Raw genomic sequence first — 64437 nt, 5'->3', positions numbered from 1 at the left:
GAAAATTTCAAAATAAAAGCCTTGACATTTTTCACATCAGGTAATTGCTCTTTTGGGTTTTATGTGACTGGTTTAAACAAACCACTGCTACAGAATGAATTAGTGTGGTCATTAAAATGAAGCTTATTGAAACTTTCAAAATAAAAGCCTGCCTATTCCTCTTACGTCAGTGCACCGCCATAGGCGGTGCAATAATATTTAGCTTTTTTTATGTTTTTTATTCTCAGGATAGCACAAAAATTAGCATTTCACTGCCCTTGACTTAGCATTAGCCTTTTACCTAAAATAACCTATTAGCTAATTTTCTTACTTATTAGCGATGTTTAGTATACTAAATGGAGTAAGTCAATGACAGACAACATGCCAGCGATGCCCCACATGCTACTGACATGTGGGGCCAGTAGCATGTGGGGCTACTAGCCCCACATGCTACTGGCCCCACATCCCAGTAGCCAGTGGCCAGTAGCTACTGGCTACTGCTATGCTAACATTAGGCTCTCATGCTAATGTTAGCGTGAGAGCCTTCACGCTAACATTAGCATTTTGGCTAATTTTAGGTTATTCATTGATTTTAACATAATGAATGGTACAAGTACAGCTTAGTCAACATGCATCTGCCTCTCCACAGGTTATTGACTACAATTTAGCTAAGCTTAGCATTGATGACTATTTTTAGCATCAGAACGCTGGGTCCGAACTGATGGGCACACTTTGGCAGTCCCCGGTTAAATTTCTTCGGGAATTTTCTAGCTGATCAATGTTACTCACATAAAGGCTGTCTTATACTTTAGACATTAAACAACTGTGTTGAAATTGGGAGGTTAAATTTGTGTTTTGTTATCGGACCTTCAGGTGGATAGTGTGTGTGAGAGAGACATTTCAGATTCAGAACATAAAATTTTGTTGTATATTAGTCTGATTTGTCCCTGCTGTAGAATGTAGAAAAAGACATAATAACAATAAATTATATATGATGCAATATAATAGCGAACTGAAAGTCTTTTTTTTTTAGTTAATCTGTATTGGTTTGGATGGAAAAAGTTTGAAAACTTACCTTGAAAATGCTTGAAAAGTGGTTGAATTTTATTGTGGGAACCATTTTTATATTTATTGCATGTTTATGTGAAATTCACTGTTTGGCAAGAAAGCTGACACACCTCACTGTATTTAAATCTACCTAATGCTATAAATAAAATATTTTTGCAGAGCTAGTCAGCAACAATGTTCATTATCATCATTGCACTACAAGCAGCCATCTTTACAGCTGGTACAGATCAACTCTACAATAAAATATAAGGGTCAGGTTAAGATTTTGTTTTTTTTTTAATGAGAATAAAGTCATAATGTTACAAGAACATAGTGGTAATAATACAAGAATAAAGTCACATGACAATAAAGTCAAAATAATATGAGAATTGTCTTGATATTACCAAAATAAAGTCATATTAGGAGAATTAAGTAGTAGTTTTAAAGTTTGTTGTTTTTTTTGTTTTGTTTTGTTTTTTTCTTCATAATTTTAAGATGTTCTTTTGGTAAAACCATTCCGCTAAATATTATGACTATATTCTTGTAACTAAGCAAAACATTTTTGCAGCCAGGCTCTAATTCTCCATCATAAAAGTCACAGAAGGGACGATAAAAATAAAAGCCACTCTTTGAAAATATCTCCTGTTGTTGGTAGTTTCTTTTTTTTTTTAGAAAAGAAAGCAAGAAGAAAAATCAATATTTCATTTTTAAGCCACATATCTATTGCCCAGCCTTATAGAAAGAACATAATTTTGTCACAAAGCTAAATAGGTGTGCCAAATAAAGTGCCCAGGGAGCATGGAAAAGATGACCAAGTCAGCATCTTTTTAAAGACTTTTAAAGATATATATAATAAATAAAAGCATGTCTCACCAGTGTCATGGCTTCAACTTGATCATCTGCGTGATCCCTGTATTGACCCAACATTTTGTCAACTTTGGTCAGGTTCCTACTTGTATCCTGAAACATATGCAAACCAAAGTTTATCCGAAGTGCAAATTTAAGAGATTTTGATTAATAGATTAAATATTCACATCACTTTTTCCACAGGCTGTTATAACAGAATAAATCTACGAAAACAAGTGTGTAAAATCCGAGCATCGTCTGTAACCATACCTGTAAGGTGTTGGCGAGGGTGCTGATTTTGTCAGAGATCTCCGCGGCTCGCACGTCTTCTCTGCCCCCGCTGACACGTCCTCTGTCCCGTCCGGACCTGCGGTGGGTCTCACGCCCCCGCGGCCTGTGTCCCCGCACCTTCTTTCCGAACGACTCTGACTCGCTGGACGTGTCCATGGCTTGAGACATGTCCAGCGGACAGCGCAAAGCGACGAGCAGCGGCCACAACTAGAAACGCTAACTGTTCGCTCTAACGTTAATCAGCAGGGTGGGATAGTTGAGAACTTTTTTTTTTTTACTGAACATAAACATGACGTCGGAAAACTACACTGACGCTTTGTCATTTTACTTCTAAGCTAAGACACAGCGCTATCGGACTAAGTGACGACGGCTGAAACTGCGCTTGAGCCCGTCAACCGCAGTCCATCTCATTGTTGTGAAGGATGCTCCGACGGGTTAGCAACAAGTGGAAACTACAGGGAACGTTAGCCACCTAGCTAACCAAACGTTCGCCTACAAATTAAACCCTCGGATAAAACGTCAAAACGACTAGATAAAAACTAATGAGGTAAATTAATAACGCTAGAAATGTACTGTAAAGACGGCGCCGGTCGAGTTTCTTTCAGCACTGATAAGTAACAGAAGAGTCTCCTTACTTCATTCTGCTATGGCAACTTGAACTAGCCGCGTCTGAGCTGGGAAAACAACGGAGCGCAGCATCCTCGAGGAACGCTGGGAAGTGTAGGCACATGGCATTGGAACTGTATAAGAATGTATCATAGCTGGACTACATTGTCCAAAAGGGTGAATTTGCGCCGGTGCTGCCGCTCTTTAGAAAGAAAACAAGAAAAGAACGCCTACAACTACTGAAAAACCATAACAAATAATTAAATAAATAATAAATTATACAAATAAAGAAATATTAAATAATAATATATAAATATATACATAAATATGATTGTTATAGATTATATAACGAAATCCTATAATAATAATTGAATTGAATAATTGAATCTTTTAAATGCAATCTCTTATACAGTTACATGCAAAGCTTGGTGAAGACTAAAATAAAAACAATACTATAAAAAATGAAAATAACACATTCGAGCTGAAGAAACACTTTCTCAAGTCATTTTTTATCAATATTAAACTTCACATAACTTTAATCTTTACAGTAGGTAATGTATTTTTGTTTGAATAGAGTACTTCAAATGTCAATATAAATTTACTGTATCTCATTTATCTCCAATTGACTCGCTGCCCAGCGAGTCATTTTTTTTTATCAGGTTCGGCAGATTAAAAAAAATAACATTACAACAACAAAACTGGTGTAAAACCAAGAACTCCGAGGTTGTAATGTAATTTTTGGTTGTAATTGTACTTTCTTCACTGAAGTTTTTTGAAGAAGATTTAATCAAGTAAGTGCAACAATTGTTCATAATAATATTCCTCAAGTAAAAGTAAAAAGCATAGTGAAGTGAAACTACTCATAAAAATATCCCCCCCACCCCCCAAAAAAAACAAAAAAAAACTTACTAAATATGAATACTATCATGACATGGTGACAATTTTAACAAATATGTGGATAAAAAAGGCGTATTATTGTTTGTTTGTTTGTTTGTTTTTGTTAGGGCACCAAACCCGGCTCTAGTGTCCCTTGTCCTTTTAAATCGGGCCCTGCGGCTACACCAGGCAAAAAAATACCCACGTTTTTACCGACAACGCCACGCAGAAGGAGGGGAAACCGGGATGGGGACATTCTAACTCTGCCTTTTGTAAGTCCACCCTCTTCTTAAGTCGGAGACCACCTCCTAGGTACAGCATCCCCCCACCCCAAAAAAATAAAACCTTTCAGCTCCTCCAGTCTGGGGCCTCTGCAAGACACGGCGAGCACTTAGGACTAATACACCAACCACAACAAAAAGGACATCACGTAACTTTCAGCAGGTAAAAACAAAAATGTTGCTGCGGACTTTTGGGAGGCGGGCGACCTGCTCGGACATCGGCACTTCCTCCACCCGGCTGCGCCCCACCACGCAGGTGCTAACATGCGCGCTGCTGACCCTCATCACTCTCCCCATCAGCGGCACCGAGCTGCAGCCTTACTCCTGCCCGGTCAGGGGCAACTGCTCCGAGTGGAGAGCTCACGCGATCTGCTGCAGTGACATTGATATTCTCCCGAGGTTCCCAGCAAGCACAGAAACACTGTAAGTAGTAGGCGTACTAAACGCATCTGCAAAAGCGATTCTGCTGTCTCTCTTTCTTTCTTTTTTCATGCATTTTGAATGTTAAAAGCGCTCTTAACCCTGAGGTAAAAAGAAAAGAAAAAGAAAGAAAACCATTACGCTATAATATTCCATCAAAGTGCACCCACGGGGATTTTAAGGGCCGTCTTTTAGTAAGCAGTTATTCTCTTTTCAGGTATTATTCTGTCCATTAGTGTTAAGGCAGATTCAGCTTTTCTAACTTATTTTTCTACTTTTAAATGTCTGAACATTTAAAAAAAAGAAGCAAAATTTCAAGGTGTGTTCTGGCGTAATATGATGGATAATATGATGAATAATTAACTTCAGCATTTCTCACGCAAACTGTAGGAAAACAGAGAAGCAAACTTTCCAATAACACACGCTGACTCCCGGAAGTTTCTATGTGTGTTGACTTTTTTTTTTTTTTTTAAATTGCATAAGGCTAGCCAGCATTTTTTTTCCTAACCTACAGAAATTGACCAGATGGTATCGTGTGATTATTGAAAGAGGAGGAAATCAGACGTCCAGTGTGTACGTAACATTTTACAGTCTTCCATATGGGCATTTAAAATATTGGGAAAAACGGCATGAATTAACAGCCAAAGTGCTATTGACGCGAGTTGCCAGAGAGCTGTGAAAAATCACAGGATTCTTCTCCCTTTTCCAAAAGCAGAATTTCCAGTAACACCGAAACAGTAGTGAAATGAATATGAAAATTCATTTTCAAATCCCAGAAGCGCTGGATCTTCTGGGATTTGCCTGTGCTAATTTTGGACTCGATATTTTTGCCCATTCTTCTCTGAAAACAGCTGAAGCTCTTTCGGATTTGATGGCAAGTGTCAGTGAGCATCAGTTTTAAAGTCTTGCAACATCTTCTTGGTTCACTTAATTCAATTTATTTCAGTTTATTTATACGAGGCTGATTCACATCATCATCTCAAGGCACTTTACTAAAAAAAGTCAATTATCAAACAATGCAGTCAAGTTTAGTTTATTACTCCATTTGATAAAAATGTGCTCCGTTGAAGGAAACCCAGAGGACTGAATCATATTGATTGTAGCATTCACTACAGCAATCCCTCACACTTAGCATGCATGTGGTGACAGTGGATAGGAAAATCTCCCCTTTAACAAGAAGAAACTTTTAGCAGAACCTAAACCTGGGTCAGTGTGAACCATGTCTGCCACAAGAAAACAAAGTGTACACACAAAAAGAGAAAAAAAATAGCACTGATCAGATCAGATTTGCAGAGCGCAGATCTCTGCAGCTCCTCCAGAGTTACCACGTCCCTCTTGCACTGTTTCTGTGATACATGTTCTTTTTTTCCAGCCTGTCAGTTTAGACAGACAGCCATTACCAATCTTTCTAGAAACCCCTCCACAGCTTTATACCTGATCGGTCTGCCGTGTTCCCTGGTCTCCTATGCTATACCTTGCTATCCTCTTACTTGTGTCTTAAAGGTCTTGGTAATTGTTGGAAATCTAAAAACAACTACAAAGCTTCCAAGTTGTTACACGGATCCTTCTCTGGCTTATAATTCGTTTGCATTGGACTCACTCAGTGCAGCCCGAGTTATAAAGAGGGTTCTCTGCTATGTTGTCATAATCTTCATTCCTGCCTTGTAGTGTCTCACGGTATCCCTTCATCCCTTCTACAACCCTTTGCATTGCAGCCATCACATAAAATTATGCCCTGATCACTGCTTCAATTCACCGGCCCACATGCCTTGAGTGTCCACTTTAGTTTCCTCACATTCCTGCCCAAAGTTTACCCAGCAACCTCAGGAGAACAAAAGACATGAATCCATCCCTCAAGCGCTATATAAAACTCTCGGGTAAAAATATCTGCCACATAAGCCTGAAATAGATCACATATTGACTGGCATGTGCTAGGAAATTAAACTTTAGGAATTTGTACTTTGTTGTATTCTTGCTGAGGAATAAATGACCCATCTGTCACACTGGCCGTTGAGACTTCAATCTGTTAAAATTACATAATTTTGTGAGATTAAGTAATAAATTCATATCCACCTAAGGCATAGGGAATCAAAGAGAGTATGAAAAGAGTACAGGTGAAATAGAAAATTAGCTAGCTCATAGCTAACATAGCTAGCTAGCTAACATAGCTCAAATAGTTCACAATTCCCTTGCAGAAAGTCCAACTTTCAAGACAACTTGTTAGCAACCAGCTAGCTAAGATTAGCAAAACAAACTATATTAATGAGGGAACAGTGACAGTACAAATTTTCTCTATGTCTCAATGACAAGCGTGTTTGTTCTTGGAAGTCAGAATTTCAGGCAGATTTGGTTAGCTTGAATTGCTAATAGAATGTAGCCTGGTCACTAGCATAACAGTTAGCAAATCTCACTGGTTTTCCGGCTTCTAATTAGAACTCAACTAAGGTGCGACATCATTCATGAGCTTTGACTTTCGAATCAATTTTACCTACATTGAGTCTGTAAGAAGGATATCTACAGTTAATGTAGGATCATTTCTATTGAATGGAATAGAACAACTTTATCTTTCCCCTTACTGGTGACAGAAGCTGTTCTATGAGAAGGGCTCCATCAGCAAGTATTCTGACATAGTTACACAGATCCCTTAACAAATCCAGAGGAACAAGTGCATTAAACCACATGAAAGAAATGTCTAAAGCTACAGTAAACAGTTAAGAGGAAAAGCTGTAACCATATTAAGGAGTTTAAAGTAGATATGATTTATTGTAGATGTTTTTCCAGGCCAGTAATTATTACTGCCATTCATTGTAAAGATGAAAATATTAAAGACAAATTAATTACAGTCTTGGAAGCTGTGCAATACAATTATTAAAATTTACCAGAAAGAGAAGGATCTACCGCAGTTGATGGAATGTATTTTTTGCAGAAAAATGAGTGAAAGTAAAAGTACGTTTTTTAAGAACGAAATGTGAATGCATGACAGACATCTGTGAGGTTATTTTTTCGTGGAGTGTGCCCTCTACAGTATGGAGTCCTTTGTGTGTGTGTGTGTGTGAAAGTTTGTGTGCGTGTGTGTGCAAGTGCGTTTATGTGTGAAGGTTACTCCATGTGTCACTGGGAGTCAGAGATGTGGAAAGCAAAGCAAAGTACACTAAGAGGGCGGCGTAGCGTGACACCCTTCTGCGTCTGGACGATGCATTCAGATATAATATTTACCTCTTACAGCACGTTTCTTAAACACCCTGAGAAAGAATACCATTTGAGAATAATTTAGTGAGGTAAAAGAAGTCTCCAAGAAAAAAGGTTGGATAGTTTTAGTCTCACAGCAACCTCTGAGTTTTATGACTGGAGTTTGAATGAGATAAATTCTGAACTTAGTTCGGCACAGATCCCTAAAAAGTCAGTGACATCCTAATCCTGTTTCTCAAATTGATAAATAAATGACCATTGGGAATCATTTATAAACAACAGAATGCTAAGCTAACTTGAAAATACCTTGCATCTGAGCACCCTAGTTAGGATATAAACCAGGAAATGAAGGGAGTTTAAACTTTTCAGAGGGTGAGATCTGTATTATAATATGTAACTCATGCTTTGAAATGTTGACTATTTTATACTAAAATGAGACAAATCTCTTGATAAAAAGCTCCCTGGACAATCTAGTTATAACACGTTCCATCCTGAAGAATAACTTGTGGTAGTTTTCTCCTTAAATCTTTTAGGTGGGCTACGCGGACCTCTCCTTACATTCCTGGGAGAAATTGCATTCTGTTTCCAGCTAAGGTGGTTTGGTGCCAGGATCTGTTCTGTGTCCCTCTGTTTGTGTAAGTTTGTCAGAGCGCGTGCGGAGGGCTGTGCTCCACCGTCTGCCGACTGCTGATCTGCCCACATCACTGTGATTCAGACCTGTAGTCCAGATCTCGGTTTCTGAATTCATCCATTGTTTCTCTAAATAACCAGAGGGACACAAAGAGGCTGGCTTTAAAACCAGTTTTTAGAAGAGGTATATTCTACACGCTGTTCATAGCTGAGACAGAATTAACTCTGTCTGCGTTTCCTCGGTGCCAGGAATTCAACATGACAGATTCACATGTGGCTACAATCTTGATTCCCAGTTAAGATTCCTCAATCCACCACAAGAAAGTCACCTGCCAAGGTCACATCAAAGATGTGTACACCCAATTTTCCTCTTATTATTATCCATTTATCTTAAAATTATGTTCTTTATTTGCCTTTGAATTTTAAAGTTTAGGATTTGCATGAATTTCATTTGAAAGTAGCTTTATCGTTTCTCATAACTACTCAAACACTTTTTTTATGGCTATTCGATAGATTTTAGGTTACAGGTGCCTGGTCTAGTTTTTGATGATGTTGGTAGAGAAATGGTGTCTTTTATTAATAACAAGAATCCAGAAAGAAATCCTGTGATCATTAGCCTTGCATTAAAGTTAGATGTAATATATGTTACAAAGCATCTTTGTGTACTTTTAAATCACTGCTTATAAACGTTTATAATGTTAATATTTAGTGTGAGTATTGAGTATTTCTCAAAGCTGCACTTTGCTATGCTAAACTAAGGTGACACATGTCAAGCTAAGTTAAGCTATGCTAATAATAACATACTTAACTTATTTCTTTCCGTGACTCTTCTCTTTTCCTCTTACATGACTTTGACGCATCGTCTGAATCGTCTCTGTCGGCTCTGTGATGGACTGGTTACCTGTTTGGGGTAACCAGTCCACCTTGTGGTTCCTGTAAATGGACACCAATCCTACTGCCACACTGAACAGGATTAGGCCGGCAGAGAAAATTAACGAAGGATCGTTATGTTTTTTTTCTTTCTTTCACCAGATTGCTTTCTGATACCAAACTCTCGTCTATTCCAGCGAATTCTTTTGCCAGCGTGGTCAACATCTCAGGGATGTAAGTGCTTATTTTTCTTTCTTATATGCACATCTATGCATCTTCACATCTCTTTTTTTTTTTACATTCACCTGCTGTTTTTGGAACACGACTTAGGGCTGCCATGTTTTATCCTTTGTCCCTCTACCCAAGAACAGTATCTGCTCTTTTCAGTACCATTTCTGAGCCCTAATTAAACCTATAGAAGGTTTTCTTCAGTATGAATGTTGGCCCTTAAACCACAGCAGGCTCAGACATTCACTGGGGAATTGAGTGTGTGTTGGACTCTCAGTAGAAGTGGAGATTTTTTGTTGAAGTAAGACGTGACATTTCAGTGCTCTCGAGTCTTGCTCTTCAGCTGCCTGGTGCATGTCCAAGATCCGCATGAGTGGAGATGGACTCGGACGAGAAGCTTTCTGTGAGCCTCAAGTGTCTCTAGCTAAAGTTCCTACTGACTCATGTCATGAAGGACATGAGAAAAAAAATATATTAATTAAAAATGCAGCTATTTCTTATGGTGTGATGCTATCTGAAAACCAAAAAAAACAACCATAAACTTTAAAGCATTTTACTGAGATCTTACATAATAAATGACAACTGTGAAGTGGAAGAAAGGAAACTTAACGGGCCAGTGTTAGGTAAAATTGATTTTTTTTTCTGCTTGACATTATGTCATAATGTTATTCCATCATCAAAAACATACCTAGATTGTTGCTTTGATTCTTTCATGCATGTTTGAGAAATCCTTTAATCTCCCATGGCAACCATTCAGCTGTGCAAAACGCTTGGGTGGACCTAGCCCCACCTTCAAGACGTAGCTCCTCCTCAGAGCTGCAGTTTCCGAGCTTCCGCTTCCCAGAGCAGCTCTCCCCCACGACTCCCATTCACTACAAATCTGACCTTTATGGAAAAGCAGCCATATGTGACACGAAACTATCAGAAGCCATATTAATGTTTGGCAGAAGTCATATTGACAAAGGTTCTCCAGTCAGAAGACAAGAAACCAAGCATGCAAACAAAAAGCCATTCATTATTTTCTTTATGCTTCACAATAATACACTACTTTCTGCTGATCTACAACATAAAATCCCAATGCATGTTTTGAAGAAAACAGACTATATTTGCTGGATTCTGTCTTCCAGATACATCTACGTGGATAAGAAGCTGCAGCGCCTGGAGAGGCACTCGTTTTACAACCTGAGGAAAATCACCCACATGTAAGTCGCTAACGGGAAAGGAAAAGTGCTCTTTATTGATCCCCTATTGACTAAACTGATCCATTTGCTCAGTGGAGGGGAACAGAATGCTTCATGTCGAAGGCTGCCTGTGGCTAATAAGAGTCGGTAGCTAAGTTCATTAGCCACAGAAGTTGCTGTGGCTAAACTTCATAAATTTATGGAGCCTAAAAAAAAATTTTCATTTTGGGGATTTCTTGATCCTGACTTGCAACAAATCCAATGAGTTTAACTAAAGTGAGCTATGTTATTCTTGGTTTCACTCTTTAAAGTGTGTTAGGGCGGAGAAGTTAAACAGCAGCTTATATAAGTGAGAGATTTATGGCTGCACATCTGTCTGAATAAAACATTTTCCACTGGAAAACCCACTTGTGCGTTCTATATTATAGGATGAGTCGCTACAAGTTGGAGCACTTTCTAAAACAACGATCTGTGCTAACATATAGGGAGCGCGACTACAGAAATCAAGCTTAAATGACCTAAATCCGCATTTGGCCGACGGTTCCGTCTTAATTGCCCTCGTCTTTCCTTTAAAGCTGCTGAGTTCCAGAGCTCGGCATCACAGACGGGAGCCGTAATCCAAACTGCCAGCTGAGGGCCGTATCTGGGCTAGGAGGGTGTGTGTTTTTGGATCTTCTGGGCCTCTTTGCCACTGATTGGTGCAATCTAGCGCCATACCTAAGATAATGGGATCTCTCTCAGGTTTCCTTCAGGGTCAGACAAAAATGAATGCTCCTCTTCCTGCTGGCTGCTCCTGGCAGACGGCAGCTGTGCATCAAGGACTGGAGTTGGGGAGGGGAAGTTTGAGGTTTTATTTTTTTTTGTGCAGTTGTTTAATTTGAGACATCCATTTCATGAGTAATGGCAAAGCAAGTCCTTTTCATTTTCTAGATCTCAGCTTATCATCATGGTTTGCAGGTCTTTGTGTCTTGATCCCTTTCTTGTTGTTTTTTTATTTATATTGTATATTCAGTTCATTTCTCTGCTCATTATTTTTTAGGAAGGTGTTTCCATACAAGCTTAAATACTGCAATTTCCCAAAAAAACTCAAGTTTTTCATCAATTTCTGCACAGCCGGTTTTTTGTTTGTTTGTTTGTTTTTGCTGTATCCAAATCAGTGTATTTCACAAAACCTCAATGGAAACACTGTTTTCGCATCATATAAGTCATGTGATCAACAACCAGATGTCACTACTGGCGGAAACGACGAAGAAGACGACAGGAAGTGGTAGAAGGAAGATGTGGTAGCTGAAGATGGTGCTTTACTTCTTACATCTTCTGAGTTGCCTGTACTTTTACAGGTTCTGAGCACTGGTCAATCCAATGAGTGTTGTCAAAAAATGATCTTTCTATACTGGCAAAAGAGAAACTGCACACAAGATGGCAGTGAGCCTTGGCCTTGTCAAGTTAAAAGCCACTCTGGAACTGTCAGGATCTTACTTTCTCCTAAATCTGTCCCTGTTTGTGCCCTGTGTGCAGGCCTAGTTTTTCCATTTGTTTGACAAAGATTGGTTGGGTAGAAGAATGGCACCCTTATTCCAAGTTGCACACCAATCGCGGTATGTGGAATGGAAGCCGAAGTGACTCTGAGGAAGATTATTTACAGGCTGTGGTTTGTGGCGATTTTGAATATAATCTCGAAAGCCACTGGAAAACTGCAGTCCGAAATGTAGACTTGACACTTAGTGACATCACACAGAGAAGATTGAAGGGTACATGCCGTTCAGTTTAGGTCAGCGGAGTTCAAGCATGACTTGTATCCATCTGTATTGGGTGTTAATAAAGCCAGAATCGACTCGAGGCATTGATTTATCCCACGCCTCCACTGGCACCTTCAAACCCAGTGCCCCTGCACAGGCTTCTCTTCCTCAGAATGAGAACACCGAAATACTCAAACTGTTCACAAATGCTGAAAATAAATGTCTACAATCTACAGCAATCAGTTCATGAAACGATTTGGAGGACTGGCATCATTCCACAGCTTCAGAAATCTTCCCTGATGTAATGCCTTCTTTGGTAATATTGCATTTTTCTGTGGAGACTTTAAAGCAAAGAGAATTGTTCTTCCATTCAGGCATGTTGACTTCTGTTTTGGGAAAATAAGACAAGGAACAAGAAGGCAACATGCAGAAGAAAAGACTTGATACTTGATCTGAAGCCAGATCGTGTCAAAATATACCTAATTCTTCGTTCAATGACAGCTTCTTGAAGATTTCGTGGCACTTTTTGCCTTTATTCAAAGTAATCAGACAGGAAATGGGCTGAGAAAAGCAGGAAGACATGCAACAGAGGTGCAACAGATCTGTTGAGGACAAATAGCTTCCATATATATGGTTCCCACTCGACCGCTATGCCGTGTGTTGCTGCAAACTACTAAAAACATCCATAAATCAGGGTACTGTAACTGTCTAGAGTTGGCCACTATAAACTATATCTACACAACGCTTTTCTTAACCTATGGTGGTTCTAAGGCCAAGAAGCCATTAAGAACACTTGTGTATTCACAAATGTAATTATAATTTTTCAAAATTCAAACTGCGTTTTAAAGATTTTGTGTTCAGTGTAGAATACCATAAATAAATCTGAGCTGTTCATATTGGAACATGTTTGATGATGGTCATGTACTAAATTCACCATTGTTCAGTGATAAACAATATTTTACAATGAAAAGCGACAGGGGCCACTTATTCCCACTGGTTGGACATGAAATACCAAAATACAAGACAGAAAAAAGGTGACTTTTAGTTTTTTATATCTTGAGGATGCCCCCCATACCATGCTGCCCAGGGAAGAAGCCACTGGATACACCCACTGAATAATTGGTAGAACTTAAAGGCTTTTTCTTTATTTTTACTTTTTAGGTTTGTCTTTATTTATTATTCATTGGCAATATGCACACCTTTATGTTTTTGAACCTACTTGCAGTCATTATTTTAACATTTAATTTCCTCTGCAGCTGGGAATATCCTTCACATTTTAATAGTGGCAAAAAGATCTTTACTATACTATCAATTGTTAAACAGTCTTGTCAGATTCATATTTTTGAATTTAACATGATTTTAAGGAGTGAAATTAAGAGCCAGAGTAGACATAAAATAAATCTGCAGTCCTAAATGCCATATGGCTTCAGTCGGTGTTTTGTTCTGGTTCAGGCAACACGGGAAATATGCTAATTAATCACCAATTAGCCTGTTTCCGGTGCGGTTTTTCCTCTCTTGGATGTCAGCCCCAGCTCTGTTGGATGCCAATTTTTAGGATCTAAAACCAAAAATTAGACTCAGCCGCCTCTTAATTAATTAGACTTGTAATTAGGTCAATTAATAAAATATATTTCTAGTTTCTGAAACCTCTTTTTATTTTTCAGAGAGATTCGGAACACAAAAATGTTGACGTATGTCGATCCAGAAGCCTTTAAGCATCTCCCGAACCTCAAGTACCTGTAAGTATTCTCAGAGGTTACTTCCACACTCTAACGGTACTAAAACTGAAAACATAGTTTAGATATTTTTAAAAAGTGGTGTTCCGTGGAGTTCCTATTAGTATTCAGAGTTGTCTCACTTTTGGAGAAATAGAGATAGGTTCTGACTGGAAATAGTCATCTCAAAGCAACTTGTTTCTAAAACATCAGATCAATTCAAACAAACGCTGTTTGGTTTTACTGCACTGATTTTTTATTTATCAGTTTTTACGCTTAAGGTTTGCAGTGAAAAAAAAAATCCAGAATTAAAGAATCTTTTTAAATGAGACACAAAATAAATGACTTCTGACTTTTTGAATGAGCCATAAATAAACAAGAGAGGGGAGTCATGGAATATTTATTTATGATGATACCAATCTCAAAACTGTGGGATGATTTTCAGATGGACCTCTATTGTGTATATCTTAAACGAAGCAAAAAAATATATTTGAGTGTGTTTCCTAATGGCTGTCAGTTGTACTACATTTTAAAGGTATAATTCAGCACTAAAAATTATGAAAAGATGTGTTTAAATCTCTATTTTTGAACTTTTTATTATGAACTTTGTTTCTCACTCTTTTGTAATTCAGGGGGATTTTGAATACTGGCCTGACTTCCTTCCCTGCTTTAAACAACATCCACTCAAACGACATGAACTTCATACTGTAAGTTTTGTTTTACAGTCAATAACAGCTATCTGTGTACTGTTAGTTCTAGAAAGTCCAGATGTTAAGCAGAAGGATTCATACACACCATGTTTGCACAGTAACAGGCAAAAAGGTTGTTACCATCAGTTTCTGCTTTACATCAAAATAAAAGCATCAAGTCTTTGTAAAACTTTCTGGTTATTTTTACAGTATAGTTATTTCAAAGTTCTGAGAAAGCACTTTGTACGTTATAAGACTTTAACCAGTAAATTAAAGACTTGTGTACCTAAAGTATATGTTTTATTATGACCCCAAAGTCTCTGGGACATGTCAGTGGAAAATGTTTTTGTGTTTTTGATCCTCTGTCGTGAATCCCAATATGTATCACAATTTGATAGACGGTTCGGTCACAGAGTGACATAGTGTGACTTTGGGACTTAGCTGAAATATTACAGAAGGTTTTCCTTGGCAATTCTTCTACCATCCCCAGTATTGGTCGGATGAGCCTGAAGTTGTGTCTCCATTTGCATCTGTATCCTGGAATGTTGCCACCAATCCCATTAACTTTTTGATAAATAAACTGCAATTCCTCCTTCGTTGTCCGAATCTAATTCCCAGATGTAACTCTTCCTCTTATTTGTTGCATATTTTATTTCCTCTCTGTTCTTTTCATCTCGTTTGCAGGGAAATTGTTAATCATCCCTCCATTACCGAGATCCCGGCCAACTCATTCCAGGGCATCACGAGCGAGTTTCTGACAGTGTGAGACATTTGCACGCCACCAACAGCAACTATATCTCCAAACATGTACAATAGAAAAAATAAAATAAAATGCAGGACCCCCACCCCCCAAAACAAATATAAATATGTAGATAAATAAATATGTAAATATTTAAGGAACATTATCTCTAAATCCAGCCAAATCCTTAAAATAGGCCCTTCAAGAAACACTCAGCTTGAGCTCACTTTAAAAACATGTTCCCACATGAACGCCGACAACAAAAACAAGTACACAGACGTTCGCTCATGTTCACGTGTGTGAGTGTAGAAGTGTGTGGGAAGTGAGCTAAATGTTTGGTGTAAAAGCCACAAAATTACACAGACGGTTTTACTCCAAAGTGAGAAATAAGTCGATTCCTCTGAGCTCGGCTGGCAGATGGAAAGTATTTACATCCAAGAACATTTATTATACCACTTTCAATGGGATTTTTTAAATATGGAGCTTCTTTTTATCCAGAATGCTGTATGGAAATGGCTTCAGAGAGATACGACATCACGCCTTTAACGGGACAAAGCTGGATCAAGTGTGAGTATTTACATCATTTGTCTAACAGGATAACGTTTTTAATTTGCTTTATTTTACTTCTTGTATTCATTTATATTGAATCAGTTTCAGGGAATTTCTTTTTATTCAGCTTCTTATAAACAGTTATAAACTCTCCAATGTCTGTTTGGTTAATTCAAGCCTTATTTACAAGTGGGCAAAGGTTTAGGTCTGGTGTTGCGGTTGTGTATCTGTAGCTAGATCTGAAAACTGCTGTTAGCAGATGCTCTTCATCCAGTCTGATTGAGCTTTAGTTATTTTTAAATCAAAAACTGGAAACAAATTATGTCACCTATCATGTACACCGGTAGACCTGAACAGTGGAGCCTCAGCTATTCACAGTTTCGTTTTTGCGGATTCACCTATTTGCGAATTTTTCTGTGGAACGTAACGGCAAATGATTCACGAAAAATCTGGAGAATTTGATTGTGAATGTTTTTTCATAGAAATTATGTAAGAGCTTTTAAATAAAATCCAGCTTGGAAAGCTTTAATACCAGGGCGCAGATATGCAGTGCTACTCAACGTGTTATTGGTTGCTGTTTGCAAAGTGCTGTACCTTTAAGAGCAAAGCTAACCAAGACCATGGATGTTAGCTTCTATGGTAATGCTAAAAAGGCTAGTACTTTGTGTATTAATGCATATTAAGGTATATTTAATGTTTGAACTATTAAAATAGGTAGTTATATGAGTTTTTGAGGAGGTGGGGTTTAACTGTACCTTTAAACAATTGCCCTGTAGTTGAATTCAAAGGTGTTTTTTCAAAGTTTTGCCCTTTCTTTGCTTCTCTTTCACATCAAATCCCAGTAAAATGCATTATGTAACTTTGTTAATGTAGCGTTACAAAATGGGAGAATGTTCAAGCGGTGCGGATACGTTTCCACGGTGTGTAGACGAAAACAGTTTGGGCTTTGTTTGGAATGTGAAGGTTCTAACTTCATTGACAGGCTATATCTGCTTTAAAAATCTGAAGAGTAATGGAGACGATTGTTGTTACAGCATTGATTTAGCATGAGACCATCGGAGCTGTTTGATGTTTTAAGGCTAATGAGAAGCTAAGCTAACTCATGGTTGGCTTTATTTGTTTTTCTCCTCTCTTATCAATAAGCATCAGTGTGATGGCAGTCTATTTCATCTTCAAATTCTTCTTGGAGCCTGACACAATCCTCCACTCTGAGCTCATTATTCAAACCACCCACATTTTGTGGACCTGNTCGGTCTGCCGTGTTCCCTGGTCTCCTATGCTATACCTTGCTATCCTCTTTCTTGTGTCTTAAAGGTCTTGGTAATTGTTGGAAATCTAAAAACAACTACAAAGCTTCCAAGTTGTTACACGGATCCTTCTCTGGCTTATAAATCGTTTGCATTGGACTCACTCAGTGCAGCCCGAGTTATAAAGAGGGTTCTCTGCTATGTTGTCATAATCTTCATTCCTGCCTTGTAGTGTCTCACGGTATCCCTTCATCCCTTCTACAACCCTTTGCATTGCAGCCATCACATAAAATTATGCCCTGATCACTGCTTCAATTCACCGGCCCACATGCCTTGAGTGTCCACTTTAGTTTCCTCACATTCCTGCCCAAAGTTTACCCAGCAACCTCAGGAGAACAAAAGACATGAATCCATCCCTCAAGCGCTATAAAACTCTCGGGTAAAAATATCTGCCACATAAGCCTGAAATAGATCACATATTGACTGGCATGTGCTAGGAAATTAAACTTTAGGAATTTGTACTTTGTTGTATTCTTGCTGAGGAATAAATGACCCATCTGTCACACTGGCCGTTGAGACTTCAATCTGTTAAAATTACATAATTTTGTGAGATTAAGTAATAAATTCATATCCACCTAAGGCATAGGGAATCAAAGAGAGTATGAAAAGAGTACAGGTGAAATAGAAAATTAGCTAGCTCATACATAGCTAGCTAGCTAACATAGCTCAAATAGTTCACAATTCCCTTGCAGAAAGTCCAACTTTCAAGACAACTTGTTAGCAACCAGCTAAAATTAGCAAAACAAACTATTTTAATGAGGGAACAGTGACAGTACAAATTTTCTCTATGTCTCAATGACAAGCGTGTTTGTTCTTGGAAGTCAGAATTTCGGGCAGATTTGGTTAGCTTGAATTGCTAATAGAATGTAGCCTGGTCACTAGCATAACAGTTAGCAAATCTCACTGGTTTTCCGGCTTCTAATTAGAACTCAACTAAGGTGCGACATCATTCATGAGCTTTGACTTTCGAATCAATTTTACCTACATTGAGTCTGTAAGAAGGATATCTACAGTTAATGTAGGATCATTTCTATTGAATGGAATAGAACAACTTTATCTTTCCCCTTACTGGTGACAGAAGCTGTTCTATGAGAAGGGCTCCATCACCAAGTATTCTGACATAGTTACACAGATCCCTTAACAAATCCAGAGGAACAAGTGCATTAAACCACATGAAAGAAATGTCTAAAGCTACAGTAAACAGTTAAGAGGAAAAGCTGTAACCATATTAAGGAGTTTAAAGTAGATATGATTTATTGTAGATGTTTTTCCAGGCCAGTAATTATTACTGCCATTCATTGTAAAGATGAAAATATTAAAGACAAATTAATTACAGTCTTGGAAGCTGTGCAATACAATTATTAAAATTTACCAGAAAGAGAAGGATCTACCGCAGTTGATGGAATGTATTTTTTGCAGAAAAATGAGTGAAAGTAAAAGTACGTTTTTTAAGAACGAAATGTGAATGCATGACAGACATCTGTGAGGTTATTTTTTCGTGGAGTGTGCCCTCTACAGTATGGAGTCCTTTGTGTGTGTGTGTGTGTGAAAGTTTGTGTGCGTGTGTGTGCAAGTGCGTTTATGTGTGAAGGTTACTCCATGTGTCACTGGGAGTCAGAGATGTGGAAAGCAAAGCAAAGTACACTAAGAGGGCGGCGTAGCGTGACACCCTTCTGCGTCTGGACGATGCATTCAGATATAATATTTACCTCTTCCAGCACGTTTCTTAAACACCCTGAGAAAGAATACCATTTGAGAATAATTTAGTGAGGGAAAAGAAGTCTCCAAGAAAAAAGGTTGGATAGTTTTAGTCTCACAGCAACCTCTGAGTTTTATGACTGGAGTTTGAATGAGATAAATTCTGAACTTAGTTCGGCACAGATCCCTAAAAAGTCAGTGACATCCTAATCCTGTTTCTCAAATTGATAAATAAATGACCGTTGGGAATCATTTATAAACAACAGAATGCTAAGCTAACTTGAAAATACCTTGCATCTGAGCACCCTAGTTAGGATATAAACCAGGAAATGAAGGGAGTTTAAACTTTTCAGAGGGTGAGATCTGTATTATAATATGTAACTCATGCTTTGAAATGTTGACTATTTTATACTAAAATGAGACAAATCTCTTGATAAAAAGCTCCCTGGACAATCTAGTTATAACACGTTCCATCCTGAAGAATAACTTGTGGTAGTTTTCTCCTTAAATCTTTTAGGTGGGCTACGCGGACCTCTCCTTACATTCCTGGGAGAAATTGCATTCTGTTTCCAGCTAAGGTGGTTTGGTGCCAGGATCTGTTCTGTGTCCCTCTGTTTGTGTAAGTTTGTCAGAGCGCGTGCGGAGGGCTGTGCTCCACCGTCTGCCGACTGCTGATCTGCCCACATCACTGTGATTCAGACCTGTAGTCCAGATCTCGGTTTCTGAATTCATCCATTGTTTCTCTAAATAACCAGAGGGACACAAAGAGGCTGGCTTTAAAACCAGTTTTTAGAAGAGGTATATTCTACACGCTGTTCATAGCTGAGACAGAATTAACTCTGTCTGCGTTTCCTCGGTGCCAGGAATTCAACATGACAGATTCACATGTGGCTACAATCTTGATTCCCAGTTAAGATTCCTCAATCCACCACAAGAAAGTCACCTGCCAAGGTCACATCAAAGATGTGTACACCCAATTTTCCTCTTATTATTATCCATTTATCTTAAAATTATGTTCTTTATTTGCCTTTGAATTTTAAAGTTTAGGATTTGCATGAATTTCATTTGAAAGTAGCTTTATCGTTTCTCATAACTACTCAAACACTTTTTTTATGGCTATTCGATAGATTTTAGGTTACAGGTGCCTGGTCTAGTTTTTGATGATGTTGGTAGAGAAATGGTGTCTTTTATTAATAACAAGAATCCAGAAAGAAATCCTGTGATCATTAGCCTTGCATTAAAGTTAGATGTAATATATGTTACAAAGCATCTTTGTGTACTTTTAAATCACTGCTTATAAACGTTTATAATGTTAATATTTAGTGTGAGTATTGAGTATTTCTCAAAGCTGCACTTTGCTATGCTAAACTAAGGTGACACATGTCAAGCTAAGTTAAGCTATGCTAATAATAACATACTTAACTTATTTCTTTCCGTGACTCTTCTCTTTTCCTCTTACATGACTTTGACGCATCGTCTGAATCGTCTCTGTCGGCTCTGTGATGGACTGGTTACCTGTTTGGGGTAACCAGTCCACCTTGTGGTTCCTGTAAATGGACACCAATCCTACTGCCACACTGAACAGGATTAGGCCGGCAGAGAAAATTAACGAAGGATCGTTATGTTTTTTTTCTTTCTTTCACCAGATTGCTTTCTGATACCAAACTCTCGTCTATTCCAGCGAATTCTTTTGCCAGCGTGGTCAACATCTCAGGGATGTAAGTGCTTATTTTTCTTTCTTATATGCACATCTATGCATCTTCACATCTCTTTTTTTTTTTACATTCACCTGCTGTTTTTGGAACACGACTTAGGGCTGCCATGTTTTATCCTTTGTCCCTCTACCCAAGAACAGTATCTGCTCTTTTCAGTACCATTTCTGAGCCCTAATTAAACCTATAGAAGGTTTTCTTCAGTATGAATGTTGGCCCTTAAACCACAGCAGGCTCAGACATTCACTGGGGAATTGAGTGTGTGTTGGACTCTCAGTAGAAGTGGAGATTTTTTGTTGAAGTAAGACGTGACATTTCAGTGCTCTCGAGTCTTGCTCTTCAGCTGCCTGGTGCATGTCCAAGATCCGCATGAGTGGAGATGGACTCGGACGAGAAGCTTTCTGTGAGCCTCAAGTGTCTCTAGCTAAAGTTCCTACTGACTCATGTCATGAAGGACATGAGAAAAAAAATATATTAATTAAAAATGCAGCTATTTCTTATGGTGTGATGCTATCTGAAAACCAAAAAAAACAACCATAAACTTTAAAGCATTTTACTGAGATCTTACATAATAAATGACAACTGTGAAGTGGAAGAAAGGAAACTTAACGGGCCAGTGTTAGGTAAAATTGATTTTTTTTTCTGCTTGACATTATGTCATAATGTTATTCCATCATCAAAAACATACCTAGATTGTTGCTTTGATTCTTTCATGCATGTTTGAGAAATCCTTTAATCTCCCATGGCAACCATTCAGCTGTGCAAAACGCTTGGGTGGACCTAGCCCCGCCTTCAAGACGTAGCTCCTCCTCAGAGCTGCAGTTTCCGAGCTTCCGCTTCCCAGAGCAGCTCTCCCCCACGACTCCCATTCACTACAAATCTGACCTTTATGGAAAAGCAGCCATATGTGACACGAAACTATCAGAAGCCATATTAATGTTTGGCAGAAGTCATATTGACAAAGGTTCTCCAGTCAGAAGACAAGAAACCAAGCATGCAAACAAAAAGCCATTCATTATTTTCTTTATGCTTCACAATAATACACTACTTTCTGCTGATCTACAACATAAAATCCCAATGCATGTTTTGAAGAAAACAGACTATATTTGCTGGATTCTGTCTTCCAGATACATCTACGTGGATAAGAAGCTGCAGCGCCTGGAGAGGCACTCGTTTTACAACCTGAGGAAAATCACCCACATGTAAGTCGCTAACGGGAAAGGAAAAGTGCTCTTTATTGATCCCCTATTGACTAAACTGATCCATTTGCTCAGTGGAGGGGAACAGAATGCTTCATGTCGAAGGCTGCCTGTGGCTAATAAGAGTCGGTAGCTAAGTTCATTAGCCACAGAAGTTGCTGTGGCTAAACTTCATAAATTTATGGAGCCTAAAAAAAAATTTTCATTTTGGGGATTTCTTGATCCTGACTTGCAACAAATCCAATGAGTTTAACTAAAGTGAGCTATGTTATTCTTGGTTTCACTCTTTAAAGTGTGTTAGGGCGGAGAAGTTAAACAGCAGCTTATATAAGTGAGAGATTTATGGCTGCACATCTGTCTGAATAAAACATTTTCCACTGGAAAACCCACTTGTGCGTTCTATATTATAGGATGAGTCGCTACAAGTTGGAGCACTTTCTAAAACAACGATCTGTGCTAACATATAGGGAGCGCGACTACAGAAATCAAGCTTAAATGACCTAAATCCGCATTTGGCCGACGGTTCCGTCTTAATTGCCCTCGTCTTTCCTTTAAAGCTGCTGAGTTCCAGAGCTCGGCATCACAGACGGGAGCCGTAATCCAAACTGCCAGCTGAGGGCCGTATCTGGGCTAGGAGGGTGTGTGTTTTTGGATCTTCTGGGCCTCTTTGCCACTGATTGGTGCAATCTAGCGCCATACCTAAGATAATGGGATCTCTCTCAGGTTTCCTTCAGGGTCAGACAAAAATGAATGCTCCTCTTCCTGCTGGCTGCTCCTGGCAGACGGCAGCTGTGCATCAAGGACTGGAGTTGGGGAGGGGAAGTTTGAGGTTTTATTTTTTTTTGTGCAGTTGTTTAATTTGAGACATCCATTTCATGAGTAATGGCAAAGCAAGTCCTTTTCATTTTCTAGATCTCAGCTTATCATCATGGTTTGCAGGTCTTTGTGTCTTGATCCCTTTCTTGTTGTTTTTTTATTTATATTGTATATTCAGTTCATTTCTCTGCTCATTATTTTTTAGGAAGGTGTTTCCATACAAGCTTAAATACTGCAATTTCCCAAAAAAACTCAAGTTTTTCATCAATTTCTGCACAGCCGGTTTTTTGTTTGTTTGTTTGTTTTTGCTGTATCCAAATCAGTGTATTTCACAAAACCTCAATGGAAACACTGTTTTCGCATCATATAAGTCATGTGATCAACAACCAGATGTCACTACTGGCGGAAACGACGAAGAAGACGACAGGAAGTGGTAGAAGGAAGATGTGGTAGCTGAAGATGGTGCTTTACTTCTTACATCTTCTGAGTTGCCTGTACTTTTACAGGTTCTGAGCACTGGTCAATCCAATGAGTGTTGTCAAAAAATGATCTTTCTATACTGGCAAAAGAGAAACTGCACACAAGATGGCAGTGAGCCTTGGCCTTGTCAAGTTAAAAGCCACTCTGGAACTGTCAGGATCTTACTTTCTCCTAAATCTGTCCCTGTTTGTGCCCTGTGTGCAGGCCTAGTTTTTCCATTTGTTTGACAAAGATTGGTTGGGTAGAAGAATGGCACCCTTATTCCAAGTTGCACACCAATCGCGGTATGTGGAATGGAAGCCGAAGTGACTCTGAGGAAGATTATTTACAGGCTGTGGTTTGTGGCGATTTTGAATATAATCTCGAAAGCCACTGGAAAACTGCAGTCCGAAATGTAGACTTGACACTTAGTGACATCACACAGAGAAGATTGAAGGGTACATGCCGTTCAGTTTAGGTCAGCGGAGTTCAAGCATGACTTGTATCCATCTGTATTGGGTGTTAATAAAGCCAGAATCGACTCGAGGCATTGATTTATCCCACGCCTCCACTGGCACCTTCAAACCCAGTGCCCCTGCACAGGCTTCTCTTCCTCAGAATGAGAACACCGAAATACTCAAACTGTTCACAAATGCTGAAAATAAATGTCTACAATCTACAGCAATCAGTTCATGAAACGATTTGGAGGACTGGCATCATTCCACAGCTTCAGAAATCTTCCCTGATGTAATGCCTTCTTTGGTAATATTGCATTTTTCTGTGGAGACTTTAAAGCAAAGAGAATTGTTCTTCCATTCAGGCATGTTGACTTCTGTTTTGGGAAAATAAGACAAGGAACAAGAAGGCAACATGCAGAAGAAAAGACTTGATACTTGATCTGAAGCCAGATCGTGTCAAAATATACCTAATTCTTCGTTCAATGACAGCTTCTTGAAGATTTCGTGGCACTTTTTGCCTTTATTCAAAGTAATCAGACAGGAAATGGGCTGAGAAAAGCAGGAAGACATGCAACAGAGGTGCAACAGATCTGTTGAGGACAAATAGCTTCCATATATATGGTTCCCACTCGACCGCTATGCCGTGTGTTGCTGCAAACTACTAAAAACATCCATAAATCAGGGTACTGTAACTGTCTAGAGTTGGCCACTATAAACTATATCTACACAACGCTTTTCTTAACCTATGGTGGTTCTAAGGCCAAGAAGCCATTAAGAACACTTGTGTATTCACAAATGTAATTATAATTTTTCAAAATTCAAACTGCGTTTTAAAGATTTTGTGTTCAGTGTAGAATACCATAAATAAATCTGAGCTGTTCATATTGGAACATGTTTGATGATGGTCATGTACTAAATTCACCATTGTTCAGTGATAAACAATATTTTACAATGAAAAGCGACAGGGGCCACTTATTCCCACTGGTTGGACATGAAATACCAAAATACAAGACAGAAAAAAGGTGACTTTTAGTTTTTTATATCTTGAGGATGCCCCCCATACCATGCTGCCCAGGGAAGAAGCCACTGGATACACCCACTGAATAATTGGTAGAACTTAAAGGCTTTTTCTTTATTTTTACTTTTTAGGTTTGTCTTTATTTATTATTCATTGGCAATATGCACACCTTTATGTTTTTGAACCTACTTGCAGTCATTATTTTAACATTTAATTTCCTCTGCAGCTGGGAATATCCTTCACATTTTAATAGTGGCAAAAAGATCTTTACTATACTATCAATTGTTAAACAGTCTTGTCAGATTCATATTTTTGAATTTAACATGATTTTAAGGAGTGAAATTAAGAGCCAGAGTAGACATAAAATAAATCTGCAGTCCTAAATGCCATATGGCTTCAGTCGGTGTTTTGTTCTGGTTCAGGCAACACGGGAAATATGCTAATTAATCACCAATTAGCCTGTTTCCGGTGCGGTTTTTCCTCTCTTGGATGTCAGCCCCAGCTCTGTTGGATGCCAATTTTTAGGATCTAAAACCAAAAATTAGACTCAGCCGCCTCTTAATTAATTAGACTTGTAATTAGGTCAATTAATAAAATATATTTCTAGTTTCTGAAACCTCTTTTTATTTTTCAGAGAGATTCGGAACACAAAAATGTTGACGTATGTCGATCCAGAAGCCTTTAAGCATCTCCCGAACCTCAAGTACCTGTAAGTATTCTCAGAGGTTACTTCCACACTCTAACGGTACTAAAACTGAAAACATAGTTTAGATATTTTTAAAAAGTGGTGTTCCGTGGAGTTCCTATTAGTATTCAGAGTTGTCTCACTTTTGGAGAAATAGAGATAGGTTCTGACTGGAAATAGTCATCTCAAAGCAACTTGTTTCTAAAACATCAGATCAATTCAAACAAACGCTGTTTGGTTTTACTGCACTGATTTTTTATTTATCAGTTTTTACGCTTAAGGTTTGCAGTGAAAAAAAAAATCCAGAATTAAAGAATCTTTTTAAATGAGACACAAAATAAATGACTTCTGACTTTTTGAATGAGCCATAAATAAACAAGAGAGGGGAGTCATGGAATATTTATTTATGATGATACCAATCTCAAAACTGTGGGATGATTTTCAGATGGACCTCTATTGTGTATATCTTAAACGAAGCAAAAAAATATATTTGAGTGTGTTTCCTAATGGCTGTCAGTTGTACTACATTTTAAAGGTATAATTCAGCACTAAAAATTATGAAAAGATGTGTTTAAATCTCTATTTTTGAACTTTTTATTATGAACTTTGTTTCTCACTCTTTTGTAATTCAGGGGGATTTTGAATACTGGCCTGACTTCCTTCCCTGCTTTAAACAACATCCACTCAAACGACATGAACTTCATACTGTAAGTTTTGTTTTACAGTCAATAACAGCTATCTGTGTACTGTTAGTTCTAGAAAGTCCAGATGTTAAGCAGAAGGATTCATACACACCATGTTTGCACAGTAACAGGCAAAAAGGTTGTTACCATCAGTTTCTGCTTTACATCAAAATAAAAGCATCAAGTCTTTGTAAAACTTTCTGGTTATTTTTACAGTATAGTTATTTCAAAGTTCTGAGAAAGCACTTTGTACGTTATAAGACTTTAACCAGTAAATTAAAGACTTGTGTACCTAAAGTATATGTTTTATTATGACCCCAAAGTCTCTGGGACATGTCAGTGGAAAATGTTTTTGTGTTTTTGATCCTCTGTCGTGAATCCCAATATGTATCACAATTTGATAGACGGTTCGGTCACAGAGTGACATAGTGTGACTTTGGGACTTAGCTGAAATATTACAGAAGGTTTTCCTTGACAATTCTTCTACCATCCCCAGCATTGGTCGGATGAGCCTGAAGTTGTGTCTCCATTTGCATCTGTATCCTGGAATGTTGCCACCAATCCCATTAACTTTTTGATAAATAAACTGCAATTCCTCCTTCGTTGTCCGAATCTAATTCCCAGATGTAACTCTTCCTCTTATTTGTTGCATATTTTATTTCCTCTCTGTTCTTTTCATCTCGTTTGCAGGGAAATTGTTAATCATCCCTCCATTACCGAGATCCCGGCCAACTCATTCCAGGGCATCACGAGCGAGTTTCTGACAGTGTGAGACATTTGCACGCCACCAACAGCAACTATATCTCCAAACATGTACAATAGAAAAAATAAAATAAAATGCAGGACCCCCGCCCCCCAAAACAAATATAAATATGTAGATAAATAAATATGTAAATATTTAAGGAACATTATCTCTAAATCCAGCCAAATCCTTAAAATAGGCCCTTCAAGAAACACTCAGCTTGAGCTCACTTTAAAAACATGTTCCCACATGAACGCCGACAACAAAAACAAGTACACAGACGTTCGCTCATGTTCACGTGTGTGAGTGTAGAAGTGTGTGGGAAGTGAGCTAAATGTTTGGTGTAAAAGCCACAAAATTACACAGACGGTTTTACTCCAAAGTGAGAAATAAGTCGATTCCTCTGAGCTCGGCTGGCAGATGGAAAGTATTTACATCCAAGAACATTTATTATACCACTTTCAATGGGATTTTTTAAATATGGAGCTTCTTTTTATCCAGAATGCTGTATGGAAATGGCTTCAGAGAGATACGACATCACGCCTTTAACGGGACAAAGCTGGATCAAGTGTGAGTATTTACATCATTTGTCTAACAGGATAACGTTTTTAATTTGCTTTATTTTACTTCTTGTATTCATTTATATTGAATCAGTTTCAGGGAATTTCTTTTTATTCAGCTTCTTATAAACAGTTATAAACTCCCCAATGTTTGTTTGGTTAATTCAAGCCTTATTTACAAGTGGGCAAAGGTTTAGGTCTGGTGTTGCGGTTGTGTATCTATAGCTAGATCTGAAAACTGCTGTTAGCAGATGCTCTTCATCCAGTCTGATTGAGCTTTAGTTATTTTTAAATAAAAAACTGGAAACAAATTATGTCACCTATCATGTACACCGGTAGACCTGAACAGTGGAGCCTCAGCTATTCACGGTTTCGTTTTTGCGGATTCACCTATTTGCGAATTTTTCTGTGGAACGTAACGGCAAATGATTCACGAAAAATCTGGAGAATTTGATTGTGAATGTTTTTTCATAGAAATTATGTAAGAGCTTTTAAATAAAATCCAGCTTGGAAAGCTTTAATACCAGGGCGCAGATATGCAGTGCTACTCAACGTGTTATTGGTTGCTGTTTGCAAAGTGCTGTACCTTTAAGAGCAAAGCTAACCAAGACCATGGATGTTAGCTTCTATGGTAATGCTAAAAAGGCTAGTACTTTGTGTATTAATGCATATTAAGGTATATTTAATGTTTGAACTATTAAAATAGGTAGTTATATGAGTTTTTGAGGAGGTGGGGTTTAACTGTACCTTTAAACAATTGCCCTGTAGTTGAATTCAAAGGTGTTTTTTCAAAGTTTTGCCCTTTCTTTTCTTCTCTTTCACATCAAATCCCAGTAAAATGCATTATGAAACTTTGTTAATGTAGCCTTACAAAATGGGAGAATGTTCAAGCGGTGCGGATACGTTTCCACGGTGTGTAGACGAAAACAGCTTGGGCTTTGTTTGGAATGTGAAGGTTCTAACTTCATTGACAGGCTATATCTGCTTTAAAAATCTGAAGAGTAATGGAGACGATTGTTGTTACAGCATTGATTTAGCATGAGACCATCGGAGCTGTTTGATGTTTTAAGGCTAATGAGAAGCTAAGCTAACTCATGGTTGGCTTTATATGTTTTTCTCCTCTCTTATCAATAAGCATCAGTGTGATGGCAGTCTATTTCATCTTCAAATTCTTCTTGGAGCCTGACACAATCCTCCGCTCTGAGCTCATTATTCAAACCACCCACATTTTGTGGACCTGTCCAGAAAACTTTAAAAAAAAAAGTTTTTTTTTTTTAGTGAGAATCTAAGTGCCCATTAAATAACTTTTACACATTTCGTGCGCACCAGAGCACAGACTGATGTGCATTTACATCTAATCTGACAAAAACTGAAGTAATTTAATCTTTACATCCGATTGAAGTTTTCTCATCATTTTATTCATTTTTTTTAGGCGTATTAAGAATGGTGCTAAATGTGGCTCAGTTTTATTGATTAGATTTAAACCATTTAAGATAAAATCAAGGGTTTGATGCACCTTAACTAAAATAACAGAGTGTAGTCATATTTCAGGAAACTTCACTGAAGTTTGTTATTTTTTAATCTAAAGGTTTGCGTTAATGCTGCATATTTTCACACCAACTTGCGCATGAAGCACTGCGCCGCAACGTTCTTTGTGCGTATGCAGACATTTATACACGAAGTCCCTGGTGTGACTCTGATGATGTTTCCATCAAATTTATTTTATGTGCATTTTTATGTATCACATTCGAAAAGATTGATGGAAACGTCAAAATTCAAAATAATGTCCTCAATTTTCTGAAACAGTTTTACACTCATTGAGGTGATTTTCAGGGGAAGGACTGTCAATTTTTCTGAGACCTCGATGTCTCTCTGCGTAGCTGATTTGATTCACTACGAGCCAGTAGATGGAAACACAATTAATTTGCTTATTTAATTTTTTTTTACATTTTAAACACTTTCTTAAAATTCGCTTGACGAATTGGATTGAAATATAGGTTGCGACAAGCTTCCTGGTAAAATGCATAATCTGATTTGGTTCTACTTTGACTATAATGTCAAGCCCAATTTTAAAAAATGTAAAAAGCCATTTACAACAAGCTAAATATGCTGGGAATGTACAGAGTCTCAGCAAATGTGTGTAAGAGATTAAGAGGTTTAAATCCTGGGCTAATCAACGTATGATTGGGAGAGATTAGGAGATTTCTCCCATCACAGAGAATAACACTTCAATAAACAACTGCAGAAATCTGAAGGAATTTCCTGGTGTAAAGGCCAGGGGCAGATGCCAGACATGGTTTCCCGTCATCGTCATGCTCTTGGGGTGGTTTCAACAGTCACAACAGCGTGGACAAAATATTATTTCGGGAAGCATTACAACATGTGTTGAATTCATAAATACTACCTCGGAGTCTTGCATTAATTTTTATCAAAAGGAAAAGACCATCAAGAATGGGAAAATATGTTTTTTGTGTAGATAATTCAGGATTTGAGCTAATAAATTGTCAGATGTTGACCTTTTGAAAGGCAAAGAGCAGAAAAGAACTATCCAGAATATTAAACGCTGTTAGAATCAAAATCTTGAACTCCAGAACAACACACAGTACATAAACGCAGTAGTTCAGTTAAGCATCACTACTCTGAATCTCCATCATACACGCATTCCAACTTTTTGATTTGGGGTTTTAGTTCAATTAGGGACCTTCCATCTTGTCCAGAAATGCATTAAATATCATTTTGCTTGGATTAAGCCACCCCTGACATCTGGGATGTGTGTTTCCTTACCCAGAATTTTACTATGAAAGCAGAGGGATCAAAGCCGGTTCTCTTTGAGCCGTCTCATATATACTTCAAAATGTCCGTGTCCAGCTCTTGATTAGAAAGGAGGAATTTTTGTGTGGAGGAAGAAAAAAAAAAATCCAAGAGTGGCTAACGGGAAGAACGGTGGAAGAGATCTCCTCTAACAAAGTGAGATTGGTTCTTATGTTTGTGGAAATCAGTCATGTGAGAAACTATGCCTCCTATTTTTGCTTCTTTTCTTTTTTTTTTGGTCATGCTTAAATGTTTCAGATCATCAAACAAATTCTATAATCAGACAAAATTGATTAGAATAAATACAACCATTTGTTTCAAATAATGATCTCATAATGATTGAGAGGAAAAAGACGATGTACAAATCAATAAGTCTCAGTTTGAAAATATAGCTAGCAATCCCTTGTTAAATCATGAATTAACAGTAATTAACGGCATATTTTGGTTTGATTTCACCAGACACACACAAACCTGTAGAAACAAGGAATCACATGGTGTGCATTCACACCAGCCCAGATCAGGTCGCTCTGCTCGAACTTTTGTTTGTTCATCTAAAAAATCCAATTCGTTTGGGGAAATGTGAACACGTAATCAAACTCTGATCCGCCTAAAAACCAAAGTCTCGGTTAAGTTGAAGTGAACTCTGGCGCAGTCCGAATGCATATCTGCCTGCCAAGTGGAACGGAGAACGTTCCAAAAGCAGTAAGTGAATTACAGCGCAAAGCATCCTGGGTAAATACGACAAAAACAAACGCAAGAGTGTAGCTAGTGAAAGAAATGGCTCGAGGTCTTTTGCAAAAGACAAAAAAGAAATACTACAACCGCTAAAATCGGATGCAACTCCATCTTTGTTTACATTTTGTGAAGAAGGAAGTTGCGCTCAGTGTCTTCATCACAGGTTTTCGTGTTGTTTCCTTCAGTGGTTCTTGGTGCAGCGCCACCACAAGTGAGGAGGTGAACAGCGTTTTCCATTAGTTTGGATCATTTGATGTGGAGCAGTGTGAAATCGAACCACACCAGCTGAAAATGTAACAAGAGTTGCAATTTTGGTCCCCAATCGAACCGAGTCTATCAGACTATCAGGTGTAGCAACATCCTAGTCTGCCAACTTTTAGTAGGCTAAAAAAAATAAAAGTATAGAACACAAAACTGATGGACCACTGACTTCACAGGAAATCCTGAAGGAAAATGCCAATGCTCTGGCACACCAGGAGGTCTACCTCAGAATAGCTTTAAAAAATGATTATTTATTGATAAGATTCAATTGGATTTAAATACAATTGAATTGGATCTAAATCCAATTGAATGTGGGATACACTTTATGGTACAACCAGGGGTTATGTATATGTTCCTATAGCAACATATTTTGCATCTACTCAGGTTATCTTTGTCTGATATTAAAATGTGAAGATCAGAAACATTTAAGTGTGACTAAAAAAAGCAAACATAATGTAAGACACTGATAAGGAAGCAGAAACACACTCCTTTTTCTTCCCCCCTCATACACTTTTCACCCTCTGGTCCAGGGACTTGCATGTTTTGGATATGAGGTATTAGTGATATTAAATTAAGACACTTTCCGCATTTTACAACCCCAACGCTGTCCTTGTGTCTTTGTAAGAGTCCAATTAAAGCACTGATTTGCAACTCGTGAGTCTTACCACACGGGTGTTTGTGTTGGGAGTCCGATTTCCTCCGTGAGGAGAACTGATCCCAGCACGCCTTGACCAAGATAAACACACCCCTCCGCTGGTCTATTATTCTAATTAGATTTAAGGGATTTGGGGAGACGTGTCTGAAGGTGCTCAACATTTAAGGAGAACACCTTCGTATCTCATCGTTTCCAATTAGAATCAACAGCATGCGGTAAGTCAGTGAGGCCTTCATCTGTCATGTTTCGCCCGACTAATGAGAGGAAAATAAACAGGAATGTGGAGTGATGAGGCTTGAGAAAATATTATGGCAACCAGGACAGAAATGCACAGAATGTCTTCTTCTCCTGTGAACTTCTGTGCTCTCTTTTGTCCAGCGACCTACACAGAAACGTGTTTTTGACCAGGATGGACGGCCGGGCTTTTGCAGGAACCATCAGTGGCCCGACACTTCTGTAAGTAACCAGCCAGTTTCAGAAAGTCAACTATTTGTATTAAACCTATTGCAATAAGCTATTGATCTCTTAATCGTGTGTTGAATTAAAATGAGCTCAATAATTTCCATTGAGATGATTCATATTTTATGAAGGGCAGTTTTGCTTACAGAAACATCACAATCCATTTTATTTATACCTTCGATTGTGTGTGGTTTTTACTTCAGTTTTGTTTATTGTGTTTCATTTTGGATATTTAAAATGTCTTCCAGTTCAAGTGTGAAGCATTCTTCACAAAATTAAAGTTTAGCTGTCTTCAAGAGATTTGAACTTGTATTATTATCCCATTAACATTACTTGAAAATGGTCTCAAAACAACATGACAAACAAAAAACACATTGAACAAGTACAAATACGTATGGTATTTACAAAATGTACAGCATATGTATTTCTGCATAGAAAACAGCAGTAGACATTTTACAAAAATATTTGCACAAACAGTAGGAAAGCTATTTGGAATAATAAAATGGCAAATAACAGCAGAGTCATAAAGGCCTGTTGAGTTTTGTTGGGAGTAGTAACGGTTATGAAGTGAAACGCCTTCTTTGAAGAAGGATCTGGGATATTTCTTTTGTGCACCTCGGATGAAGCAATCTGTAGTTTTTTCCTTTGACCTGATTTGCAAGTTAAACATGAAGATCTTTGTGTGACAAATATCCTTACATTTTGTGCCATGTTTTGAAGAAAACTCCTCAGAAAACATCGCATTGCTCTTTGCTTTGCTTTGTGTATGCAACGTTTGGTTTGGTTTTATTCGTATGTATTTTTAGAAATTAAAAAATTCCCATATTTTTTTCACTCAAATGTGGCAAACGAATAAAACGCTAACTAATACCCCCGGTCTGGTAATTATTCACACTGTGTCAAGTTCCTGTGAAAATTCAACAAAGACCTTCTTCGTACTACGCAGGCTAGACGAGCGATGCCTGCAGGACGGGATAAAGTAAAAGATCTTTCCCCCACAGCTGCGATGGTGTGACTGGGAAATCTGACACGCATTGTATGCAAACGTGATGAAGAAAGTTCAGCCGGACGTTGCTGTTATTTTCTGCTCTCCTTTCTCACTGAAGCATCCTGGACGACACAACCGTTTAGTCTTAGCCGCATCTTCTCCGGTTGGGTAAACAGATTTGCACGCAGGTCGTTTACCTCTGTTCCACGGAGGAACATGTCCTGAGTGAGGTCACCTTCATGAGGTCATGAGTTAAACATCTGGAAATGACAAAATCAGACCTTCACTAGAATCTGCGCTGCCTCACACAATGAGCCCCGTGGGAGGAAAGGAGAGCAGAGGACGGAGAAGTGTGTGGAAATGGGACAGCAAAAAAATAGGACAGATTCTTCGAAAATATGCAGAGCTGTTTCTTTATTTTATCAAATTAATCATTAGGTTGAGTTAAGATGTGTTAAGAAAACTAAAAAAGAATACAACAGAGAGCTTGGAGTCTTGGAGGATGTCGGTGCAGTTGCCAATCCCCTGCATGTCTCTGTCCTTAGAGAAGTTGGCCTGACTTTGGCATGGTGGCTTAATAAATACCAAATGTAATTCCTGAAAGATGAAGAACTGAGGAGTTAATTTGAGGAAACAGATGGAGACTATTGTTTGGGCTGTCACTGAGCCCTCTGGACTCACCATGACCAACCCCTCCTCATCACCCCGCATGGTGATGGGTCTAGGCCTCCACTGTCATGACTTGGAGTGTTTTCACACCTGATAGTCCAGTAGACTCGGTTCGATTGGGGACCAAAATTACATTTTTAGCTGATGCAGTTTGCTTTGTCACAAACGATCCAAACTCTTTGAAGAACACGTTCCCCCTGTCGCCTGTGGCGGCGCTGCACCAAGAACCACTAAAGGAAACAATCGGAAAACCTCTTGAAGAAGACACTGACCACAACTTCCTTATTCACAAAATGTAAACAAAAATGGAGTGGTGTCATCTTTTAGCGGTTGTAGGATTTCTCTTTTCTCTTTGGTAAAAGACCACGAGCCTTTTCCCCCCACTAGCGGTAGACTTGTGTGTTTGTTTTGGTTGTATTTGCCCAGAATGCCCTGCACTACAGTTCGCCTCCTGCTTTAGTCCACTTCAAGCAAACCAAGATGGACCAGAGTTCACTTTTTTTTTTTGGTTCGCATCAAAAGATGTGAATTGCACATTCACATCTCCCCAAACGAACCAGACTTTCTAAGCAAACAAACTAGAGATTGATTAAAGCAAAAATTACTTGAAGCTATCAATTTTTATATATAATTCATACATAGATTAACTACAACTTCTAAAAGTTTGATTTTTTTTAGCAACTTTTGTGTTAGATCGTGTGCTTCTAAACAGCTTCTTATACTTTTTGTCTTTTTTGACAGATTGGAGAATCTTTGCCCTATCCAACATAAAAACTAAAGAGTAGATGGGAGTTAAACGTCACAGATGCATGAAGGTATGCATCTGTGATGCATACCTTAGCAATAGTGTCCTATTGCTAATTTTCACTAAAAGGTGCCAACTTTAATACTTAAATAATACGCAAATAGATAAATTACACCCTTTAAATTAATCTATGTTGCTATAATACCTTGTGAAAAATCAGCTTCTCCATGAAATCTTAATGTGCAGCAAAGAAAAAGTAGAAATGTGCAGTGGTGCGTGAACAAAGATATGGATCATAATGGACTATTATTGTTCTGAACCAAACTTGGCAGACTTTTATTGTGTAGTTTTTCCCTTAAAGGCCTTGAATGAGTTCCCTATTGAGCTTCTTGATACTGTTAAGAACCACTAATAACAGGATTCCTGCACGCTGTTTTTTTGCACCATCGTGCAAAAGAAACTGTAAACAATTGGTTGCTTTTGACGTAAGAAAACCACCACTGATTGGTTACCTCGAGTCGTGTCACGACCCGAGTCGGCCATATGAAATTGAACACAGCGCTATGTGCTGTTTTAATTTGTCAGTTGCGCAACATATCACATCTTCTACCTCAAACCACTACTGGTTCTCTGGGCATCTTGTGTAGTTATTTTCAGGTGTTGCAATCCTTCTGTTGCTTTCAGAGACGTCTCCCAGACAAGAATCACATCGCTGCCCTCCACAGGCATGGGCTCCCTGCGGAAGCTGAAGGCGCGCGACACCTGGTCCCTCAAGAAGCTGCCGCCCATCAAGGCCTTCAAGCACCTCATCACGGCTGATCTCACCTACCCGAGCCACTGCTGCGGCTTCAAAAACCTCAAAAAGAAACGAGGGTGAAGTTTTTTCTTTTTTCCTTAAAATCAGCTCTGTTAACGGAGGCTGAAACGTAAGAGAAGTGGGGGTTTCAGAAGCGTGTGCATGTAGCATAGGGTTGGATGATCTCCCACAGCGAGTGGGAGGCTACCGCACTTGTAAAGTGTGGATCTTGGCAGGGATTGAATCAACTCTCTGATGCCTTTACCTATAGCTCCTCACAGCGCTCCCATAATTAGTGTCACTCTCTGGTGTTATTGGAGGAAAAAAACGGTTGAGTCACATAATGATTCCAAAAACAGAAGTCCTCCGTCTTCATCTGTATATGTAAACGGTTCAATAGCCCACTTACCGCCCAGCAGGGAAACGGCTAGCTGCATGAAAAAACATATCCACTGAGATCAACAGAGAGTAGCACAAAACTAGGAAGTAGAAGGGAAATACAAACATCTGAAAAGTGTGGCATGCCTTTTTATTAAGCCCCCTGTACTTGGATTCCCCAATATAAAGTTCAGTGTAACCTAGATATTTGTAATTTAACTTCAGAATAAATCCAGATTTGCCTTCCTACACAATTTCGCTCAATTCTCATCTTCCTTCATTGCACTATCTGGGATTTCTCCCATTGAGCTCAATTTCTCTAGTTGAATTTCAGCCAGGCCAATCAGGGAAGAGATGGACGAGTTGGGAATGATGACGTCAGTTTTCTATATAATTTTCGAACTGTAGTCTATCTGTAGTTTTAGCAGTCGAAGCCGTTAAGTCCATGTTGATTACGCTTCCAAATGTTTAACAATTAAAGTTGGAACAAGAGGAATGTTGAAGATATTATTGCTGAAATGTGAATCGGCTCGGCACTACTCTCTTCACAGTGGGAGATGGTTGTTTACAGTGCATATAATTTCCGGTAAACTTCATAACCTCTGTAGCATTACATACACCACAGCCAAACATTAGTGATTGGGTAAATTAAGATGCAGTTGTTTAAAACTTCAATAGAGTCCACACCTCCAGGAAGCAATCTTTTTTCAATGAGGGTTCAGATGAAGCAAACCATAGAACAATGGACTATCAAAGAAAAAGGGCTATAAGAAATTTGTTTTACAGTTTGCCGCAGGCCATGTGGAGGACACAGCAAATGTAAAGGTGGTGTCCAATCAAATGAGAGCAAATGTGAACTTTTTGGGCCTTTGGCTTAACACCAACACTCCACACTACCTTGGACTCTATGAGAAAACATGGTGGTGGCGACATCATGCTGTGTTGAGGGGAAGGTTGGAGTTACAATGGAATGGTTTTAATCACCTCATATTCATGGGTACATTTGCTTTACTTGTGTGGGTGTATCACAGAAAAGTTGATGCAGTTTATGGCTTTAAGTGTGTGGTTTAAACACAAGAAAATGTGGAAACATTTAAGATTGCTGGGTTATAATTTTAACATTATTTACTGAGCCCAGTCTTATTGAATTCTCTGTTTGTGTTTCCCAGCTTTTTGGAGTACATCATCTGTAACCTAACCGCTTTCTATGACCACTACCACAAGCGGTCTGTGGGACCCCTTGACACGCCAACTCTTCAAGGAGACGGAGTCGTGGAAACGCTTCCAGAGCATGAGCAGAGAAACGAAGGTCATGAAGAGCCGCAGCAGGACCAGAGGAGAGGAGACTTCCATGGCAACCTTTACTACCACGCCTACTTTGGAGGCCAGCCAGACGAGGAAGTGGGCTTTGGAGAGACCCTCAAGAACCCCCAGGAGGACAACAGCCAAGACTTTGACAGTCGTTATGATTATGTGGTGTGCGAGGAAGGAGGGGAAGTGGAGTGTGCACCGGTGCCCGACGAGTTTAATCCCTGTGAGGACATTATGGGCTTTGGCTTCCTTCGGGTGTCCGTGTGGTTCGTGAGCTTGCTAGCTGTTTTGGGGAATGTGGTGGTGCTCCTGGTGCTGCTCACCAGCCACTACAAGCTCTCAGTCTCTCGCTTCCTCATGTGCCACCTGGCCTTCGCCGATCTTTGCATGGGGATTTACCTGCTGCTCATCGCCTCTGTGGACCTCCACACCCGCTCTGAGTACTTCAACCACGCCATCGACTGGCAGACAGGCCCCAGTTGTGGACTTGCTGGGTTCTTCACAGTCTTCGCCAGCGAGTTGTCTGTTTACACACTGACAGTGATCACTCTAGAGAGGTGGTACGCCATCACCTTCGCCATGCGGCTGGACCGCAAACTCCGTCTACACCACGCAGCGGCCGTAATGGTGGCTGGCTGGGTCCTCTGCCTCCTTCTTGCTCTGCTGCCACTGGTTGGAGTGAGCAGTTACCAGAAGGTCAGCATCTGCCTCCCAATGGACACTCAGTCCACTGCAGCTCAGGTCTACGTCTTGCTGGTGTTGGTCCTGAACATTCTGGCTTTCTTTGTCATCTGTGCCTGCTACTTTAAGATCTACTGCACAGTCCACAACCCCCAATACCACTCTGGATCCAAGGACACCAACATTGCCAAGCGCATGGCTATCCTCATCTTCACTGACTTCTTATGCATGGCTCCCATTTCCTTCTACGCAATGTCGGCTGCTCTGAACCGACCTCTTATCACCGTTTCCAACTCCAAGATCTTATTGGTGCTCTTTTACCCGCTCAACTCCTGTGCCAATCCATTCTTGTATGCCATATTCACAAAGGCCTTCAGAGGGGACATATTCATTCTCCTCAGCAAGGTAGGACTGTGTCAGCAACAGGCACAGCTGTTTAGAGGCCAGACCGTCTCATCGAAGGGCAGCAGTGGGATTTCTCAGGTGCGGAGGGAAAAGGTTAGGAAAGGCGGAAGCCTTGGACAAGAAGAGATACCCATCAACCTGAAGAGCCTCTCCAGACAAACCTATCACCCAGGAATCAAACCTGACAATAACCAAGACCTGGACACGTGAGCTGACCATCAGCTTGAGGAAGAAAAGCCAAGAAAGGTTCATTTTGTTGAAGCCTTGAAATAGTTCTGGACAGATCTGTTAAAGTATTAAACAGAAAGCTCCGTAATCTGCGTCAACTTTATTTTTCAGACCCTGTTTATGGAATTTCAATCACTATGAATTTAATTAAATGCTATCCAAGTTGTAGTCCCCCATATTTAAATAGCATTTGTAGAACAGCTCTGAAAGTATTTACTAAGTAAAATAGAAAAGCATAGACAAAAGTTTCTGTCTTCTACATTTAGCATAGGTTAAATATTACAAATATATCACATTAATTTGAGCTATTTGAAGTCTATTATTTGAACGTATATCGTCGTCAACTGCCTGCTGGCTCAGTGCCCATCAACTGTGGAAACTTCATACAAACACCATTTATTTAAAGTATGGAAAAATAGTTTCATTTACCATTATTCACAACTCTGTAATTATGAAAAACAATACAACAGCGACAGAAAAATACATGGATTTTGTCCATATTTTACCGTATACTTCTTCTGGGAAATTGAGTCTGTTCTTTAATATTTTAAAGCAGATACAAGTATTTACAGTATGCATAAGTCTTTGGAAACCTGTTTTAGTGGCATGTGTGGATAATAATAAAGTACTTATTCACTTCTGTTCTTTATAGTATTGAATTTTGTTGGAATGTGATCCCATTTGGTAGCTTTTTGTTTGCTGATTCAGTTCAAGACAGTGCAACGGTAGAGTTAAGTAAAAAATCATTCATACCCCTGGCAGAGTTAGGTTTAAAGTAATCGTTTAAATTTAACAGCATGTTTCTATGGGCTGGAAGTAATACAGATGGTTTGGCGTGGCCCAATCGGAGTCTTGACTTGAATCTGTAGAGGATTAAGGTGATGGCAATGTTTCCATCACTGCAAAGTGATGGAAACAAAATCAAGCGAGAGATAAAAGGTAAAAACATAAAAAACAAAAGTGTTATGGAAAGCAACAACAAAAGAGAGACTGTGGAAGTGTGTCTGACGGCAGGGACACCTTCATCTAAGAGAGCACATATAAAAGCAACCACATCCCCAACGTCCATCATGCATGTGAAGCACAACACAGAAACCTCCATGTTGCACCACGCACCTGATGATAAGTTTCTGAGAGTGTATGTACACTTCTGGAATTAACTGTCGCTGTTGACTTTTAGGGAAAGTTGTATGGCTTTGGAGGGAGTCGTCCTTCATTCCTCCAGCTGCCTTGTTCAATATACCAGTAACTCTAACAAGAAAGCAAACTCTCACCATGCTTGACAGCTGATAGTTTGAAAGCCGCACATTGACTCCAAATGTCAGTCTTGTTTCATTCGGCCATTAAACCTTTTACCAGAAATGATTAGGCCTGGCCGTGTGGGGTGCTGAGAATGTAATTCAAGTTTCAAGATTTTAGTTATGGGGCAGCGGATTATTTCTTGGGCTACACCCCCTCAGGCCACGATGATGGCAAGTTAACTTCATTGGTGGACAGGGACACTGGTGGCACAGTAGCCTTGCTGGATCCCTGATTGTTCCTGGACACCAAAAGCAATTTGTCTTCATCAGAAGTTGAGAGTTTGGGAGAAATGGTTGTCCAACTGGACAATGATTCAAACGCACATCCAAGCTCATTTTGGAAAGTGACTGCATATTTGGCTTTCTGAATGACCTCCCCAAAGCTTTGACCACACAAAGAAATTTATGAACTACCCCTAAAAGCCAGAGTTGCTAAATGTGCCACATTACTAAACCTAAATGACCCAAAATCATAAAACTGTAAGGTTTAGTTTTAATAAAAAAACAGGAGTCACATCAGCTCACAGCAATCAGTACTTGAGTCGGACTGTACAATTTCTAACAAGGCGTCTATATTTTCCACATCTTCCAATCAGTCACTAAAAGCAGTCCAGCATTGAGATGTGGATCTTTAGAGAGCTGAAGAGATGATGTGCCTGGCTGCTTTCACAAGGGCCTCTCCTCTCGTCCTGTGCTGCTGCAGCTCACAGTTCAATCAAAGAAGATTGAAATCAAAGTCAGTGTAAACATTGGAGAAACACAAAGCAAGTGGAAGGTGTTTGAGACGGTGGCATGAACTTTAGAGTGTTTTCCTATTTGGGATTATGTGTAATTTCACTCTGAAACATGGGTAGACTCGTAGTCTAATTATTGGACGGAATGAGACTCCATTTATTTGAAAATTCTTCCTCCTGCTGGTTCTCAGGATCCGCCGATCATTCCTTTCCCCTTATTACAAATAAACCAGTATCTGAATTGTTCCTCAAATAAGCAAGGCATGACCCAAGATGCACCTCACCAGCAACAGATTTGGTTTCAACACACAAAAAAACTGAAGGAAAAAAACTGTGGTTGTATTAAGGATTTGGAGTAAGATTTAGCTCTTGAAGTCCTTGCCTTGATGTCGTCACTCCTTACGTTGCTTGGATGGTCATTGTGAAGCTCCTCTCTCTCCGAGAAAACTCTTGAGTGACAAGTAAAGTGGAGAGAAGAGTTAAAACATCTATTGATTCGCAAGTGGTTTCACTTCTATTACCTTATAGAAATATTTTTTTACACATTTTACAACATTAAAACCTTAATATTTTTATTGGTGACAGACCAACACATATAGGGTTTACAAAATTTGTTTTGCAAACAAAAATCAGGGAAGTCTGCCATTAATATGTATTTAACCCCCTTTACTCTGACTCCCCTAGATTAAATCTAATAAAACTTAATTGAGTCCATTTGTGTGTAATTTAATCTCAGTATAACCCAGCTGATCTGTGAAGTCCACAGAAGTTTGTTGGAGAACAACTCCAAAAAGTGTTTTGAATAAATTAATAAATGATCCTATAGGTAATCAGCAGATAAATCAAATATAGTTTCCAGGAATGTTTCATCCACCCAAAGATGACATTAAGATTTAAGTTTTACATTAGTCACAAATTAGCTAGATCAATAATTTATTAATAATAATAATTTAATCATATGTTGCGCAACAAGCATTAAGTCATTCATTAAAAATGTATTCTGTTAGCATAAACTGAAAATAACCCCAGGCACCATAGGTGCTAGCAATGCTACAAACGTTAGCATTTCAAAAGATGTCAAAAACCTACCATAAAATAAATTAATAAATAGGCCAATGACAGTTAAGCTGAATTGTTAAAGACCCTTAAAATATTAACCACAAATAATCAGTAGTCCTACTTCAGGACCTTAAATGGTTTATACACGAACTTATCAAAAAATAACCAAACTCCTTTAAGGAGTTATGTTCTGTGATCGCAGAAGTGGTAAAATAGGCTAAATGGGACCTAAAACAAGTCCTAGTGGTACAATTACCAACCCTGAACAAAAGGCTCCAAGGAACTTGAATGTAAAGCAACTCACCGCTGAATCTGGTAACTTAATATCACGTTTTCATCGAATTTTGGGACGCAGAAGTGACAGCTCCACTTCAGCCATGCACAGACGGCACTTGTACAGCGCCACCAGTGGCCGGAGGAATACACAAGCTTGGCTGGTGAAGTTTGCTAAATGCCCGAAGTCACCCTTTCTTGTTTATGTGTTCTTTCCTTGTGTCAAGCTTTAGAGGGAGGACTGGTGGGATTTGTTTTAGGTTTAACAGTAGATATTCTGAAAAAAAACAACAAAAAAATCCTGGTCATAACATATTCTACGCGCTGTAAAAAAGAAATAAATAAAAATAAGCCCTCTCCATTACATCCTGTAATCTCCGTACATATGGAAAGCATACCGGAAATTCCACTTTTTTTTTCCTAACAAAGAAAAATATGGGAAATATGTGACCAAAAAAAAAAAAAAGAAAAAAAATTCCAGAAACATAAACTCGAGAGCTGCGTAAAGAATGGTTCTAATTGTTTGCCTGCTGATTTCTAAGGAGGACTGTTTTGGCTCTTTCTAATTTTCTCAAGATTTGCTTAATGGAAAGCACAATACTGAGGTAAGGAGCAAGAATGCAACACAAGATTTAAAGCTTTGAAGAGGCATCATCACATCCAGATATCTGGTGTAGACCCCTGTAATTGCAGACAGCTTCAAATGTAGCACACAAGGATTCTCCTTAAAACCCCCTGAAGCCTCTGCGTCCTCATTTGCTATTGCCACTCCTCTTTCAATCTTTGTCTGGCTCTATGGTTAGAAAGCCGGGCAGAGAGATGTTAGAGTTGGGGATATGATCCTTTCCGATTACGATTGATAAAGGAGATGGGTTGAACTTCCTCCTTCTCTCTCTGGGAAATACGACATTAAGCTAACTCCACAGATGAACTGAGATTTATTCATATCTGACTAAAGCAACATGTGTAAAATCCCTGTACCCCAAGTCTATAGATACAGACAATTCAGAAGGTCTAGCATGAAAAGAAATAGTACAACCGGAATGGTCTTTGCCCCATTTAATTCTTATTTTTAAAACTATGCAACAGTCAACAGTTCCTGAACAAACTCCACTGAATCCAACACCCGCCGCTGATTAGCAGTGACTGTGGCCAAAGGTAAACATCTCCACTGGCCAGCAGCTCAGTCTTGAAGTGGTCAGGAGGAGCCACTTGATCAGAGGCAGCTGGGGAGCCATTACTCCTCTACTGGGTCTGTGTGAGGGTCAATACAGCCTTGTGAAGTGAGATGGATGTCTTATTTAGCTTCCAATCCATTCACAATCAACTCCCAGAGTAGATTCTGACTCAGCCGTAATCCCGAACACCACACCTTTCCTCCTAATTATGCTGAAGGAAAGTCATAGGGATTGAGATCGTTTAGATGGGAGTTATGAAGTTGTGAAGATGTTCGAGGAAGAGTTGGCTCAGAAAAAAAAAAATCCCAAGTTACAACAGTCAAAAGTCTAGCCCCATGGCTAATTCAGTCTGCTGCAAATTGTCCTTACATTGTCAGTCTGTGACAGAAAGAGATGCAGAAACACAGATCCACACCTTTTGTTTCAAGCTGACTGGATAAGCGCACCACGCCGTAGACGAGGCTGTACGCAAATCCCAAGAGGAAAGGCATGTTGGCGCAGTTTCAGCTAGTTACACACTTCACTTTGCGATCCTTGTTCTTGCTTTTTGAACTTTGCTGCCATTTACCACCAGTTATCTAACGGTTGCCTAAAACAGCTGTAGAAGAATAGATCACTTTTGCGAGCAATGACCTAACATGGAGAAACTCACTACCAGTCTGTCATAATTTACAGCCCCCCAAAAATGACAGAATCCCAAAAACTTGAATTTATAAATACATTCATAAAATTAGTTCTATATAATGTAAATTTGGCCTCTCTAAATTGCCCCTAGGTGTGAGTGTGTGTGTGCATGGTTGTGTGTCTCTGTGTTGATCTGCGACAGACTGGTGACCTGTCCAGGGTGACCCCGCCTCTCGCCCGGAACGTTAGCTGGATATAGGGTGTATCCAGCTAACGTTCCGTTAGCTGGATACACCCTTGTCCCGACCCCACTAGGGACAAGGGTGTAAAGAAAATGGATGGATAATGTAAATTTGTGTGACTCCAAAGAAATTTAAAGTGAATTTTAGAAAACCTATGATGATAAAGTCACAAATTATATATAAAAAAATAAAAATAAAAAAATAAAAAAAAAATTCTAGGATTCTAGGAATGAAATATGAAATGTTGAGAAATAAAGAACTCCAGGAATGAGTCAAGAAACATTTTTATTTCAAACTGCTGTGACGGGGCACTAAAAACAAAACTGCAGAAATACACACAGCCCCCCTGCCCCCCAAAATCCCCACAAAGTTAAACTTACAGTGATAGAAAACGTATCATTTTAAAAGTTCTGAGTATAATGAAAGCACAGGAGAACATATAGTGGATGAAATGATTTCCAACGTCATGTAGCTTTCAATCAACCAACAGATGGAAAAAAAATAAAATAAAATGAAAATCAAGAATAAAAAGGAACACTTATGAGATAATAAGAGCACAGTTCGGTGCTGAAAAAATAGAACATTTCACAAACTTTTAGCAATAAATAGGTAAGAGAACACCATCCTCTACGCTTTTTACTGTGGCGCGTTGACGTTACGGTGGGGGGAGGGACGAAACTCAATTTCCTTCCAGGGAGGAGTGGCGCGCACATTCACACTGATTCCAAGGTCTGTACAATCAGTCACAGTGGCTCTCTTTCACTCACTCACTCACTCACTCACACACACACTCACACACACACACATAGAACAGAAGACGCCATTATTGATTATTGGAACTGGCTGACCTCACAACACATTGATAAACTAACAGTGCAAATTTTTCTTATTTTTTTTTTCTTTTAGACGGCTGCAGAAAATTAAAATAAGAGCGAAGACAATCCACTGAAATGGCAAACTTCCCATTTATACAAATCTTAAATGAATTTTTTTTAGTTTGTTGCTTTTTTGGGGGGATGGAGGGGTAAAAGATGGAATGAAGCTCCAGAGAAGCAAGAAGAGGGGGAGAAAATATTTAAATTCGAGAGATATTTAAAACTTTTTTTAAGGATGTTATTTTACTTTCTTGTTCTTCATTAACTTAAAAAAAACTAAAACAATAACAGAATAACTACAATAAAACACTCTGGAGCACCATTTTTGACTAACGTGATGAGAAACTACGACTCGACAACAACAAAAACAGAAGAAGAAAAAAACAACACAGAAGCCAAAAGGTCAAAAGGTGATTGGGATCGTTCTAGAAGGCAGCGCATTCGACTGGTGGCACTAAGTTTGGACTTCCACGTAGACACGAGTCAACCCAGTCAACCGACTACAGTGCATTAGAAAGATTATTTTTCTCATCTATGGGCTTGTTGTGAATGACCGCGGTCCTCCTGCGGCCGGACGGGGGTCACCTCGCCCTGGTCCACTACACCTGTTTCATGTGAAATGCTTATTTTTTTTGTGTGAATTCTGTCCAGAAAAAAAAGGCAGAGGAGCCCCCTGGAGGATGAAGACGGAACTAAAAGAAAAGGAGAAAGAAAACTCTTCATTTCCAGCCTCTCCCTCCTTCCTCTGTTGGTTTCTCATCCCGCAAGGCCTAGATTGAGTGTTTCCACCCCCCAAACAAGGCTGACATCCAGGTTTTTTTTACGGTACCTCCCCATCCTTTGGGTTCTAGGAGTTCTCTCCAGTCACAGAGTATGGAAAGAAGGATGCTCGACTGTCTTGTTAAATGGACAGGAGGAGTTCCAGAGTTTTGTTTTTTGTTTTTTTGTTGTTTTTTTTTTTTCTTTTTGACTTTCCGTTTTCCTTCTTCACCACTCGGCGTCTCCGGTGGCTTTGGAAAAGACAAAATCTCTGCCGTTAAGATTCATAATCCCGTCCTTCAGGTGGAATTTCCATTTGGTCTTACTTCTGTGAATCTGTAGGTGGAAGGGTGGGGTAGGGAGAGGGGAGGAAATGAGTCGGGAGCGTAGAGAACAGATGGACGGCATTTTTAGGGGATCAAATCTCTTCATCTCACGCACACAGACGGATCACACAGCTTCCCTCACAATGATGGAATTTCTAGTAGGGCTACAACTAACGATTAATCGATCTTTAACTTTTAATAACCGATTAATCGATTATTTTGACAACTGTATAAAAATGGCACATTCTACAGATGCTTTGTTTCACCACTTATGCCTTTTTTATACATTATAGGAAATGAATGAAAAGATGCAAATAAACAAATAATTAAATCCTATCTTACAATTTATTGCCTAAAAAGGAACAATAAAGAATTATTTTATTAAGTCTGAACCTTGAGAATACTTAGTTAAAATACAGACAAAAGTATTTTCATCTTATATGCAAAATGTAGATATGTTTGTATAGCTTTGGCTTAATTACTGCTCTCAATATGCATATCTCAGCAAACTGTATTTTTAATCCATTACTAAATTAGTTGATGATCATTTCACCGATCGATTAATCATGATTAATCGTTTCAGCCCTAGTGTCTTACCTTATCGTACTGGCACACCACAACGTTCTCTGTATCAAACAGCTCCTGATCTTCATCTTCGCTGACGTCGTCTTCGCTGTTCAGCGGCTCCTAAAGCGGAAACCAAAACCCATCAGCATCAATCTTCTGTTTCTGGTCTCCAGGACAACACAAGGCGGCCATGTTTGGAGTAAAAGAACAGAGAGTAGAGAAGGAAGCCAACCTCTTCAACCTGCCCGTCTTCGCCACCATCCTTGTCTTTCTCCTCCTCCTCGTCCTCGTCGTACTCCTCCTCTTCGTCCTCGTCCTCCTCGGAGGAGGTGTCGCCCGCCCCGTCCACCTGGAGCATCATGGGAGGCTGCTGCGCCTGAGGTTGCGGCTGGCTCTGCTGCTGCGCCTGCGGTGCAGCTGCGCCCTGGGCTTGCTGGACCTGCTGGACCTGTGCTGCCGCTGCCGCCGCCCCTCCTGCTGCAGCGGCCGCCGCCATTGCCGCCTGACCGGGCTGCTGCACCATGGTTGCTGTTTGCACCACCTGCTGGTGGAAAGGCATGTTGCAAATACATTAACATTAGAAACTCCCAGATGGTCAGTGGAGACTCTCCCCTTTGGAGTGATGGAGCTCTGACCTGCGTGTTGCCTTGGACTTTGTTTCCTGAAGCTAAGACGATCTGCTGTGGCTGGATGATGACTCCGGTTTGCTGGGACAGACCTCCCTGCAGGGGAGCCAGCACCTAGAGAACAGGAAAAAAAGAAAAGTGAAGAACTTACCCAGCATGCCATGTTTTTGTTGCTTTCACATACAGAAAGACCTCTTCTCCTAACCTGCTGTATAACGGGAGCCTGAACGCCACCGGGCTGCATCGGCTGCTGCAGAACGATTGGCTGCTGGGACTGCTGGATGATGTACTGAGTGCCGTTGGGAGCACGCACCACCTGCAGGATCTGACCTGCATCAGCAAACACAAAGAGTCAAAAAAACAAACAAAAAAAACAAAACATCCTGACAAAGACCAGGACAAGTTGGAGCTAAAACACATCTGTTTAAAAGGCTAATATTGGTGCAGATGCATGTGAGTGCTTTACCTTGGCTGGTGATGAGCTGTTGGTATGGGGTGACCCCTGTGGGTAAAGCTAGAGTGGCTGCAGTAGCTGCTGCACTCTAGAGGAGGAAGGTGGGGGTGCATACAAAACAAAAAGATAAAGGAATTAAAAAGTAGAAAACGGGAAGGAAAAAAAAAACTGGACAGAGTTTGACCCTTATTCTGCTGGCTGACGTGATAAACGCACTGTTTGTTTCACAGCACAGAGTCATGAATGCAAGTAAATACTGTCTGAGGGAAAAGAACAATATCTATTCTACAGGTAAGAGATAAGGTTTTCAATTTTATTTTTATTAATAAGCTAGATAAAAGCTGATGGAGCAGAGTGAACAAAAATAAAAAAAAATAAACACAACATTAATAGGCCTGTAGCAATAAATCAATTAATCAGATGAGAAATTAAAACAAGCTCGATAATTTTCATTTGCACGATTTGTTTCTTTTTCTCTTTCTACCAAAGACTGGATGACAGAAGCTCTTCAGTCTGGTTCACTGGCCTCAACTAGTCCATGTTTTGAGGGAAAATTTTGTTTACAGAGACTTTAATGTTAATTTTATTTGTTGTTTTGTTTATTTTGGATATTTCACATGTCTTCCAGTTCCAGTGTTAAATGTTTTGATATAAATTAAGTTTGTTGATCTTTGAGAGGGTGAACGTGCATTATCATGCCGTTAGCATTAAATAACTGGAAAATGGTCTTGAAAACAACAGTAATATTGTTTATTCCCATAACTTCTGGGACAACGCCTTGTCCAGGATCAGGTTTTGACTTTGACTAGGCCATTCTGTGTTTTGTTCTACAGTGACTTCATGTTTAGGGTTGTCCAGGTGGAAGATGAAGTGTTGCAGTCTTCAGTTTTTACGCAGCAAAAATTTGGAATAAGCCTCTGTTTCACTGCAGGAACACTCCCACTCTGATCTTTAAAAACAAGGTTAAAAATCTGTTTAGTTGTCGTTGCCTTAACCTAGTTTTTTTCTTTTTTTTTACTTTATTTTTAAGCCTGTCTGATGTAAATCTGTTTTGATGTGTATTAATGTATGAATTGAATTTGGTGGAGGAGTAAAGTTTTAAAAAAAAAGAGAAAATGTAAATGGGTGCTCAGTTCTGAAGAACTACAGAAAATACAGGAAATAACCAGCACCCTAAAAATATGTAAACATTTCAATGTGGGCAAAAAGGAAAAAAAAAGTGAACGCGTGCAAGCTGTTGACGGCCAAAACGTTTTCTACTTTTTGCTCACATTAAAACCTTTACAAATCTTTGGAGCTCTGAGTATTTCCATTTCACATAAATAAAGCTTCCTTGCTGCCATCACTTTTAAACAGCTGGCTTGACGTGTGCAGGTTTGTCGTCATCTAATCAGAGCATCTTCTTCCTCATATTTGTTTTGTTCCCCGTTGCTGCTTTGTTTGCCACCTAGCTTGTGGCAAACTGCCACCATTGTCAGATGTTTTACTGGCAAAAGCATTTAAAAAAAACCTGCATCATTCCTATTGAGCAAGTCATAAAAGATGTATAAATGTGAAATTAACTTTAAAAAAAAAAGGAAAAAAAAGCGTCTCACCATCCCCGTTGCACTCATGTGCTGGATAATCTTCTGATCCTGAACAATGACTTGCTGCGGGGTTGCTGTGGGGGAAGGAAAAAAAAAAAGAAAAGAGCATGTTCAGTTCAGCATCATGACCCCCAAGGCGACTATTATTATTATTATTATTATTACTACTACTCATAAATCAAAGATGCATTCATTTCCACTGCATCTCCATGAAGAATGTGTTTTAATGCTGGTGCTTTTTCACTCCTGGGAGCCTACCTTGCTGCTGCTGGGGGGGCAGGATGACCTGCTGGGCCTGCGTTGGCTGCGTCACCTGCTGGACCTGCGGGGCGTGCTGAACATGCTGCTGCTGAGTGGCCTGCAGGGCCGTCTGCTCGTCCGTGTGGAAGCCCTCCACTGCCTTGGACTGCAGCAGCTTGTTCTCCCACAGCTGCAGCATATTGAAGGGACGGTTTAGAGGACTAACTGGGGGGCAGGGGGGTGTGCAACGTTGTTTCTGTAGTTTGGGTTTACCGTTTTCAGCTCCAGGAGAACCTGCTCATCCACTCCCTCATCCAGGAACAGCTCCCGCACCTCGTTGATCACATCTTCAATTACACCCCTGTATAATTTAGGCTAGGAGAAGGCAAACAAAACATTTTACTTTAAAGAGGAAGCAAAAGAGGGCTTAACTGATGTTAAATAACACATTTTTATCAGATTATTAATAAGTAACTGGCAATTGGGAGAAAAAAACAACTGAGGATGTGGTGTTAAAAATGCCTTCTAAATAGCCATAATCAGATGCTAATGTTGAATTTAACATGTTATGAGTTAAAATACATTGTCTCCCAGCTGGGAAGCATTGCTGTGAACGTATAGCTGATGGATAATGGCAGCTCAGCTCCAGTGTAACCCCTAGCACTGAGCTACAGCGCTCACAACAAACACGGCAGTGTTAAAATGTCCTCGACAACACCGCGGGGCAGCCACCGAGGCCGCTGCGTCGCACTGCCCCGATGTCCTCAGCGGACACCTCGGTCTTCTCCTTCCTTCCCTCCACACTCGGCCCCCGTCGGTTTCCTCCACTATTTAAAGCACAGTGTGGTGTTTATATGTAGAGCCAGTGACGTAGCGTCGTGTAGCACCGTCCCATCCCGGCCAGTCTATATTAGACGGCCAATATGGCGCTATAAAACCAGGCAGCGGAGAGGAGGAGGGCCAGAAGCGCGAGAGAGGAGAGCAGACCGGGGAGGCCATTTTACGGAGCAGCGCAAACAGCCGCCTTCTTCTAAGCTTCGTGAGGAGATATCCTCCGTCTTTTACCTAAAATATTCGGTTTAGACAAAAGCAATTTGGCTTTGGCGTTAGGGAGCAGGACTTATTTGGCGTTTTATGGATAAAATGTGTGGTTTAGGACGTCTTTTCGGCGCCCTCTCGTCGTGGAAATGGTGGACAAAGATGAGACAGCTGACTGAGCGTCGAAGACTTTCCACAAAATGAGGCTTTAATGTTTGAAAATTAAGCTTATTTCAGCCAGAGTGGATGGTGACTGTGCTTTGGGTACATCTGCGTTTCACAAGTCTTTTAATACTAACAAGTTAAACGTTAAATATCTTATCTCATATCTCCAGTACCAACACAAAAAAACTAAGAAAATAACTGTAGCAGACAAATCAAACTAATTTAATTTATAAAGCTTTAACCTAACAAAATGACTTTTAATCCTAATCTGCATTTAAAACTTAATTCTTTAGTGTTTTTTGTTAAATTCTACCCCTGCAATGGTACCCTGTTAAACAACTCGAGTTTCGCAAAATGAAAATAATGGCTGCTTGACTGAACGTTGATTCTGTCATTTTAATGGACTTAAACAGTGGTGAGTTGGTTACAGCACATTCATCTGACTGCGAGAAATAAACTTTACCCCCCCATTCTTCCCCTCTCACTGACAGTCCTCGGAGATTGATCCTTACCACTTGGTTCGAGTTAGCCGAGCTCGCCATTATACGCGTAGTGTACAAACCACACGGAAATTGGCGAGAGACAGAGCCAAAAAATACGACAAAAAAAGACTTAAAACGACTGTGAGCGGTACTTTTAAAAGAGCCGGTATCGCTTTTGTAAATAAAACACAGTTTTTGCGGTCTTATTTACAATCCCCGGGCTGCGACTCCCCAGCCGTCTTCCTCCCGTCGTTGTCCTGCTTTATATACTGAGCGATGGAGCTGCGAGTGCGCCGAACATAGGGCAGGGTCAAGTGTCGCATATCGCGAGACTGCACGAGGGAAACGATGACTAATCGCCACGGGGACTGCTGGGAAACGTAGTTCACACGTGAAAAGGGGGTAAATAATACTCGACTGTCGCATTAGTTTAGTAACGCTTTGTGATGTTAATTTATTTAATTAGGCCAACTGCAAATAATAAGACTTATTGTATGTCAGTAATTAATCACATTCTGCCAGGAAGTAGACATAGTTTACCTCAGATGTTAAGATATGAAGATATTTCCTACTAATAATAAAACATGTAATGCTAATAATCATTATATTTTTAGTCCCATAAATAGTAATAATGGAAGAAAAATACTTTTTAAAAGAAATGTTCTGTAAAATTTACTACAAAAACCTTTCTGGTAAGAAATAAATAATGACACATATTTTAAATTTAATTGAATTGAATCAACGTTCTTCTTTTGCAGCTCCCTCCACAGATTCTGATTCAGATTAATGCCAAGATTAGTATCAACATCAGTCAAAAGGAGCATAAATGGGTAAATTAAGATCAAGCATTTATGTTGGATGTGTTCTTGCTTGCTGATCACTTTTTCGTGTAGTTATTTTATGCTGCCACCAGAGGGCGATCACACCACATAAAAGGAGAACCGCATCTCTTTCCAATTCCAGAGCACAATATCATAGCATCCAACTACTTTATATGGCATTCATTAACAAAAAAAAGAAAGAAAAGTGTTTTTTTTAATTCATCGTGATATGCAGACATTCTTGTGAGTATCTGAGAAAATTTACAACAACAACAATAAATATATATACATAAAACCTTTGCAATAAATCTAAGCTGACAGGAGAACCGTAACCTCCACTTCAGTCTCCATGGAAACTTGCTTCGCTGGTCATTCTATGGTTATGGATGATATGGAGCAGGGGGGAAAATGAGGAAGGTAACCCGTTCTGCAGCGGTCCACCTGGCGCTTTGGAGTGGCACTCTTTAATTATTTCATTATGTTTTTTTTTTTTATTTTAAACAGAAGGTCATCCACCATGTTCCCTTGAATCCGCTCACCTTTCTGGTTGCTGCTTTCAAGATTTTGAGGTGAAACATGCTCGGAGGCCATGTGACTCATCTGGAGTGTTTGTGGATGTGATTAAGCAGAAAAAAAGTCGGCCACGGCTGTTTCCCGAGCATGCCCTCTAAAAGATGTTGAGAACGTGCACCCCCCAACCCCTCTCCACACCCACCCCCACTCCCAACTGCACGCACCCCTGTTCTTCTTTGCTATAGTTGCATAGCAACAGAGGAGCTGCTGGCTCCAGTTGTGTTGTGGTGTGAGCGTGCTGCACAGTGGCTCAAGATTAAGCTGGTCTCTCCGCTTCAATTATGAATGGGCTTCCACCGCCACACGACTCCGAAATGGCACCACTTAGACTGATAAGGCATTGAGGAACTCTTCGGTACTCCTAACTGTTTCTTTCCCCCCCTCCACACACACATACACACACTTCTCTCCCCGAGGTGGAGGTGGGCAAGACTTTAATCGCAATGTATTGAACTTAAACGATTAGAGGAGGTAAATGAATAATTAACTGGGAAGAGGAGCGCCGGTTATGATAAGACCCTTGTTGATGGGGAATATGTGAGGTTAATGATTGGGGTCAGGCTGGAGAGCAAATTAAAGAGTTCTCAAGTCTCACAAAGGCGGGCCCCCGGTAGTGGGGAGCCGCCGTGCAAGTGTGGGAAGCGGCGCGAAGGCGAAGTGAGGCCTGCTGCTTTCTCGTGGCTAGTGCTCGACTATATTTAACTTAAGATTCGGAGGGGAAAACGATTAAATTAGACCCAATATGCACTGGTCTTCGGTCAGCTCAATGGATTTACCCTCAAGTAGTCGAAGTGTGGTGGAATGTGCAGTGCTTAAAAAAATAAAATAAAAATATTCATGCTCATGTGACATTTTGTCATGATGCAACCACAAACTTCTTGTTACTTTATTGGGGTTTAATGTGACAGAACAATAATATGTAGGAAAATGAGATGCAATTCATTTAAGTTATTAATTGTAGTTATTTATTTCAGTTACTTATCCCCTAGAACCCGACGGACCCACCGGTGGGTCCAGCTGCCGGGACCTCGGCTCGCTCTGTAAACAAAGGCTCCACGTGCCTTTAAATTTTTTTTTATTTTTTATTATCCGCTAAAAGAGGCTTTGATCTTTCAAAAACTATTCCGCATAAAGGTTTTGCCCAAAATGTTAAGTTTAAATTTATTTATACCCACTGAGGGTGTAGTGCAGCTCAAGTGGGAGAACCTGCTGACTTGACGACTTATCTGTGCAGTTCAGATTGGAAGTTTTGGTTTCAGTTGGTCACATGCTACGTAGGAGACACAGCAAACACGTTAAGAACTGATAGAAAAAGTAAAAAAAAACAAGATGCAGAACAGTATGTGTGGTAGAAAGCTGCCGCTACCCTGACAACTTTCAGCTGGTGAAACACGATGGTGGCAGCATCATGCTGTTTGTGTTTGCTTTTCTTTGGCAAGGAAAATCTCTCGGAACTTGAAAACTGGCGTTCCCAGACACTCTGCACTCAGTCTGACAAAACTTGAACTTATCTTAAAAAGGAGGGCGGCCAAAAGATTCGTTTTGTAGATGTGCAAATGCAAGCCACACTTTTCAGAATCAGAGTTTTTTCATCTTTTGTGAAATTCTTTTTTTTTTTTTTTTTTTATTTTTTTTTTAATTTCTAGCCTTTTTGAAATTCTTTTTTTTTTTTTTTTTTTAAACATCCATGATCTTACCACCACTTCACAGTCACAGACTTCTTTGTTTAGGTTTGTTACGTTAATAAAGATAAAGTTTGTGGTTGCAATATGGGAAAATGTGGAAAAAAAAAATCAAAGGCTTTAATACTTTTATGCGCCACTGCAAACTTTCTGATTTTTTACTTTTATTTAGTTCAGTTCAGAAATAGTTTATCTCAAAAGAAAATCAAATGTTGTAACTCATATGATCCAGTGAGCAGGTAGCAGTCAGTCTTGCAACAAATTTGAAGACGCCTCTGACTTGAGGACCCTTCTGCTGTGCCGCCTTGTTGCCACGGTTACACATTACAACTGTCTGAAAGCACAAAAGTAAGAGCATCCAAAACTGCACAGCATCCAAAACTAGAGGAAATACTCGTCCAATGATAATAAATCACCGTCCAATGAGAAATAAACAGCCGAGCTTCTCTGCAACTTGTATTTTTTTTTATTATTGCAACCAACTGGAAGACAATACATCACATAAACATCATCGTAGTTTCTCAGAAAATGGAAAACAAAACAACAAAGAAAAGAAAAACGACATTTATATTTTTTTTTGCCACGGCATTGGACAACGTTGATATTTACATGTAGTGATGAAGTAGGTCTTGAAATCATTCTTTGGCAACATGATTGCACAATAAGGAGAGAACCGAACACTTACTGAGATAAGAACAAACCAAAACAATAAAAATAAAATAAAAATAGGAACCAACACCCGGGTGCACTCCGAATCACATCTCGCAGATCATTGACAGCTTCGACTTTTGACATCACGAACCTATGGCTTTCCAAGATTCAGCTCTGCAGAAACAATGGCAGTATTCTAAGGAATTTTGAACGAGAAAAATAATGATAAAAATAATAAATAACAGGGATTAAAAACTATCAAAAACCCAAAAAGTTGGCAAAAACCGTTCATTTCTTTATGAATGGGTTCTGTTTGGCAGGTGTGAAAAATTAAAATCACTCGTCTTGACCGCTTTTTCAGGCAGTGGAACGAAATTAATTTGAGGTTTTTCCAGGATGCTAAAAGCCAGATTTCATCTTTACGGCAAACTACAAGGGGAGTCGCACTAAAAAAAACAAACAAGCATCTGTTAAACCAACTTTTTTTTTAACTCGTCAATGCAAGTGTGTGTGTGCAGGGGGAGGGGAGGAGTTGTTACGTCAAACGCAGCCGACTGATCATCGACCCAGGGCCGCGGGAACGCTCAGACAGAAACGAGACGGATGGCACACAGCCAGACGCTCTGACTGCGTCTCCTCTTAGCCTTTTTTTCTGTATGCGCGGAATGGAAAGTCAGCGATGCATGCTACAGGTGGCAAAAGGAGCATACCGGTGAATGGGACATGCATTTGTTTTTCCGGCTCGACCTGCTCATAATCGCTCAGTGTCTAGTCAGCTTAAAAAAAACAAAAAAACACACACACACACACACACCTCTTCTGTCTCTGCTACTCTAAACAACTCCAGCTGACAGTAAATTAGCACTTTGACGTGCTCTTCTTTAATGTTTTACATCATTTCTAATAAAAACAAAACAAAACAAAGACTGTTTAAAAATACAAAATGTTGAAAGTGTGCAGGGTAAGTTCATCTTAACTGGCCTTTCCGTTGTTTTTTTAACAAATAAATCCAATTCACTTTTTTGACAGTAAAATAAAAGTCAACGATTATCTAAAAACAGGAAGCGCCATATATAGTGTCTGATAGGCGCCATATATAGTGTCTGATAGGCCTCGTTAACCGGGACATGTCGAGCTCGTGTGCATGTTGGAGACAAACACAGCTGAAAGAGTTTCTATGTTGGAAACACATTTTTTGACCTAAGGGAAGGAACAACCCCAAAATTGAGAAAAATGGATAAAATACAGTTTATGCAGTCAATAGTAGCTTGTTGTTTGTGAACATAAAGTGTGTCAGATAAGAAAATGCTGCCTTGTACAACACTTACTTTTCTTTTATATGTCAGTACAAAATGCTAAATAGCTTCAGCTGTTTCTCTGTGTCTGAGCCAAATGAAGAAGAGAAATTAACTGTAACTGCAGCCCGGTCGTATGAGGATTTATTACCTTAAAGTTCTGTTTTAGTGTGAATCAGCATGCTGTTTTAAGAGACAAACTTCAGACCTCTCTGGTTAGGCTGACTTTAAACTGGACTGGCCGGGATGTCAAACCCAGGTGTGAATCCGGGTCGGCCCACGCAGTGCAAAAAGGACTTTAGAGAATTTGAATGTTGCGACAAAAGTCGTCCTCGGAATCCCAATTTGTACAGCTACGCCACTGTTGTGAAATTGAACCATAACAAAAACAGGTACTGAATGTGTGCATGACTTGCTAACATAAAGCTCTCGGACAACATTTCTCCCGAATTCCTCCTCGTTGGATGGTTAACCCTTCCAGGCCAAATGTAGCGCCTACGATCCATCCAAAATTGCAGGACTGTCACACTATCTGAAAAATTCCAACGGTTTCTGAAAGGGGAGACGTTGCGCTTTCCGGCCAATATCGGGTTACTATGGTAATTTCATCCCCCCGTAGCAGGGAGTGAAATTAATCTGAGGGGCTCTCTTTAAATAGACAGTAAATTGCAAAAATAACTCGCTAGGTACTGAAAGTTCCAGTTGTTACGGATAAATGGGCAAATATATTTACTCGCAGGGCATTTAAAGAACTGCGTACAATTAAAATAAGCAAAAATATCCAGGCGGACATTTGAAACTTAGGCCTTATATTAATAATACAATTTTTCACGTAATGACCTCAAGCTGGACACTTTGCAATCACTACCCTCCTCTTTGGTGCCTTTGTATTTCGCACTGATGCCTGTGTTTGGCGTCGCTCTTCGGGAAAGTTTGGCTGCGTCGTCACTTTGCAGAATCTTTACACATTTCTTGATTTTGGTAAGAAAAACGTTAAGAAAATAAAAATAATAATAATATATGCCCTTTAAAGTTTCCTACCGTGTTTTGTCCTCTACAATGGCACCAAACCTCTCCTTAAATTAAAGAATTTAATATACTGTATTTAACTTAGAAAGCAACATTTCTTCCTCTTCGTCTCCTACAAGGTAGCCATTTTTTTCGTTTCGAAGGGAGGGAAAATATGAGATTTAATCAGGACACCTACAGCGTTTTCCATGCCCAACTGATTCATACATTTACACTGAACAATGTCAATGGAAAGTAAGGACACATGTACATCTACACGCTGGAAAAGAGAAAAAAAAAATCCCCCCCCAACAAAAAAACAAAACAAAACAAAACAATACTGTTATAAATAAATATAGGTGGCGCTCTGTTGTGTAAATAGAGCGACTGACGGCAGGCAGGGAGGCAGGCACAACGTTAAAGGGTGTGTGTGTTCTCGGACACACTGGCTCACACACTCCACAGACGAGATCTGTAGTGACACACCGGGGGCCAGGGGGATGTGGGGATAACACTGAACACCTACAAGAAAAATCTACAAAAAAACCCCACAAACAAAACAAACAAAAAAAGAAAGAGTCAGGTAGAGGAAGACAGAAGCCCACCCTCCCCAAAAAGAGGTGATTGAACCCAGAGCTCAGAGGTGGCACCCCTTGGGGAAGGGGGTGCAAAGGGGGTTTTCTAATTGTTCCTACTTAAAGACGTGTCATTGAAAAACCCACTCCGAAAAATCAAAAACTAAAACGCTGAAAAGAAACAAGACCAACATGTAGGCAGAAGTAGAGGGAAGCCCACCCTACACCCCCTCATCCCGCCACCCCTCAAAAGAAACGCTTCTGCTGGCCCTGAAAGCCAAAGCCTAGAGGTTTCACCACCCGCCCCTCAACGGGGGTGGAGGTCTCTGATCTACGTTCCTGCCTGAAGACATGCCCACTCCAAAAAAATAAAAATAATAAAAAAAACCCCTGATAAAACAAAACAGAAAACTCCATAATAATCACAGGTATAAGAATTGGCGGAAAAAAAAAATCGTTTTTTTTTTCCTTTCCTCTAGGATCAAGGTTTATATGAAAATAAGTCATGCTTCATGCTAAATACATCGTTTATCTTACATGAATCTTTGAATAAAAAAGATTTTGCTTCTCATCTTATTTACAAGCACCCATGCAATATAACTGAGAAAGTCCTGCAGGTCAAATTGCTTCAATTAAGAAAAAGGGAAAAAAAAATAAAATATTTTCTAACCTTTGTACAGAGTTGCCCACGTGGGACAAATTGCTTATATCTTTATGAAGGTAGAGTGAGAGGGTTTAGAGACGGGGACACGACGGACAGGAGAGGCCCGAGCCCAGCGGGTCGGACGTGGAAAGTTGGCGTTGTTGGCTGGACAGGAAGTTGTGGCAGCTACTGGGTATAGCTATGATCTCTGAACGGAGGTACTGAGCGGGTTTCAGGGACGACGTCTACGTGATGCAACAAGAACAACAAAATGAAGGAGATATTGCCTCAGACCCGGCTTGCTATCTGTCTCTATTGTGATAAACATGACCGTTTTTTTTTCTATATTTTTATTTTAAGATAAGATATTCTTAAATACTATGAGTGCTCTCGAAATAAACCATGTTTTTTTTTTCTCCATGTAAGTGGCATAAAATAATTTTAAGTGCATTGAATATACATCACATTGGGTTTTACTTTGACACTTGAGGTCACTCCTCTCTTTAGCTCTTTACTACGATGCCTTCTCCGTTTTTTTTTTTCGTTCTTCTCCGTCGGCTGTCGCATCGGCTACATGAAGCAACCTGGTCGCGTATCTTTGGCACAGTCTCACGTTTGTGCTCGTGGGTGTAGGAGAGCGATGCCCCCGCCCCTCCAGAAGAGGTGGGTCTCCGCCGCGTTTGCTGGCATCGCTGAGAGATTGCTACAGATTCAATGTGGGAAAAAAAAAAACAAAACAAAAGAAAAAATAAAAGAACCGAAACCAGGAAAGGACAAACAGCCATCCTCCGCTCGCTGCGCGGCGTACTTCCTCTGCTCGCCCCGAGTTAGTGACAAAACATGCTTTTTTTTATGGCTTTCATCCCCTTTTTAAAACAACAACAAAAAAACCCAACATAGACACATGAGAGATACCCACTGATGTTAGTGTTGCTGAACATGTAGGAAAACATTGATTTTTGATATTGCCACAAATAAGTAGGATTCACCTAATGCCCTGCAGATAGATAGAGGGAGATGACGAGTGTCTGTCGAGACTAATGCTGTAGTAACGTTACCTGTTGACCTATTTGTACGTGTGTGTGTGAGTGGTGTGTGTTGGGTGTGCGTGGTTGGAGGTGTCTGAATGCGTATGTTTTTTTTTTTTTTTTAGTTTCTTAGGGTCTCTTTCTGCTCCTTCTGGCCCTTGGCGGCGCGGTTTGTGATGTTGTTGAGGCAGGCTCTGACGCCGGCCAGGTGGAGCAGCGACCCCGCCGCCTCCTTCATCTCCTCGTCGTCGCTCTCCGGCGGCTTCTCCGGTGCACGCCGCTTCTTCAGCGGCAGCGTGTCGCTAATGCCCCTCGCTCGGCTTTTGGTCCAGGGCAGGCTGCTGCCCGGCAGAGTCCCGGCTCCGGCTGCCGAGCTGCGTCTTTGTCCGCGCGGGGGCTGCTGGGAAATGTAGGCGGCAGCGGCGGCGGCTGTGGCTATGTGAGAGTCCAGCGGGATCTCCCGGGGCTCCGGCTTGACATCCGACTGGATCTCCACGGCAATAATGTCGTCATCTTCCAGCGCGGAGGAAGGGTTGGTGATCTCGGAGGGGGACAGGCTGCTGGGGGACTTGGCGGTGCTGTAGGTGTGGTCGTCCTGAAGGTCCTCGCCGCAGGGGATGGGGGAGTAGCAGGACGGGCTGTCCTTTCCCCGGCTAAGGTAATCTCCCAGGGATGATCTGGACACGGAACAGGAGAGGATAATGTTACATCTTTGGTCAGGAAGTCAAAATCAAGTTCATCAAGATGTATAGCACATGTCAGGAACAGCTGATAGAAGGCTGACTTTGTAATTATCTTTAAGTGATTATGGATGTTCAGGTCTGAGTCCATCACTACATCCACATTCTGATAGTGTGTAGCCATGTTCTACTGAAACTGCTGGGATGTAGAAGAGAGGTAGGAGGTAATCTTTCACTACTCTAGGCCTGAGGTGAAGATCTCTCAAGTCCGATAAAAACCTTGTATCCCTGAAAATAAAATACAAAGTCAGCCTTTCCCTTTTAAGGTCGGCAGTCATCAGACTGTCACCCATGCATATTTCAGATGACACTGAGCCTTCTGAGCGGCTTTAAACCTGGGGAACCTGCTCAGCACAAAGGTACAGCATCAGAACACGTCAATTTAACACTGAAGGTAATAGCATTCAAACCCTGTTCAACACTTTCCCATTTTCTCATGATACAACTATAAACCTTTATGCATTTCAGGGGAATTTTTAGTTTTTGATAGATCACAAAGTATTTTTTGTGTGAAGTGTAAGAAGAAGGATACAGCAATTTGGACAATACATTTGTAGCAAACTGCCCTTTACTTTGACAAATAAAACCCAATGCATTCAGGAGGAGAGAAGCAGACCTTTAATCAATGACACGACTGCAAACCAAGAAGCTTCAATCAAAGAACCAGTCAATATATCAATGGTAACTTGGGAGGAGCGCAAAGCATTCTGGGTAAATACAACCAAAACAAATGTCTAGTCTTGCACTAGTGAGAGAAATGGCTCATGGTTTGTTAACCAATGACAAAAGAGAAACCCGACAACCACTAAATCTTCGCAAAGAAGGAAGTTGCACTCATGTCTTCTTCTGAGGTTCTCATATAGTTTCCCTCAGTGGTTCTTGGTGCAGCGCCACCACAGGTTTTTTCAAAGGGTTTGGATTGTTTGACACGGGGCAGTGTGAAAGAGAACCATAACAGCTGAATGCTGCAATATTGGTCTGTAGTTGAGCCGAGTCTACCAAACTATCAAGTGTGAAAACCGCCTTAGAGTTATCAAAGTGAAGGAGGCTGAATGCAAATGGAGACCTGATTTTAGTTATTTAAAGGGACAGTATGATGCGTTTTCCTGATGTCATTTTGTAGCACAAGCAAGTAAATGTTACCTCCAGTTGTTAAAAAAATGCTGACGCATGACTTAAAAGAAATTTGATTACATGATTTAACAACTGGAAAATTGGGCCTTTGTCTCATTAAGAAACTTCTGCTCTTTTTGGAACGCTGCTTTCTGGAAGTCATCACAACATGGCTCCTCTAATAACCCTTTAACATTTCTACCAGAATTTCTCTGAGATGAGCTCCAATAATGAGCTCAGCAGATGTGTGGTTCTACCAGGTGTTTGCTAATTGCTGCTGGCTAGTCTGAAGGAGCTGAGTGTGTTTTACACAACTGAATGGTTGCCACGGGAGATTCAAGGGTATCTCAAGCATGCATGAAAGAATCAAAGCAGCACTCCAGGTGTGTTTTTAATGAGGGAATAACATGATAACATGATGAGAAGCTAAAAAAAGAAGAGTAAATTTTACATTATACTGCACCTTTAAACATGTCACAATTAAGAATTGATTTGTATTGATCTATCACAAACTTATCAATATATGAAAAGTTCAAAGGATGCTCATAATTTTCAGGCCCTGAGCGTCATACTATTGAACATATTTTGCTGTAATAGTGAGAGAATTGTGTTGTGTACAGCACTAAAGGAGGTGGAGGGAGGTGAGGTGGGGGTATCCTGCAAAGCCATAAATCAGTAGCAGCTTCAGGAGAGTGCCTCGTCCCGCAGACATCCTCTCCTTCAGAATGAGAGAGTTAGCATATTAATATCTTATAAGCAAAACACGCGCCCCTCGCAGTGATCAAATATTCACTGCATACCTCCAGTGAGCCCTTGGCTATGTTTAATTCATTACGCCGCGCCGACCATTATACTCTTATGCTCTGGTGATGGATGTGCGTGTCCGTGCATGCCGCATATGTTCTCCGGATCAAAAAGCCTTTCCCTCTAATAAACCTGTTTGTGTGTGTTTTTGAGGAAAGGAGCGCATTACATAAACACACCTGGATGAAATGTTCAGAGCAACAGGGGGAGCGTGTGAAAGCCTGACTTTTGGAGACAATAAAGATGTAATTATGTAAACTACGAGTGGAAATTTTTCTATTTTTTTCTTCTTTTGCGGGTGTAGGTGGATCCGTTTGCGCAGGGGAATCCCATTAATTATATGTCTGAGGGCAAAGTTTACCCACCTTATAGCCGAGGTTCTGCTCCCCACGGGGCTTACTGGCAGGGGTCTGATGACGGGGAAGAGGGCCTGGCTCCTGACGCGAGCGCCGTTCTGGATCACGCCACGGGGAACTGGAAGAGAGAAGCATTTATAAACACTTAAGATAAAAAAGAAAAGGACATCGATACAGATCCTTCCTGCAACCTGTAGCCCTTAAATCAGTTTATGAAAGAGGGAGGGATAAAAATAGAGGAACCGTCTCGAATATATTTGATCGGGCTTCGATGAGAATTCAGCGGCCGTCCGAGGAGGCCGATGGGGCGATATTGATGAGCAAGGCGAGCTTAAATTGAGCGGGAAAGCGTCATAAATGAGTTAGGGCCGCTTTGATTCATTCGATTAGCAACGACCGCCGGGCTCGGCTAAATGCAGCCCGTCTGACACCGTGTGGGGGAAATCGGCGGTGGCGGCACTTCAAACTGGACCTGAAGTACTCCTGTTTTGCTCATGAGATGAGAATTTGGGCAGTATTTACCCTACAAACGAACCTGCAGGTCGACATCTCCACTCAATAAATGTCATGAGTAAGAAACCAGCATAAAAAAAGACAATGTCCACGATAACCCACACCGTAAGCTGATTTTTCAAGTAGCTAGACCCATTGCAAAACCTCCTTAGAGTTACCCGCTTTCCAAAAATAAACTATAAAAAGCAGCTGATGCTCAGTAAATAAATGTGGTCCCAGCATTTTTGCTGAAAGCTTATTCAATGACAGTTTATAACAGGATAGTTGTTAAAAATTCAATTTTTAAGAAATTTTAAGACAGACTGAATGAAATATGCGACCAAAAGAACTCTAAATATGCAGGATGATTAGAGAATCTTCATATGGGCAGGTGACAGAAGTGAGCCAGTGGTAAAAACAAATGTCTTCCAGCCAATTAGTGATACATTTTCACTCACCAGTGACAGCTAGCTAGCTTTTATAATTTAGTTAGTCTTATACCTCTAATATACCTTTGCCAACGAGGTATATAGATAGCATATAGTTAGTAAAGGTAGTATACCTTTTCTAGTTAGCTAGCTAGAAAAGGTATACTTTTTATTTTATTTCATTTTTTTCTTTAATTATGTAAAGCACCTTGAAATTCCCTGCTGCTGAAATGTGCTATACAAATAAAATTTGATTGATTGATTGATCGATAGCAAAGGTATATTAAAAGAAAGTTAGCGACAGCCTGGTTACCAATTGGTAACCTTTGCTTGCCTTTTACCTCTAATACACCTTTGCTAGCTAGCTAGTTTGCTGGTTAGCAAAGTTATATTAGTCCTGCAAAAAGGTATAAAGTCCCGCCAAAAAAAGCTACTTACAAGATTCAATAGTCCTACAATTACAAAATTTAAGACCTTTGATTAGCACATCTAAGCCCAAATTACCTTTTTAAAAAATTAATTTAAGAATTTTTAAAGATATGTGGACACACTGTATGAAAGTTATTGTGTAAAGGTGGAAAAATTCAGGTGTCATGGAAGCAAGTTGAAGCAGGTATAAGCATGCACTGGTTACTGGTTTTGAGTTATTTGCAGATTATAAAAATGTGAGTTCTAAGCTTTCCAATGATGTCAGAGACACAAAAATGAAAAATAAAGTAAAACAAAAAAAAAAATCAAGAAGATGGGGCATTTGAATATTGGTGCTATAAGTTTCAAAAATAATTATTCACCCAAACAAAAAAATACAAAAATAAGAAGCGTAAGAGACTGTATAGCAAGGACAAATTTTATAATAAGAAAAATAACGCTACATAGACATTAAAGACAACATGCTCAGCGTAAAAGAATGTGCAAATTTAAAACAGTAAAAGGGTAATTTAAAGACAGAAACATGTACAAGATGTTTATTTAATTTTTAACACGTGGTCAGTCCAATTTGTATTTGTTAATTTTTGCAGTGCACCGAACAACCTGCCTATTAATGACCTGCTTAAGCCGGGCTAAACGACATCATTTCCTTTTCCCTCCATCGGCGGTACTTAACTCAAAGGTGATCTACTGGCAACAATTTGGAGATACAGGCGTTTGCGCTAATTATGTCCTTAGATTATGGTAAATGTCAAAGTAAGGAGCAGCAAGAGTTAGAAGGATTGTAGATGGCTCCCAGTGGAACTGGGGTTCAATTACTACACCAGTTTCATCCATTAAGACTCTTGGAACAAGATTCTGACTCGTCTAAGCTGACTGAATAAGTGCAACTTGTTTCAGGTGTGAGGATGTGGACTCAGACATTTTCAAAGAAAA

The 64437-nt window shown here is 39.8% G+C and overlaps 5 protein-coding genes across 11 annotated transcripts in view; 2 read left to right on the top strand and 3 right to left on the bottom strand.

Moving 5' to 3' along the window:
* Positions 1-2906, bottom strand: part of cep128 (centrosomal protein 128) — a 54188-nt gene extending 51282 nt beyond the window's left edge. For 3 of the 6 annotated variants that reach the window (XM_007566137.2, XM_016678684.1, XM_016678685.1), the window contains exons 1-2: positions 2143-2905; positions 1900-1986 (exon numbers count right to left, since the gene is read on the bottom strand). In XM_007566137.2, coding sequence (XP_007566199.1) covers positions 1900-1986; positions 2143-2331 — 276 coding nt within the window. In that variant the 5' untranslated portion in view covers positions 2332-2905. Of the gene's footprint in view, positions 1-1899; positions 1987-2142 lie in introns of all 6 variants that reach the window. The other 3 variants (XM_007566139.2, XM_007566138.2, XM_016678686.1) reach the window with 2 other exon arrangements.
* Positions 2907-3920: 1014 nt separating this feature from the next.
* Positions 3921-15897, top strand: LOC107837904 (thyrotropin receptor-like). Its single transcript, XM_016678677.1, has 7 exons — positions 3921-4349; positions 9198-9269; positions 10391-10465; positions 13848-13922; positions 14531-14605; positions 15272-15349; positions 15825-15897. The coding sequence occupies exons 1-7, from the start codon at positions 4102-4104 to the stop codon at positions 15895-15897; spliced, it is 696 nt and encodes a 231-aa protein (XP_016534163.1). The 5' UTR covers positions 3921-4101.
* Positions 15898-16208: 311 nt separating this feature from the next.
* tshr (thyroid stimulating hormone receptor) lies at positions 16209-38422 on the top strand. Its single transcript, XM_016678676.1, has 10 exons — positions 16209-16218; positions 20466-20598; positions 21720-21794; positions 25177-25251; positions 25860-25934; positions 26601-26678; positions 27154-27222; positions 32053-32130; positions 35220-35408; positions 36879-38422. The coding sequence occupies exons 1-10, from the start codon at positions 16209-16211 to the stop codon at positions 38314-38316; spliced, it is 2220 nt and encodes a 739-aa protein (XP_016534162.1). The 3' UTR covers positions 38317-38422.
* Positions 38423-44200: 5778 nt separating this feature from the next.
* Positions 44201-51138, bottom strand: gtf2a1 (general transcription factor IIA, 1). Of its 2 annotated transcripts, none has more exons than XM_016678688.1 (10): positions 50894-51138; positions 49452-49553; positions 49197-49368; positions 48948-49012; positions 47365-47440; positions 47104-47228; positions 46908-47012; positions 46505-46816; positions 46303-46392; positions 44201-45715 (listed from the first exon to the last, which is right to left on the bottom strand). In XM_016678688.1, exons 1-10 carry the CDS (start codon positions 50921-50923, stop codon positions 45608-45610), a joined length of 1185 nt encoding a protein of 394 aa, XP_016534174.1. In that variant the 5' UTR covers positions 50924-51138; the 3' UTR covers positions 44201-45607. The 2 variants fall into 2 exon arrangements, with proteins under 2 accessions (XP_016534174.1, XP_007566198.1); XM_007566136.2 differs by having other exon boundaries at positions 46505-46813; positions 50894-51137.
* Positions 51139-54391: 3253 nt separating this feature from the next.
* The window catches only part of ches1 (checkpoint suppressor 1), an 83166-nt gene continuing 73120 nt past the window's right edge, over positions 54392-64437 (bottom strand). The window contains exons 5-6 of the mRNA XM_007566135.2: positions 62162-62270; positions 54392-59816 (exon numbers count right to left, since the gene is read on the bottom strand). Coding sequence (XP_007566197.1) covers positions 59261-59816; positions 62162-62270 — 665 coding nt within the window. The 3' untranslated portion in view covers positions 54392-59260. The remainder of the gene's footprint in view (positions 59817-62161; positions 62271-64437) is intronic.

Source organism: Poecilia formosa, unplaced genomic scaffold, assembly GCF_000485575.1.
Source record: "Poecilia formosa unplaced genomic scaffold, Poecilia_formosa-5.1.2 Scaffold187, whole genome shotgun sequence".
NCBI classification, from domain to species: domain Eukaryota; kingdom Metazoa; phylum Chordata; class Actinopteri; order Cyprinodontiformes; family Poeciliidae; genus Poecilia; species Poecilia formosa.
Note: the sequence above shows the minus strand (reverse complement) of the source record. Positions and strands in the feature narration are given on the sequence as shown.

What these genes read in the sequence shown, in the direction of transcription:
- LOC107837904 (XM_016678677.1), top strand. Translation starts at nt 4,102, where the DNA reads ATGTTGCTGCGGACTTTTGGGAGGCGGGCGACCTGCTCGGACATCGGC. An exon ending in GTGGTCAACATCTCAGGGAT is followed by an intron (nt 9,270 to 10,390) that starts GTAAGTGCTTAT and finishes TCTGTCTTCCAG; the next exon opens with ATACATCTACGTGGATAAGA. An exon ending in CTCCCGAACCTCAAGTACCT is followed by an intron (nt 13,923 to 14,530) that starts GTAAGTATTCTC and finishes TTTGTAATTCAG; the next exon opens with GGGGATTTTGAATACTGGCC.
- tshr (XM_016678676.1), top strand. An exon ending in CTGAGGAAAATCACCCACAT is followed by an intron (nt 21,795 to 25,176) that starts GTAAGTCGCTAA and finishes TTTATTTTTCAG; the next exon opens with AGAGATTCGGAACACAAAAA. An exon ending in ATCAGTGGCCCGACACTTCT is followed by an intron (nt 32,131 to 35,219) that starts GTAAGTAACCAG and finishes TGTTGCTTTCAG; the next exon opens with AGACGTCTCCCAGACAAGAA.
- gtf2a1 (XM_016678688.1), bottom strand. Translation starts at nt 50,923, where the DNA reads ATGGCGAGCTCGGCTAACTCGAACCAAGTG. An exon ending in ACATGAGTGCAACGGGGATG is followed by an intron (nt 47,441 to 48,947) that starts GTGAGACGCTTT and finishes TTCCTCCTCTAG; the next exon opens with AGTGCAGCAGCTACTGCAGC. An exon ending in ACAGCTCATCACCAGCCAAG is followed by an intron (nt 47,229 to 47,364) that starts GTAAAGCACTCA and finishes TTGCTGATGCAG; the next exon opens with GTCAGATCCTGCAGGTGGTG.